Here is a 72089-nt window from a genome sequence, read left to right on the forward strand (position 1 = left end):
AAGACAGACAGCAGTAGGGACAGGACAGACAGGTATGTGCGAATCCGTAGGCCTCCGAAGCGCTTCTCAATGTACTCAGGCATAGTGACGATCTGGGGGAAGCATGGAGCAGAGTATAAGGGCTCCCCCAAACTGCACCTAGTGATTGGGGCTGGAGTTCTCAAGGACAAGGCCCATGCCCACCTAATCCTCACAGCCCCAGTACTGGGCCGTGGGTTCCAGGCTGAGTTCTGACCATACCTAAGGGTCTTAGGCAGGGTGGTAGAAGACTGGGGTTGGCTCTTCTTGGTTGATATGAAGAATGGGTTGGAGGGACCACAGCTGGGGACAGAGGGACAAATTTGGAGACTGTAATGACAAGCTGGATGAGCTATGATGATGTTGAATGAGAGGTAGAGCAGGGGACAAACTGAGGGAGATCCAGCAAATGGATCTACTGGACTAGTGACTGTCCAGATGGAGCCAAAGGAGAATGCCACCCAGATGTACCTGCCAGGTATGCCACCCACAGGTGCATCCTGTGTGCTTGAGTAAACGGAGCAGCATCCCCAAGATACAGCACACGGGGACAGGGGAAACCACTATACAAGGCACCACACTAAAGCCAAGGGGACCTACCTTTGCAGGCTGATAGGAATGTTAGGAACTAATGACAAACCCAGACTGAGGCTTCACCAACTTGTGAGAAGCCAGGGGACCCTGACCATCCATCACCACCACTGACTCAGACCGAGGCCCAGACCCAATTAAGGGCCGTCCTGAGGCCGCAGGATCAGACTCACCTCTGAAGAGATGTAGATGGGTACAAACACCCATGCCAGCGCCAGAAGCACATACGTGGCCTGAAGGGGAAAGAGCCAGGATGAGGACAATAGTCAGAACTCCCACAAGCCCTGCAGCTGGAGGTAAACTGGACCAGGTCTGGAGGCCTGATTCTCTAGGGCAGCCCCATCCCCTCCCTGGGCCTCCAACATTCCCTTGGTGCTGGCCTAGTCAGCATTTTGGACTTCTGAAGGCCAGGCTTCCCCAGGAACTCCGCCCCAGACACCGGCATAGACATTGACTAGTCTGAGTTGCTGGGAGCTCCCCCTCTGGCGATGAAAGGCGGATTCAGATAGAGCCCCTATTCCGGGCCTCTCAAGCCACTTGCACCTTCCCAAAGCCCAGCCCAGCCCTGGAAGCTCACATTCCACTCAAAGCCAGCCACTGCCAGGCCTCCTGCTGCACCCGAGCCCGCCAGTCCAATGAAAAGGCCTGAGCCCTCACTGCTGGCAAAGAGAGAGGCTCCAATCTGAAAGAGAAAGATGAAAAAGAATCAGCTGCACATCCAGTGCGTGTCGTCCCCACCCCCTAGCCCAGCAACATCTCTCTTCTACACAGACCTGAGTGTGTAGGTCTGGATGAGGAACCCAGACTCAGGGACAATAGTTGATTAGCCCATTGCCAGCCACACAACTAGTCAGGAGCAGACATTTCAGACTCCAAACCCCAGCACCCTATCTCGACACAGCCAACTTGGGGTTCCCCGGCCAGCCTCAGCCTGCCCCATCACCACCTGCTTGGGATAGCCTAGCAGTGACCTGGGTGAAGAGGAGACAGAAGTGACCTCGGGGATGAAGATGCTGGCTGACCTGAGGTCAGGTGAGGCCCCACAGGAAGAAGGGGTGAGGGGAGTGAGGGTGCACTCACCGGCCACCACGCCATATCCCGGCCTGCCAGGAAGTAGCCGCTCACCGTGTTCCTGCTGGCCCGACATGAGGACTGTAAGAACACAGGCAGAGATTGGAAGCCTTGAGCACCGCTGGGAGGAACTCACAGTGGCGCTCCTGCCGTGGAAAGCAGCCTGATACTTCCTCAAAGAGACATGAGATACCGGGCCTCCCCGGTGGCGCAGCGGTTGAGCGCTGGGTTGCGAAGCTGCCCGCGGCCTCTGCGGCGCCGGTTCGATCCCCCCGGCTGCTCCCCGGCCCACAGGAGGAGGGTCCCACATGGCGCGCAGACCTCTCCTGCCGCCCGCTGCTCCCCTCAGCAGTGTACTTCGGTCCTTCTGCCTGCTCTGCTCCCTGCTCTGGCTCTGGTGAATTCTCTCACCCTCCCGCGCTTCTGACTGTACCCAGTGCTTGTATAAACAAAACAAACAAACAAATAAAATAAATAAATAAAACATGCCTCTATTAAAAAAAATAATAATAAAAAAATTAAAAAAAAAAAAAAAAGAGACATGAGATACCTCTGACCTAGCAATTGCACTCCTAGGTATGTGCCCAAAGGGACTGAAAAAGTGTGTGTGCCCACGTGTTCAATGCAGCACTAAGCACAATGGTCCAAAGGTGGAAACACTCCAAATATCCATCAACTGATGAACAGAAAAACAAAATGTGGTGTATTCAAACAACAGGACCATGAAAACGGATGAAGTTCTGATTCATGCTGCCACATGGATGATCCTTGAAAACATTGACGGGTAAAAGAAGCAGACACAGCAGGCCACATATTATAGGATTCCATTTATAGGAAATGTCCTGAACAGGTAAAACCACAGGGCCAGAAAACAGATTAGTGATTGCCAGGTACTGGGGAGGGAGCGAAAGGGGAGTGACTGCTAATAGGTACAGGGTTTCCTTTTAGGGCAATGAAAATGCTTTAGAATTAGATAGAGGTTGTAGTTGCATGGCATTGTGAATGTACTCAATGTCACTGACTTGTTTACATCAAAATAGTTAATTTCATGTTACCTGAATTTGATCTGAATTAAAAACAAAACCAAAATCCAACAGAGTCAGCCAGTTCCTCATCCACTGGCAGCCACCCTAGCCCCAGGGATCAACTCCTCCCCGCTTGATTCATTTCTGGCTTTTGTATGGACTGCCACCCAAGGTCCCAGTGTGGCTGCCCCCTGGGGGAGCTCTGGTCCAGGGGAGAGATGAACAAACACAGGCCCCAGTGGGAGCCAGTGACCATAAACAGTCAACTGCCATCCATGCTTTTCATCCCTGACCCACCAGACAGCCTCAGGACGGTGCCTGTGGTTCTGAAGGTCAAGTCTAAGTTGGACCTCCATGAGCTCACTCAGGGAGAGGTTGCACCTGATTTCCATTTTTGCTTCTTTGGTGAGGACCTTGAGCCAAGGAATCTGAGAGCCCTTTGGCCTTATTTCTTACTTCTACTATTTGTTAGGTACATTTCAAAAAATTACCACTTGACCTCAAAGATGAACACCTGGAACTTATATAATGATTATAATGCAATGTTATGTCAATAAAATAAATAAATTAAGAAAAAAATATTGGGCCTCCCCGGTGGCGCAGCGGTTGAGCGCCACACTGCGAAGCTGCCTGCAGCATCTGTAGTGCTGGTTCCATTCCCTGCCAGCCAGGGAGAAACCCACATGGCGAGGCAGACCTCTCCTGCCTCGCCCGCTGCTCCCCTCAGCAGTGTCTTTGGTCTGTCTGCCTGTTCTGCTCCCTACTCTGTCTCTGGTGAATTCTCTCACCCTCCCGTACTTCTGAACTATACCCCAGTTCTTGTATAAATGAATAAATAAATCTTTAAAAAAATACAAAAATATATTACTTGAGCATTCCTGCATGCCTTTTGTTTGGTGGGTGGTGTCGAATTTTGTGTTCCACATGCATGGAATAAAAAAACTAGAATTAGAATGCTGGAGAGCAAAATCTTGCTCTTCCTCTTCTTGGCTGTATGAACTTGGGCAAGTTACTCAGTCAGTGTGTGTCAGTTTCCTCATCTGCAATACGGGTCTAACACGAACTCTTCCCTTCTAGGGATTTCATGAGGTTTAATGAGTTAATACTGGTCACGCACTGACAATGGTGCCTGGTACTTGGTACATGTTCAATAAGAGTCAGCAATTACATTTTTTCCCAAGCCCTCACGTAGTGCTATCTGGACAGGAGAAACTGAAAACAAGAGAAATTTGAAAAGAGGGACGCAAGTAATGTAATTAGACATATATTTTGCATTTCAAAATCAATTCAAAACAAAACTCAAAGTTTTGCTGCCTACAGAAAACTCATCCTAGTTCTAAACAAAGTAAAAGATTGGAAGACAATCCTAAAAACAAATGGTAACCCAAAAAGTCAGGTACAGCCATACTTACATCAGATAAAACAGCTTTTAACAAAGGTAATAAGAGACAGGGTTGCTCATTATATAATGATTAAGGACTCACTATAACAAAGTGCTATAAATGCATATCAATGATGAAGCATCAAAATACATAAATCAATTATTAATAGAACTAAAGAGAGGCATTGATACCAACACATAATAGTAGAGGATTTTAACATTCCACTCATAACCATGGACATATCGGGGCCTCCCTGGTGGCACAGGGGTTAAAGACAGCTCTATCAAGCTACTGCCAGCCACTGCAGCACAAGTTCGATCCCTGGCCTGGGAGCTAACCCACATGGCACGGCAGACTTCTCTTGTCTTGCCCACTGCTCCCCTCAGCAGTGTATTTCAGTAGATCTGCTCCCTACTTTCTCTGGTGACTCCCCTCACTGCCCCCCACCCACGACCTCTGGCTTACACCCCAGTTCTTGTATGCATAAATAAATAAATCTTTCCCAAAAAAGACCATGGACAGATCAACTGACAGATAATAAATAAGGAAACAATAGCTTTAATGGACAAACTAGACCAGACGGGTTTAATAGACATTTACAGAACGTTCCACTCCCAAACAGCAAAATTTATAGCAAGGGCACATGTATCATTCTCAAGGATAGACCACATGTTAGGACACAAAACTACTGTCAATAAAGTTATAAGGAATGATATCATAACAAGTATCTTCTTCAATCACAACACTATGAAACTAGAAATCAACAACAAAAAGAAAACTGGAAAAGCCTCAAACATGTAGAAATTAAACAACATGCTTCTCAATATCCATTGGTCAATGAGGAAATTAAAACAGTAGTAAGAAATATTTGGAGACTAGCAAAAATGAAGATAGGAATTAGCAGAACCCATAGGATGCTGGAAAGCAGTACTAAGAGAGAAGCTAATAGAAATACAGGCCTACATCAAGGATCAAAATTCCAAATAAATAATTGAACCTTATATCTAAAGCAACTTGAAAGAAGAACAAACAAAGCCAAAATTCAGTAGAAGGTAGGAAGTAATAAAAATCAGACCAAAAATAAATGAAATAGAAACCAGAAAGACAATACAAAAGATCAATGTAACCAACAGTCAGTTTGAAAAGGTAAACAAAAGCCACAAACCTTTAGCTAGGCACACAAAGAGAGAAAACCCAAATAAATAGAATAAAAAATGAAAGAGGAAAAATTACAACAGATGCCATAAAATACAAAGAGACTACTGTGAGCAACTTTATGATATTAAAGCATATATAGCTATATGCTAACCAGGATGAGAGGGAAAACTTGAACAAATTAATCACAAGTGTAAAAAACTGAAAAGTAATAAAAAATCTTGTATGCATATGCTCCCCTCAGCAGTGTATTTCATCACGCCTGTTCTGTCCCCCTCTCTGGCTCTGGTGAATTCTCTCACACTCCCGCGCTTCTGACTGTACCCAGTGCTTGCATAAATAAATAAATCTTAAAAAAAAATCTTATATGCATAAATAAATCTTTAAAAAAAGAACCTACTTCAATATAATAAAGGCCATATGTTACAAACAGCTAATATACTCAGCAGTGAAAAACTGAAATGTTTTCTTTTAAGATCAGGAAGAAAACACTGTACTACTTCTCTTTAACTTACTATTAGTAGTCTTAGTCAGAACAATTAGACAACAACAAGAAATAAAAAGTATCCAGATTGGAAAAGAAGTGAAACTATCATTATTTGCAGATGGTATAATTAATAGATATGCACATACATACATACATACATACATATATATATATAGAGAGAGAGAGATGTATATCTATATATGGAGATACATATCCTGAAAACACCACTAAAAAACTATTAGAAACAATGAATGAAGACCAAAAAAAAGCAAGTTACAAAATCAATATTCAAAAATCTGTTGCATTCTTACATGCAAATAATGAATGAGAAGAAAAAGAAATTAAGAAAACAGTCCTGTTTGCATCAAAATTGAATCAAAAAACTAGGAATAAATTTAACAATGGAAGTGAAAGACCTATACAGTGAAAACTGCAAGACATCTTTAAAAGATATAAAGAAAGACACAAAGAGATAGAAAGATATTCCATTATGAATGGGGAGAATCAATATAATCAAATGACCATCATACCAAAAGCAATATACAGATTAAATAAGATCACTATTAAAATTTCAATGATTTTTAAGGACATAAAACCCAAAATAGTAAAATTTATGTAGAAACCACAAAGACCCTGAATAGCTAAAGCAATCGAGAAAAATGCAATCATCATGTCACCCAACTTTCACTCTATTACAAAGTGACAGTAATTAAAACAATATGTTACTAGAATAATAGATACATGGATCAATGGAATAGAATGAAGAACCCAGAAGTAAACCCACATATATATCAACACTTTAATCTATGGCAAAGAAGCCACAGGTCATACAAAGGAGAAAGGAAAATCTCTCTAACAAAATGCTGGGAAAACTTGACAGCCACAAGCAGAAGAATGAAATTGGATCACTCTTTAACTCCACACACAAAAATTAATTCAAAATGAATTAAAGGCCTGCCTGTAACACTCAAAACCATAAAATACATAGAAGAAAACAGGTGATATGCTTGATGATATCAGTCTTCAAGAGGTCTTTGTGGACTCAACCACACTGTAAGGGAAATGAAAGCTTCAAATTCAAAAGCTTCTGCACAGCAAGAGAAAATATCAGCCAAAAAAAAAAAAAATCTGCTGAAACAGCATGGTATTGGAACAAGAACAGACACACGGAACAATGGAACCGAATAGAAAATCCAGAAATAAACCCACAGATTTATGGTCAACTAATCTTTGACAAAGGAGCAAAGAATATGCATTGGAGCAAAGAAAGTTTGTTCAATAAATGGTGCTGGGAAAACTGGGTCGCTACATGCAAAAGAATGAAGCTTGACTACTACCTCACACCATGCACAAAAACCAACTCAAAATGGATTAAAAAACTAGACATAAGACCGGAAACCATAAAATATATAGAAGGAAATATAGGCAAAACACTACATGACATGCACCTCAAAGACATCTTTATAGCCACATCACCCAAAGCAGTGATAGTGAAGGCAAAGATAAACAGCTGGGACTACATCAAATTAAAGAGCTTCTGCACAGCAAAAGAGACAATAACCAAAACAAAGAGAAACCCCACCGACTGGGAGAACATTTTTGCACACAACACTAATGATAAAGGACTGATCACAAAAATCTACAAAGAGCTGATGAGACTCAACAACAACAAAGAAAATAATCCAGTCAAAAAATGGGCAGAAGAGCTAAAAAGAAACTTCTCCAAAGAAGAAATGCAAATGGCCAACATGCATATAAAAAAATGTTCAACATCACTTGTCATCAGGGAAATGCAAATCAAAACTACCATGAGATACCATCTTACACCAGTGAGAATGGCACATATTAAAAAAACTAGCAACAACAAATGTTGGCGAGGGTGTGGAGAAAAAGGAACTCTCCTGCATTGCTGGTGGGAGTGCAAACTGGTCTAACCACTATGGAGAGCTGTGTGGAGATTTCTGGACCTACTAAACATAGAGCTTCCATATGATCCAGCAACTCCACTCCTAGATATTTACCCAAAAGACATAGAAACATTAATTCCAAAGGGCACCTGCACCCCTATGTTTATAGCAGCACTATTTACAATTGCTAAGGTATGGAAACAACCCAGATGCCCAAAAATAGATGACTGGATCAAGAAGATGTGGTACATATACACCATGGAATATTACTCAGCAGTCAAAAAAGATAAACACATGCAGTTTGCAGTCAAAAAAGATAAACACATGGAGCTGGAAGGGATCATGCTCAGCGAAATAAGTCAAAAAGAAAAAGAAAAATACCAGATGGTCTGACTCATAGCAGGAATTTAGAAAACCTAAATAAGGGACCAATTAATACAAAGTAAAAATCAAAATCAACAAGCCACTATAAAGCAGAGACACACTATGGGGTGGGGGGGAGGAGAGGAAGGACTAGGATCAAAATAAGGGGGGGGTGCAATTGTATGGGGAATATAACCAAAATGAAAATGCATACATTGTGCAAAAATGAAAAATGATATAAGAATTATATAAAATAAAATATTTTTAAAAATCTGCTGAAAGGGAGCAGAAATTTGCAGACCATAGATCTGATAATGCATTGATATCCACAACATATGAAGGACTTGTGTAACGCAACAATGAAAATACAATGAACCTAATTGAAAAAAGGACAGAAGATCTAGATAGACATTTCTCTGAAGAGGACGTACAGATGCCAACAGGACATGAGAAAATGCTCATCACCACTTATATCAGGGAAATGCATCAAAGCCACGATGAGATAACATCTCACGCCTGTAAGAATAGCCTACATCAAAAGACTAGTACCAAATGTTGACAAGGCTGTGGAGAAAAAAGAACCCTCATAAACTGTTGGTTGAAATGTAAACAGAGGCAACGATTTCAGAAAGCAGAATGAATCTTCCACAAAAAGCTAAAAAGAGACATACCATATGATCCAGCAATCCCACTTCTGGGGATCTATTCAAAGAATATGAAACCAGGGCCTCCCTGGTGGCTCAAGGGGTTAAGTCTCAGCACAATGAAGCTATCACCAGCCACTGCAGCACTAGTTCAATGCCGGGCCAGGAGCTGACCCACATGGCGCAGCAGACCTCTCCTGTCTCACTCACTGCTCTCCTCAGCAGTGTATTTTCAGTCAATCTGCCTGTTCTGCAACCCTCTCTGTCTCTGGTGAATCTTCTCAACCCCCCACCCCCCACCTCTGGCCTATAACCCAGTTCTTGTATGCATAAATAAATAAATCTTTAAAAAAAAAAGAATATGAAAACATTAACTCTCAAAAAGAAGAAGCAGTTGTGGAGAGGGTGCAACAGATGGTGGTGGATGCTTTCTTAATACATATTACTCATAAATAAAACATAAATAAGAATTTGAACACAGTCTCAACCACTAGCCTAGGCATGTGTCCTCTGTGAAGGAAACTGGACTCAAAGTAAAGTCACACAGGGGCAGGGGCCAAGAGGAATGCACAGTGAAATACAGCCATAGCCTTGCTGATACTTGGAAACCCCTGGAATAGATACACTGCACCCAAAGCCTTCCCCAGGGCTGTACTTTTCAGTGTGGATGCCATTACATGTCCTGCCTTGTTTGGGCTCATTCAAAGCAGGTGTCTGTCACTGGTTAACCCATACTGTAAAGGACACAGCAGACTCAGTTCAAGGTCCTGTCTCCAGGATCAGCTCCTTGAAGGCCCCCTCCCCGGCTCTCTTAACCCCACCAGCAGAGCACTTCAGCAGGCCTGTGCCTGCCCAGCTTGCTCAGTCTGCCTCTGAGCCATCAGTGCCTATACAAGCTCCCTCAGGTTCCAGCACCCTCCCAGTGGCCCTGTACTCTTCTGCACATGCTCACAGCTCTCCGGCCAGTGGCACCCAGGGGGGCCTGCTTGGAGGGCCAGGTCAGAACTCACATGGCACCACTGCCAGTGGCACCAGCCTGTACATGGGAAGGCTGTGCTGGGAAGGGTGTGTCCTGGGCAGTGAGATGGCTGGACCTGAGTCACCCGGCAGAAAGGCTCTGGCTCAGATGCCCAAAACATCTGAGATGTGCCTGACCAACTAAACGCCCACCCAGGTCGATGAGAGCCTCTCTCTCCTCTTCTGTCTTCAAATCTTCCTGACCTCCAGCACCCTTCACTGCCTGTTCTGCACCATGCAGGAGCCCCCGCCCCCCTGAATTGCCTGCCAACTTTTGTGTTGAAGGAAACGGAGGCCCAGATATGTTAAGTAACTTGCTTGCACAGGAACAGAGCCAGGACTAGAACTCAGCTTTCCTGATGGCCAGCACCGGTTTCCTTGGGATGTACTACTATATCACCTAAGAATTCATTCAGGTTAAGGTTCTTGCTGCTACCACTACTCCCACTACCACTACTACAGCCTACAGTCACCACTACACTGCCCTTGCTGCCACTATCACCACTATTGCCACCGCTCCTGCCACTGCTTTGACTGCCGGGAGCACCAAGCACCACTCTGACTATGGAACCAGCCAGCCACAGGGTCCAGCACATGGGATGAGGAAAATGGTCTGTACATCTTACAGATCCAGACCCTGAGACCCAGAATGCTGAGTATTTCCTAGGATACCAGGGCTGGGGACATGAGCAGTCTCCTCTCCCAGCCCCCAGGCTTAGTGAAGGTAACAAGGGGCATTCATTCTCCAGGGGGGATGAAGACCACAGTGTGTCAGGACCAGGAGTGTTGTCCTGGGCAGCTGAGGGGGAGAGGGGAGGGAAGGTGGCCTGCAGAGCCAAAGTGCTGGCTTGTGGCGTCTACCTCCCCTCTAGGAAGGCCTCCAACATCAGCAGCATGAGCAGGCAGGAGGCGCCCTTTGTGCAGCACAGCCCCAGGTTTCACCTGCAAGAAGCTGGTATGTGCCTGGGCAGTGGGAGGACCGGTGATGTGCAAGGTGGGAGTAGCAGGGGTCTCATGGGCTGAGATCACTTTCTTATCGCAGGTGAGAGAAGCTGGCTTATGAACTAGGCTGGGTAGGTGGACACAGATCCCAGGGAGCTTGTTAAAAATAAAGATCCCTGAGGGGCCTCCCTGGTGGTGCAGTGGTTGAGCGCTGGGTTGCGAAGCTGCTCACAGCCTCGGCAGCGCCAGTTCGATCCCCGGCTGATCCCCGGCCGATCCCCAGCCAACGGGTGAGGGTCCCACATGGTGCGCAAACCTCTCCTGCCGCCCGCTGCTCCCCTCAGCAGTGTACTTTGGTCCTTCTGCCTGCTCTGCTCCCCGCTCTGGCTCTGGTGAATTCTCTCACCCTCCCGCGCTTCTGACTGTACCCAGTGCTTGTATAAATAAATATTTATAAATAAATAAATAAATAAAATAAAGATCCCTGAATCCCAGATGCCCTCCCTCCCTCTGCTTTCTGACCCAGCAGGTATTGGGTGCAGCAGGGAATCTCTGTGACCTTATCGTTTGGGTACATAGTCACACATGAGCCCATCTAATATGGAGGAAGACGAACTACACTGTCCAGTTTCGAGAGCCCAGGGACAGTCCGGCTAGGACTGCCCCACAGAGAGAATGTCCTCTCCTCTCAGGTTGAGAAGTCATTGCCCGAAGAGAAAAAGGCTCTGGGTCAAGGTCTCTGACAAGTCTAACCCAAGGTTGGAAGGGGGACCCCAGAGACACTGGACCTTCAAGGGAGCCAAAGCTGATGCCATGAGCATGTGTCTGCCCACAGCGCCCACATCCCAGCCGGTCACCCATGGAGTCCTCTTACCCAAATGCCCACAGCCACATTCAGAGCAAAATACAGAGTGATGACAATGATGTCGGCCACGTTCAGCTGCGGTCCAGGCTCATGGGGGTCGCTAGTGCTGTTGTCCATTGCCATCCTGCAGCAGGTGCCAGTGTTAAGGGACTATGGGCCAAGCCTGGTCAGGGATAGGGCTTCCTGGAAAGCATTAAATTGATCATTAAACCGAGGGGATGGTGGCATCTGCTGCTCACAGCATAGCTGTGTGCAGGAAAACTGCTTCAAAGTGCAGCTCCGTCCCCTCCACACTCAGTAGGCCATGGGGGAGCACAGGGAGGAGGGACGGGAGTCTTCTTCAACTCAGAAGAGGTGTGGGGAGAATAAAGGGAATTTAGTGGAAGGCAATCAGAACAGTCCAGAAAGAAAAGGCTAAGCTATCTAATGATCAGTTCAATGTATATTTAATTCGCGTGAGAAGCATGGACTGTTGCCTTACCCCTCAACATGCAGCCGCATCCCCCCGTGGCAATGGAACCCCGTGCAGACATAGAGGGACTTGGGATGGTGGCCCAAAAACTTCCCTGGGTTGGATAATAAGGCCCATCACCAACATTTCTGTTCTCTTTTTCTGGACCAATGACACAGGTGCAGGCCCCCTCAATGTGACCATTGGCTCAGGTCCTGGTCTGCCCAGTTCCATGGAGGAGCACTAGATCTCCAAGCACTGCCTGCCAGGAGCCAAGGATGGTGCTCAAGGTGTCTGCACATCATCCCGTTTCATCCTCAAAGCAACAACTCAGAAGTGATGTTAAATCACAGTCAAGGAACAGAGGCTGAGAGGCTGAGCCCTTTGTCCTTATGCAGCACTTAAGAGACAGAGCTGGAGTTCAGCTCCAGTTCTGATGCCAAGTCTTCCCCGTTGGTGGCGACGATGGCTCAGCTTCCATCACATTCCATCCACCCCTTCCTGGCGGGTGCTCACTCACTAATTAAAGCAGCGTGCACAGCCACAGGTGTCTCATTGACACAGCCTGTGGCTTTGCAAAGCACTTGGAGTTTAACCAGGACACACAGCCCTTTTCAAAAGTGTTAATGAGTGAGCTGTGCTGGGAACATGCTGGCCTGCAAACCTGTCCTTTTACTCGGTGACCTGAGGTAAAGGGCTTAAAGATTAATCCCTTCACACCCTGAGACAAGTCCTGTGACTAGACAGGAGAAAAAGCCAAGTACCACTTACAGGAAACCTGAGGCAGGGGCAGAAAGCCCTCCTCGCCACCTGCCTCCCCTCTGACCAACTAGCCTCACAGATGGTGTCGACTTCCCCAGATATTTCTAGAAATGTATCATAAGTCAAAACATCCTTTTGTACTGGTCAGAATGGATAGTGTCCAGATTTCTTAGATTTAGCTCCTGAAGATGAAGTAGCTGGAAAAATAGCATTGGCCCTCTCTCTTCAGCCTGGTTTCTGAAGGAAATAAACCACTAAGAGAGAACCCTCTTCTGATCAAAAGCTTGGGGGAAGAGAGGTGGGGGTGTTGCCCTGACAGACCAGGACCGGGGAAGGTGGGAGGTGGGAGCCGAAGACCAGAGGGAGAACCTCCACACTCAAGCTCCCTCCCTTTCCACTCCCACCCCATCCAACCCCACCGGCCATACCCACAGTTCAACTCTTCTGGTCCAACTTAGTTCAGGAGAAGAATGGCAGGCGCCAGCCCAGCTGAAAAGTCATAGATAACATCCTCTGGCATCACTGCAAGCAGCACATGTCCCGAGAGGAAGCCCCGCTGCCAAACAGTCAAACAGCAAATAGGTGGGTTTTCTCCCAAACTAACCAATTCTCCACTTCTCTAGATGCTGCCTGGATGGCCTGCAATTCTATTCCGTTCTGACACTAAAGACCAAGTCAGCACAGACCCCACAGGTTGAGGGTTCAGCCCATAAGACTGCCCCCATTTCAGATCCTGGGCTTCCCATACTTCTGACTGACCTATAAATTGGGGGTTACCATGTGCCCTCCTGAGGTTTAGTAATTTGCTAGAACTGTTCTCAGAACTCAGGGAAACACTTCACTTAATATTATCCACTTATTATGCAGGCTATGATAAAGGACACAGATAAACAGCCAGTGAAGAGGCACACAGGGCGAAGCTCAGAAGGTCCCAAGTGCAGGAGCTCTGTCCCTGCTGAAGTCCCAGCATGTGGGTGTGTTCACCAACCGGGAGTACCACTGTGCAGGGGGTTATGGCAGCTCATATCATGCATGTTCCATCAACTCACGCATAGGTCTTGGTGACTAACTCAACCTCCAGCCCTTCTGCTCTCCCTTGAGGTCCTGCTGATGTCAAAAATTCCAACCCTCTAATGCCTTGGTCTTTCTTGCACCAGTCCCCTTCCTGGAAACCCCTGCCACTGTCAGCTTATTAGCATACAAAAGGCACTCATCACTGCAGATTCCAAGGGTTTAGGAACTGCCAGGCACTGGGAATAGAGACCAAATGTTTGCTTTTTATATATGGCCATTCTCAGTTTCATGTAAAGCATCTCCTGGACAAGGAGTAGGGACCAGGTGGGAGGGGTCGGCCAGGCCTAAAGTAGGAGAACTGGAGCCATCTCTAACTTTTTTCAGGGAGGGAGAGAAGACATCCATGGGTTTATTTTAAGTGCCTCAGGTTTGTGCAAGACTTGCCTCAGTTAAACCATGTGAACGAGCAAGCAAGAACTATAACAGGCCATACGTACATGAGTAAAAGTTTGTTCACAGCTATTCTGCACCAACTTGTGGACTAAACCCCCCAAGTTTAGGTGGCTCAGGAGGGGCTGCCAGATCCAGTTCCAGCGACCTTATTGCTCCTGCAGTAAACACAGATTTCATCAGTTTATCCTTGTGAACTATCATCTGTCTGTCTTTCTCTATAGAAACACACAATGTCCACTCTTGCATGTGCAAGAAGGTCAGGGTAGCAGAAAACTGGAAATTGCCTGTATGCCTGTCCAGAAGGGAGGTCAAGGGAATTGCGGTATATCCACACCATGGAAAATGGTGACCATTAAAAAAGATGAGGAGGTGGCTTTATAGAATGGGAGGATGATACATAGTTGACTTGAAGAAGCAAGTTGTGAACAATAGGAACAATATGTATACTTACCTCCTCATTACATTGGAAGTATGTGTCTCAATGGCTGCCCTGTTTAAATGGCTGGAGCCGCCCACCCCTGCCTTCTTTATGAGATGCTGACACCCACTGAGAGGCTACCACGTGCCCAGGCGGCTTCCCAAAGTTCCCAGTATGAAGAAAGTGGAGGTGGGGAATTAATTGATTGCTGCTTTCAATTCTTTGGGGTATATACTTAGAAGTGGAATTGCTGGGTCAGAGGGTAAGTCTATGTTTGAATTTTGGAGGAAATGTCCAAACTATTTCCACATGCTTCACCAATTTACACCCTACCAGCTGTGTATGATGGTTCCAGTTTATCCACATTCTCGCCAAAGCTTATTTTCTAGTTTGTTGTGATGGCTTTGTAGTGTAACCAAGCGGGATGCAGGGGTAGCTCGTTGTGGCTTTTGATTTGCTTTGCCTGGTGACTCATGGCACTGAGCATTTTTTCATATGCTTTTGGCTATCTGTGTCTTTGGAGAATAGAGAGACTCTATTCAAGGCCTTTGCCCATTACTTAATTGGATTTTCTTTTCATTTTTCTTTTGCCTTTTTGTTGTGCTTCCAGTTGAGTTATAAGGTTATGTAACAGACTCTTATCAGACATATAATTTGCAAGTATTTCCTCCCAATTTTTAGGCTGTTTTTTCACTGACTTGATAATGTCCTTCAACATGACAAATCTGAAAAAGTCCAGTTTCATTTCATAAAATCCAATTTGTTATTTCTTTTGTTGTTTGTACTTTAGCTGTGTCATATCTAAGAAATCATTGCCAAACCCAAGCTCATGAACTCTTCCTTTTGTATTTTATTCTAGAAGTTTTATAATTTTAGCTCTTGGGCCTTCCTGGTGGCCACAGGGGTTAAAGTCTCAGTGCTATCAACCTATCACCAGCCACTGCAGCATGAGTTCAATCCCTGGCCAGGGAGCTGACCCATACAGCACAGCAGACCTCACCTGTCTTGCCCGCTGCTCCCCTCAGCAGTGTATTTCAGCAGATGTGCCTATTCTGCTCCTCCACTCTGTCTCTGGTGAATCCTATCATCCCCCACACCTCTGGCCTGTACCCCAGTTCTTGTATGCATAAATAAATCTTTAAAAAATAATAATTTTATCTCTTATATGTAGGTCTTTGATCCATCTTGGGTTAACTTTTGTATAATGGTGTGAGCTAAGGGTCCAATTCATTCTTTTGCATGTGTATATCCAGTAGTCCCAGAACCATTTTTTAAAAAAACTATTCCCACTCAAAGGTCTTGATACCCCTGTCAAAAATCAAGACCATAAATGCATAGGTTTATTTCTGAACTCTTAATTCTATTCCATTGGTCTGTAAGTCTCTCCAATGCCATTTACCACACTGCTTTTTGATAATGGTTGTTTTATAATACATTTTGAAATTGAGAATAGCCAGTTCAACTTTGTTCTTTTTCAAAAATTGTTTTGGCTATTGAAATGCCTAGAGGGCCACATAAATTTTAGGATGAGTTTTTCTATTTCTAGAAAAAAAAACAAGGTTGGGATTTTTCTGGGAATTCAACTGAATCTGTAGATCACTTTGGGTCATGTTGTCATCTTAACAATGTTAAATCCTCCAACCCATAAACATGAGATGTTTTTCCATTTATTTACGTCTCCTTTCATTTCTTTCAACATTATTTTGTAAAATATGTGAACATTAAATTTATCACTTCAGTCACTTTATTTATTTTTTTTAAATAATAAATTTTATTTTTATATTCCCCATACAATTGAAGCCCCCCATTCTGACCCCAATCCCTCCCCTCCCGCCCCCACCCCCTAAAAGTGTCTCTGGTTCATAGTTTTTTGTTGATTTTGATTTTCACTTTCTTATAGTTATTCATTTTCCTGGTCCCTTATTTAAGTTTTCTAGATTCCTGCTATGAGTGAGACCATCCGGTATTTTTCTTTTTCTTTTTGGCTTATTTCGCTACTTCAGTCACTTTAGAGTATACATTTCCGTGACTTCCAGTAAATTCACAGTATTTTGTAATAATTACCAGTATCTTGTTCTGGAAATTTTCCATCCCTTCAAGTAGAAACTACTAATAATTCAGTTCCTACTCCCTTGCCCCTCACCCCCTAGCAACTGCAAGTATACTTTCTGTCCTTAATGCTGTGCCAGTTCTAGAAATTTCACATAAATGGCATCATCATCCATGTTGTGGCATTTATTCCTATGGCTGAATAATATTCCATCATATGGATATATAACATTTCGTTTATCCAGTCATCCATTGATGGACATTATTCAGTTCTTATCATTTATTTCCCCCAGGACCCACTCTTAAGTAATTGAGCTAAGATTCAGATTAAAACTTCCTCCCTTCCACATCCAGACTGAATAAGAAAGGAATGGTGAGAACTGAATGAATAACCTTCTGGCACACAGTAGTGGCTGAACTGTCCAGGCATGCACTTACTCAGAGACATTGCTCTGTTCTTGGAGCCCGGAGAGTGCTGTTCTAACTCACATTTGTCTGTCAAGTGATGACATTAGAATCAATATTGGAAACTAGTAGCCTTTTACTGTTACAGTATTTCTAGGTTCAATTCCCCATGTTGCCTCCTGGTAAGTGGTGACAGTAGTTTGGAAGCTGAAAGGTCTTCTCTGGCTGAGCAGAAGTCTGTTACACACAACAGCTCGTGTCCGTGGTTTTCTCTTGGAAGGAAGCAGGATGGTAGGGGGCTTGGGTGGGAGACTTCCTTTTCTCTGCTCTGCAGCCCTCAGAACCCCAGAACCTTTATCCTGCAGCCCCCACCTGCATCCCTCCCTCACCAACTCCTCCTGCTCTAGCCACAGCAGACATCCCACACACCACCACTGTCCCGTCTCCCTGTTCACCTAATCCTGGCCCGTTGTATGTAATGCTCCTTCTCTGTGCCCCACCCCATTCTGTGAGGACCCGTGACTGTACATGCCTGGGTCCCGACCCCACCAGGTGGTGGGTTCCTCCAGGTTCTCACCTTCACGCCCCTTGGGTGCATACCCCCAAGTCCTTGTGGATTTGAAGGGTCCTAGTTTTACAAGTTCATTACACGAAGGAAAACAATTCATTTTTTTTTAATTTACATCTATAATTTGTTTCTCTTCATGAAAGATGACACAGCAAGAAAAGCCACGCGTATCAAACCTCATGGGCCACAGGCACCTAGAGGAGACTTCTTACTGAATGAGTCCAATGGTAAGATGGTATCTGAGGGGAAAGGATGGGAGACAAGACCACACAGCAAAGGGTGTGCAGAGGGGAGATTGCTGTGAAGCTGTTTCAGCCCCTTCCAGAGAATACATGTGAAGGTGCTGATGGACAGAGGGCTCCTCTCTTCAGGGCATTAAGACCCATCCCTGAAGCTCTCCTGGCCAATGCAGTGTCTGGTTAGTGGGTGACAATGTGCTACTGTCCAGAGCTGCACCAGCTGAAACAGCTGACTGTCAGTGTGGTATTTCCAAAGTCTGATTGTGAAGATCTTAAGTCCTACTTCTAGGAACATGTTCTCAAAATAGATAACTCTATTATTAGCCAGGGAAGACTACTTGGGAGGAGGGAGAGAGGGGATACCTTCCTCTGAAGCTGTTTCTTCACAAGTAAGATATGCTGGGGCTTGGGGGGGGAGCTGGGCACTGCAGGAGGGGAGCACATGGGAATGTGAGAACATCTAATCCCTGGGGGAAGTTTCTAGACACACAGAGTCCCTGGCCTGCTCTGGAGCAAGTCCCTAAGAGTCTGGGGAGCACTAAGAAACCCTGAGATGGCAAACAATAATCTTATTTTGCACTAAGTCAACTGCTGTTTTTTTCCAGATTCAAATATAGGCAGGCAGGAAGCAAGGGTTTTATGGGAAGAAAACATCACCTTTTTCTTTGTAAGTCTTAATTTTTTCCTCCATGAACTGGATGGAACTTCTATCATGGATGAACTGGATGAACTGGATGGAACTTCTATCATGTGACCTTAGTGAAAGAATGTGCTAGCATAACATTCAGGACCCCCATATTACCTAGTAAGTTTCTAGTGCTAATTTCTAAACTCCAAAATGGGTGATGCTGAGATGTGGACACTTGATGCCGACAAGGGTCACATTACTTGCCCTTTGGGACCCCCTCCAGCATCTCACCACCAGAGGATGCAGTGGTGTGTCTGGTTTTGAGAATGGCTATGCTGTTGAAGAAGGAGCAGAACCAAGTCATGCCAAAATGCAGAAGACAGCTCACACCAACTTGATGAGCTATCCGAGGCTTGAATTCCTCTGCTGGAGCAAATGGCATGCCAGGAATGAGAAGGGCGTAGACAAACATGGGACATTACATCCCTAAAGTTCCTGCATCCCCATAAAAAGCTGAAGAATAGAAAACTCAAGAAGCTGATGAACATTTCACCATCCACAGCATGTATAGTCAGCTTTCATTTATTTCTTTAGTTATAAAACAACTGCCAAAACACAAAGCTTAAAAAAAACACACACAAAATTAAGTTTTTATTCCCTCTTTTGTTGCAGAAAATAAATAATGATCACATATTCCATAAGCTTGCTTATAAAAGCATTTCCAAGAAGGGTGTTAACTGGATTCAACAGTATAATCTGTTTTTTCAATTATAGGTATCATACAGTATTTCATTTATTATTTTTTTAAGTACTGGGGCTCCAGCAATTTTGGAAAAATGCTGTGAGCTTAAAAACCTTATTCCAAGTTATTTTTTAAATAGTTAAACTATAAACAACCGGGTCTTACTTAATTATGCAGAGAATATAGTTCTTCTTTTATAAAAATTACCCAGAAAACTCATAAACACCCAAATCGACATAAAAAGTTGGTCTATCTTTATAGGAATTAACAAGAAGAAAAGAACAAAACACGCTCCTGTGAAATACATCGAATCAGGCACGAACCCTCACAGTTCTCATCCAGTTTGGCCCTCAGGAGTTTTAAGATAGCAAAGCTGTTCAGTCATCTAAACCTATGTTCCTGAAAAGGTAGGACATGGACTCCCCATTGTGAATCCGGCGGATGGCTTCTGAAAGGATCATGCTGATATCCACAGTTTTGATCTTGGGGCACTGGAGCTTCTGGATTTCATGTGGAATTGTATTGGTAACTACCACCTGCAATTTAAGAGAAAATAAAATGAGAGAATCATAAAACCAAGTAGCCTCTGGTTTGGTCTGCAAATCTGATACATTCTCAAATTTCTGAGGTTCCCCTTGACAGGAAACCGGTGGGCCAACCTTCAACAGTGTTTGTAGTTCATGTGAACACTACCCGCACTTTGCAGGTTAAGACTTGACAATCGTGCAAACTATGGCCACTAGGGTGGCCGTAGGTTAAAAATCAGTATGAAGAGCAATCCCAGAGGCAGGCTATACCTAGGCTCTGTAACCACTTAAAAATAACAGCTTTGTTGCGCTACGATTCACTATCATACAACTCACCATTTAAAGTGCACAATTCATTAGGTTTTTTTTTTAAAGATTTATTTTATTTTTATACAAGAACCGGGGTACAGGCCAGATGCGCAGGAGGGTGAGAGGATTCACCAGGGACAGAGTGGGGAACAGAACAGGCAGACCGACTGAAATACACTACTGAGGGGAGCAGCGGACGAGACAGGAGAGGTCTGCCGCACCATGTGGGTATCTCCACGGCCGCCCGGGATCGAACCCACACTGGAGAGGCTGTGGACAGCCTCACAGCACAGCGCTCAACCTCCTGCACCACAAGTTCATATCTTGATTTACTAGCCCAACTACTATTTATGGCATCCTACTCAGAAAGACAAGGGCAAAGCCTCCCCTCACTCCCCTCTTCCACCTCCTAATGTGTTGATTCTGCCATTAGTTTTATATTATTTGTAACTTCATTATCTGCTGTGCAACTACACTTGGTCTATACGTTAACATGAAAAACTGTTCTTTCTAGCCAGGGTGAACACAGGAACCCATCTGGCCATTAGTTCTGACCAACTTCCCCCAGGGAGTAGCAACAACAGGGCACCCTCTCGTGCAGGTAAAAACAGCCATAGGGTGGCCTCTTTCTGAAGAGCTCCTGCTACTTAGGTCTGCTGCTCCTGGTTTTCTGCCTCTTCTCCAAAGTTCACTCTGGTCTGAGAGGCCTGCGCCAGCAGTCCCCTCTACCTCTTCTTTCTAAAGTGCCCACACACAGCACCCAAGAAAACCCCACTTAGCACCACATGTGGACAGACCAGTGAGAACTTCGGTCCTCACTCTTTCCATTTTACGTAATATGTGAATTCTGTGTTGTTGATTTTGCTACCTGGAACACCTTTAACATCATTCTTCATTTTTAGTATGTTTTGTCCAGCCGCGTGAGGCAATACTGATCTGAGCCCTGTGAATCCAGCCTTCCATCTGTGCGAAGGCATCCTGAATCCAATAAACACAGAGCCAGGGTCAGGGAGATCCCACATGGAAGAGTAAAATGTGAGGCTCAGAAAAGCAAAAGGAGTGTAACTCATTGAAGATTCAATACCCAGGCATATAGAGGATAAAACTTCAATTTCTTAAGAGAGAAAAAGAACTGGGCTTATATAATCACCCCCAGTCACTGGCCAGCCTCGGGAGTGAGGTGGACAGACAAGCGGAGAGGGCAAGCCTTGATGACCTTGCCTCAGTGACACTGGAAGCTGCAGGCAGCTTAGGAAAATTGTGCGGTTTGCCTTACTCTCCCAATTTCATACCACAGGCATCTGTACTAGGGAAAGGGCTGGGCTTTGAACCAAGCAAACCTAGATTTGAACCCAAAAGCTGGGTGGTGCAGCTATCTGACCGTAAGAAGTCTCTTAACTCTCCTGATGCACAATTTCTTAGTTCTAAAAGGGGGGCCGACACGCACCCTGCAGGGCTTGGTGGGACTCAGAGAGGCAAAGCACTGGACAGCACTGCACGGACAAGGTGCTAGACTTAGGAGTCACTGAAACCAGTAACTAGAACAATGGCCAAAGTCAGAGGCTCACAGCAGTGAAAGGCAAGCACAACCCTCATTTTGAATCCATTCTTCACTGCCAAACAGTTCTGCTTCCACCTGCTCACTCAGGCCAGGAGGAGGACGCGCACCAGCACACAGCCCGGCCGTTACCTCATCGATGGCAGATTCTTCAATCAGTCGGGGAGCGTCTGAGGATAACAAGCCATGAGTCGCCATCACAAAGATCTTATATGCACCTCTTTCCTTCAGGGTCTCTGCTGCAGCAAGAAAGCTGTCAACATCATCGATAATGTCATCCTGTCAAATTACAGATTTAGCAAAAGGGACATGAACACTTTTGCAAAAGCAGGTTTAGACAACCTGGAAAAGAAAGGATCTGGCTAATATCACATGAAAAATTAGCTGTTTCTCCTACACAGTGCCTGTCACTGCAGGCTGTCTCTCCCCCCATCTCATTCCCACCATGTACAACTGAGCCCTCTCGGTACTGGTGTTCCAGAAATGTCCCTTGAGCAGGCTTCTTAAAGCGTAGAATACTGTTTGAAGATGCTTTTTGTGGGGCTTCCCCACCCTTTTCTTGCTATTTTCCTTTTCCTTATTTATCCCAATTTATTCCACTGAGCAGAAGGGGAATGTGCTTTTTACGTATGTTTTTATAAACAGGAAAACGATTACAATGTTTAACAAAATACCCAGTTCAGTGGCCCTAATCTATGGATGACAGCTTCACAGGCTATCATTTATTTAAATTATTGGTATCACGCATTGTCTATAGTTGACTATATAAACATCACATATGTCTATTACTCTTTTCAAAAGTATATTGGCATTACTGTGACCAAAGGAACAATACACATCTGAAACTTGTAAAAAGTGTTCCTTGTACAATGGAGACTGCAAAGGTAAATACTGGTTATGAATGATGCTCATAGTCAGAGACAACTTGTGAAGGGACAGGAAGAGCAAGCCCAGAGGCAGCTTCAAGGGCAGCGGCCCACATTCTATTTCTCGAGTTGAGTGGAAGTCCCAAGGTATTCAAAATACTAGCATTGGGAAAACTGGGTCGCTACATGCAAAAGAATGAAGCTTGACTACTACCTAACACCATGCACAAAAACTAACTCAAAATGGATTAAAGAACTAGACATAAGACCTGAAACCATAAAATACATAGAAGGAAATATAGGCTAAACACTCCATGATATGCACATCAAGGACATCTTTACAGATACATCACCCAAAGCAGTGATAGTGAAGGCAAAAATCAACAGCTGGGACTACATCAAATTAAAGAGCTCCTGCACAGCAAAAGAGACAATAACCCAAACAAAGAGAAACCCCACCGACGGGGAGAACATTTTTGCACACAACACTAATGATAAAAGACTGATCACAAAAATCTACAAAGAGCTGATGAGACTCAACAAAAATAAAGAAAATAATCCAGTCAAAAAATGGGCAGAAGAGCTAAAAAGAAACTTCTCCAAAGAGGAAATGCAAATGGCCAACAGGGAAATGCAAATCAAAACCACACTGAGATACCATCTCACACCAGTGAGAATGGCACATATTAAAAAAACTAGCAACAACAAATGTTGGCGAGAGTGTGGAGAAAAAGGAATCTCCTGCACTGTTGGTGGGAGTGCAAACTGGCCCAACCACTATGGAGAGCTGTGTGGAGATTTCTTGACCTACTAAACATAGAGCTTCCATATGATCCAGCAATTCCACTCCTAGGTATTTACCCAAAGGACACAGAAACATCAATTCCAAAGAGCACCTGCACCCCTATGTTTACAGCAGCACTATTTACAATAGCTAAGCTTTGGAAACAACCCAAATGCCCAAAAATAGATGACTGGATCAAGAAGATGTGGTACATATACACCATGGAATATTCCTCAGCATTCAAAAAAGATAAACACATGCAATTTGCAGCAACATGGATGGCGCTGGAAGGGATCATGCTCAGCGAAATAAGCCAGAAAGAAAAAGAAAAATACCGGATGGTCTCACTCATAGCAGGAATCTAGAAAACTTAAATAAAGGACCAGGAAAAAGAATAACTATAAGAAAGAAAATATCAAACCCAACAAACAACTATGAACCAGAGACACTCTATGGGTGTGGGGGGCGGGGAAAGGAGGGTTTGGGGTCAAAATAAGGGGGTTGTAATTGAATGGGGAATATAAAAATAAAATTAAAAAAAAAACAAAAAACAAAATACATAGCATTAAATGTACTCCTTTTGTGCACTGGCTTTGGAAGTATTTTAAACAATAGATTTTGTAGCTATTTTTATCAGAAAATAATTTCCCAACTCTTATGGCAAAGAGTTGTACAATATTTAGTTAACAAAGTAGTTAGCAATTGCATATAAACTAACGATAACATTTTTCAATTTTTGAACCAAAGTAAACATTTAATATAAGGTACCAACTTCAATGAGACTTAGCTGGTCACAGCACTAGCCCCCCAAAACTAATGAGTAAGTTAATAGAGTAACAATGGCAAATACCACATTAATAATAAAAGAGTTTACTTACTACGATGATGGCGATCCTTCCTCCCACATCACCAACAACTGTGATTGGGGGCTTCTCTTTGGGAATCAGCACTGGTCAGAATAAAACACACACAAAAAGATTTCTGCATTAGAAAGCAAACCGAAGACTTTAAAAAGTTAATGTCTCATGATTTAAAAAGATGCAAGAAACTAGGAATAGATGGTAACTTCCTCAACCTGATAAAGGGCAATTATAAAAACCACACAGCCAATATCATATTTAATGAAAGACTAAAAACTTTCTCCTAAGAGCAAGAATAAGACAAAGATGCCCACTTTCATCACTGCTATCCAACATTGTACTGAAGGCACTAGCCAGGGCAGTTAGACAAGAAAAAGAAATAAAAGACATCCAGACTGGATAAGGAAGAAGTAAAACTATCTCTATTAGTAGATGATATTATCCTACATAAAAAATACCAAAGAATCCACACACAAAAAACTACCAAAGCTAATATGGTCACTTAACAACGGGGATCAGTTCTGAGAAATGTGTTGTACAGCCCACCTCACACCTGTATTGCAGACCACTATTAAATATGTGACCACTAGTAAACATGTGACTGTACATGAATTCACCAAAGTTGCAACACCGTAAAATCAGTTGTGTTTTTATACACCAGCGATGAACACGCTGAAGAAGGTATTAAGAAAACAAGCCCTTTTACGAAAGCATCAACATGAATAATATACCTAGGAAAAAATTTATCAAGGAGGTAAAAGACCTATACACTGAAATCTACAAAACAGCTGAAAGAAATTAAAGAAAACTTAAATGGAAAGACATTTCATTTTTGTGGATGAGAAGGCTTAATATTATTAAGATGGCAATACTCCCCAAAGTGATCTACAAATTCGATGTAATCCCTTTCAGAAAGCAGAAATGAAATGATCCTAAAATTCATACAGAAACTCAAGGGGCACTGAATAGACAAAACAATCTTGAAAAAGACAAAATTGGAGGACTCACACTTCCCCCTTTCTAAAGCTATTACAAAACTATATTAATCAAAACAGTGTGGCACTGACATAAAGATACAGAATTCAGAGTCCAATCCACAGGGCCAGCAGAAGTGCACTTGTGTCAAACAGACTAAGAAATGTGTTTCAGTTTTTGCCAACTTAAAAAATAAAAATAGAAGAGGTACTTAATTTGCCTTTGGAAAAAAATTAAGTTAGCTTTAAAATCAAAGAGGAATGCAACAAAGAAGGGCCAGGACACTTACTGGGGATCTCCAGGCTAGGGTGGATGGCAGCTACACTCCTGACCATAGGCGGGGAATGCCGTCCATCCACCAAGTCAGACTCTGCATCCTGTGCTTCTCCGTGAATCACTGCAATGCCCAGTCGCAGGCGCTCAGCAAAAGACTGTGCCCTGAGGGAGAATATTAGATACAGTTCAAATATCAGGCGGCATCTGTTTTCTGTTAAAGTCTATGAGAGAAACATTAAGAGAACATAAATAAAATACAATTTCTCAAAGGATTAATGAAAAAAGAGAATAATCTTAAGAGTTTTAGAGTCCAGGATGAAGTATGTGGACCCATGTGGTGGGCAATGGGGGTACCAATGTTCCTAGTTTGCACCTCACAGCTGAGTAAGCATGAGACTTAAACTACCCCCAAGTCTCCATTTTTTCACCAGTAATTGCTAATTTACCTATCTGTGTTCATAATAGTGAGCACCAACTATATGGGACAAATTGCAATGAATACCTACCCACCAAAGTATTACTCATCAAGTTTTTAATAGCTTTATTAGGGTATGATTGAGATACCACAAACTACATATTTAAGTTGAACAATGTCATACATGTATATAAAACACCTATCTATAGATGTTTCCTGGATCCCTTATAATTTCTCCTGCCACCACCAGGCAACAACTGATCTGCCTTCTGTCTCCATAGTTTACCTTTTATAGAATCTCATAAGTGGAATAAAAGTATACAGTACTTTTTTGTCTGACTTCAACACAATGTTTTGGAGATTCATCCACATTATACTGAATATCAACAGGTCATCCCTTAACACTAAGTAATATTCCACTGTACAGATTTACCTCAGTTTGCCCAGTTACTTGCTGATAGCCCTTTGGGTTGTTTCCAGTTAATTATTGCAAAACTGCCATGAACATTCACATACAAATCTTTGTATGAATACATGCTTTGTTTTCTATTAGGTGAATATCTCAGCATTAAATGGTTGGATCATACAGTAGGAATACAGCTGAATCTTTTTTTGAAAGATCAAACTGTTTTCCAAAGTATTTATACCATGAGCAGTGCATGAGAGTTCTAGTTTCTCCACATCCTCAAAAACATTTGGTATGGTCAGTCATTTCAATATGATCTATTCCAAAGGTATGTACTGGCATTTCATTGTGGTTTTACGATAAATGGTGTTGAACATCTTTCCAATTGCTTATTTGTCACTAGTATCTATTCTTTGGTAAAGAGTCTGTTTATCATTTGCCAATTATTATAATTGGGTTATTAGTTTCCTTAATAAGTTTTGAGAATGGGGCCTCTCTAGTGGCGCAAGGGGTTAAGATGCAGCACCACGAAGCTATCCGCAGCCACTGCAGCACGAGTTCAATCCCCGGCCAGAGAGGTGACCCACATGGCGCAGCAGACCTCTCCTGTCTCACCTGCTGTTCCCTTCAACAGTGTATTTCAGTAGATCTGCCTGTTCTATTCCCCACCCCGGTAAATCCTCTCACTGCCCACACCTCTGGTCCAGTTCTTGTATGCATAAATAAATAAATCTTTTTTTTAAAAAGAGGTAAAATATTTTAATAAAAACTGCTAAATATCCTAAAATCTAAGACATAGTATTTGCACATTTTAAATTCAGCCTTTAAGAAGATTTTGAAAATTCTGAGACAAAAAAGAGTTTAGACAAATACAATGGAAGAATCTTCACTACCTTCTGTCTCATCCTAACCTCATAGAGAATAGTACCATAGAGCTGAATTTCTCAAGACAGGCTTTGCAAAGACAGTTGTCACAAAAACTGATCTCTCAGTTGTCCTCTAAGGAAGCCTCCATCTGAAGAAGTCTGCCTGGAATAATGCTGTTTCAATAACTGTTAACCTATAAAATATAATACTTTCAAGATAAGTAAAATCATTACCTGCATACTGATGTTACTTTCTGGATGTTTTATATAACTGAATCATGTAACTTGAATTCTCACCTGATTCCAAAAAGAATCAGGATGGCTCCTGCAGGTTATATTGTTTTATACACTAACAGTCACAGAGGATAAATCCCAAAGCTGCTCAATCTTGCTCCTGGTTGTACAATAATGAAGGTTAATTTGAATCATTGGTCAAAATAAGACACAGGTTGCAGATTTTTTTTCTATCCACGCAGTTATTCTGAAAAAGCAATTCCAGGCAACTTAATAAATCAAGTTATGCTTCTTATTAAAATAACATTATAGGGGACCTCCCTGGTGGCTCAAGGGGTTAAGATGCCACCTATGAAGCTGTCTGCAGCCACTGCAGCACAAGTTCGATCCCTGGCCCAGGTCAGCCAGGGAGCAACCCACATAGTGCAGCAGACCTCTTCTGACTCGCCCGCTGCTCCCCTCAGCAGTGTACTTCGGTCGATCTGCCTGTTCTGTTCCCCACTCTGTCTCTGGTGAATCCTCTCAGCTCCCACATCTCTGGCCTGTACCCCAGCTCTTGTATGCATAAATAGATCTTTTAGAAAAAATAACATTATATTCTCAGATGTCCCCTTTTATTAAAATATTGTTCATTGTCTAAGAACTCTAAACAGTAGCTCCACTTCTAGACTTACTTCATCAATGATTTCTGAATTCTAAGAAGACTAACAAGCACCTTACAACATACTGGTATTTAAATGATAAAATCCTTCCCTATAGTCCTTCTGGCTTATTACAATTAAGATAAGTAGTAAGAGCATTATCCTCACTGATGAGAAAGCTGAGGCTTAGAGAGACTATCATGACTATGGTTCTCACCAAGGATGGCTAAGTCCTAATTAGAAATCCATGGACATCTCAATCCTAGTTTAATTATCTTTCTGCTGCCCCAGTTTATCTTTTAAATTAATCACAAGTGGAAAAAAAAAATTAGTCACAATTTTCTATGGTTAGGTTCCCAATGAAACACTTGGAGGAGGAAGGTAGAAACAATCAGGTCAAAAATGGCAAGTCACTAAGCCAAAGTGCCATCTCAAGCTCTAACCTGGATAAATCTGCAAATCAGGATATCAGAACAGAAGAAAACCACCACTACAGAGGTCTGGGAGACAGAGACAGACACAAAGTCGACTCTACAGTCAAATGCACCTGACCAGAGTTGTCTCACCATACCTTCAATGCAGAGATCAAACACCAAGCCACAACTATATTATTACCTCATCCTGACAAAACAGCCTTTTGTAGCAACGATCTCCATTCTAAACTATTTATTTAATGCAGTGTAACCTATATGACCGTCAATTGTTGGAATCTGGGAAAAAGAGGCTGCACCCTTCATTCCAATATGCCTAATAATCCACCAGGCAAACAGCACACAGGGCAGAGCCTGCAAGCTCCTGAGGAAAGGAGCAATGTCAGTAGTGAGGATCAGCTCTGCACAGGTGTAGCACATGGTGGGCACAGCACCGGGCACAAAACTGGACTCACACATGTATCAAGTGAAAACCAAGTGGATGGGCATGTCAATTTCAATCATAGTTGGCCAACACCCAAATCCCATAATCACAGGTGTGGAAAACACTCTAAGAAGTAATTAGTTGGGCCACTACCTTCCAATAAACAACATACAGCTGAATCATCTTGGATAAGCTTCTTTAACTCTTTCGGTCTATTTCCTCATCTGTGAGAGATAATAAATGCTAACTTCCTAGGCTGAGAAGATCACAGGAGATAATGTAGATGTCTTAGTCAGTTCCGGCTGCCATAACAGAACCACAGACTGAGTGGCTTAAACAACAGAAACTTATTTCTCAACAGTTTGGGTGGCTGGAAGTGAGATCCAGTAACTGGTGAGGATGTGCCTCCTGGTTTGCAGGTGGCCACCTTGTATGCTCACATGGCAGAGAGCAGAGTCAGCAAGCGCTTGTACCTTCTCATAAGGGCACTAAATTCCATCACAAGGGATCTACCTTCATGACCTAATTACCTCCTGAAGCCCCCACTTCCTAATGCCATCACATTGGGGATTAGAATTTCAACAATGAATTTGGTAAGAACACAAGCATTCAGTCCACACTGGTAGATAAAATACCTGACACGAACCATAAGCTCCCTGAGGCCTCTTCCCAGGCTTCATCAGACCCAGTACAATAGGTTCCCCGTTCATCATGGTAGCAACAACAAATATCAAAGACTCTGAGCAAAAGGGTACCACAATGATAAAAACTTTATCACCCATCCATGTATTTTACCAACACATGATGCTAGATGTACAAACTGAAGATTACAGAAGTTACTATAATAAAAGCCCATCCAGATGGGAAAGTAAAAGGAAAACTCATCATATTCTTCTGGTATTTAGTGGTGAAAATGATCAGAATACATTGCTCTCACTTCTACTTCTGCTTAGAGTATTCCTCCTACAAGTGCAACTATTAATAAAACTCTCACTATTTTATATGAAACTAACACAAGAAGACTCTAGAGATGAAGAGAAAGCAGACTAGCCAGGGACCTTGGGACTAGAAGAATAAGACTGCAGACACTTCTCTGGGCTTTCTTTGGTTGCATGACCCCAGACTTGCAGCCAGAGATGCTAGCAACCCCAGAATGGCAACAGGCACAGATTTTAAAAAGCCTGCTCCTCTCTTGGGCCAAAAGAGCAAGAGAGGGACAGACTCACAAGTCTTTAGATTTGAAAACAGTAACTCCCCTCATCCAGACAAATACTACAGAAAAACTTCTGCGCACCTCTCTTGCACATGAGATAAGGGTGGAGAGCAAGTCCCTGCTTCCTTGCCAGTCTACCAGGAGATGCCCCCTAACCCCTGGGGATGGTTTAAGAGAAAGACAAGTAGAGAGTCGGGCCTTCCATATCTACTCCCTAGTTATGAGCCTCAGCTCACACAGTGGCAGCGAGAGTGACACCTGGTCTTCCACAACTCAGCAATGAAGAGGCGTACTTCCCACCCTCACTGAGGCCTTGCAGACACAGAACTTTGACCAACACCCAACAGTAACAAGTAATATGAGTTAGTATCACCATTTCAACTGAGGAATGTTTTGATCTGACTGTAACTACAGAGCTACAGTAGTCAAAATAATATGGTACTAGTACACACATAATGGAATAGAACTGAGAGCTGAAATACACCCAAACATCAAGGCCAACTGATTTTGACAAGTGTGCCAAAGCTAGTCAATGATGAAAAAATAGTCTCTTCAACAAATTGTGCTGGACAACTGGATAACCACCAGGAAAAGAAAGAAGCTGGACCCCCTTTATCCCACATAAAAAAATTACCTCAAAATGGATCAATAACCCAAATATCAGAGCTAAAACTATTAAGAAAAAACAGAGGTAAAACTTACTGACCTCTGATTCAACAACAGATTCATACACGACACCAGGCCATTAAGCGCCAGCAACAACAAAGATAAATTGCTAAGAATGTGGAGAAATCAGAACCCTTAAAATGCTGCAACTTCTCTGGAAAACAGTTTGGTGGATCCTCAAAAATGTAAACACAGAATTACTGCATGACCGAGCAATGTCAATCCTAGGTATACATACACAAGAAATGAGACTCATTTAGGAATCAGACTCACTTAGAGAGGGGTAGTGGCTGTACAACACTGTGAATGCATTAAATGCCACTGAATTGTATGTTTAAAATAGTTAAATGTATGATATGAGATTTTCACCGTAATTTTAAAAAGCTTGTATATCAGAGAAAAAAAATGAAATTAAAATGTCAACACAGAAACTTGTCTGCAAGGGTTCACAGCAATACTATTCATAACAGCTAAAAGGCGGAAATAACCTAAATGTCTATCAATGCATAAATGGATAATCTGTAGTATATCCAGACAATGGAATTTTTTTTTAAAGATTTGTTTATTTATTTATACAAGCACTGGGTACAGTCAGAAGCACGGGAGGGTAAGAGAATTCAGAGCCAGAGTGGGGAGCAGAACAGTCAGACTGACAAAATACACTGCTGAGGGGAGCAGCGGGTGCGGCAGGAGAGGTCTGCGCGCCATGTGGGACCCCCACCAGCGGCTGGGGATCAAACCGGCGATGCAGAGGCTGTGGGCAGCTTCGCAATCCAGCACTCAACCGCTGCGCCACCAGGGAGGCCCAATGGAATATTATTGAGCACTAAAAAGGAATGAATTACTGACAAAGGCTACATTATGGATAAAACTTGGAAACATAAAAGGCCATGTATTATATGATTCCATTTACATGAACAATCCAGGAGAGGCAAACCCAAAGACAGAAAGTAGATTAGTGGTTGCCAGGGGCTGGGGAAAGAAGGGAGAATGGAAAATGATTACTTTTGAGTATAAGGAATTCCAGGATGATGAAAATGTTTTGAAAGTAGAGAGGAGTGGTGGCTGCACAATACTGTGAATGCATTAAATACCACTGAATTGTATATTTAAAATAGTTAAATGTATATTATGTGATTTTTCACCTTAATTTTAAAAAGCATGTATATCAGAGGAAAAAATTATGAAATTAAAATTAATTCAGCCCTTGTACCAATGTTAGAAAAAGCATTTGGAAAATGTTTGAATTCCACAATGAATCTCAGTTTACTTATCAAATGGGCTATGTGGGACTACCATTACGGTTTCTTGAATAGTATTGCTGTGAGGAAGCATGGTTGGCCACCATGCAGGATGCACTAGTTGGTGGTTCAAGAGCATGGTGATTCCATGTTTTACCACAAATGCCAACTCAAATTATTTAATATACTAAATATCATTCTTAATTTATAAGGGAAAACTACTTATCTGTAACACCTTTGAAATCAGTGACCTACTATATGTCAGCTCTCCTTCAGTCTCCAATATTAGCAGGCTGCAGGCCCATGCTGGAGGTGCCTTAGGCTTTCTTTCATTACACAGGATTCAACATTGACCAGTAAGCAAAGGTATTCAGTTGTGGGAAATAATTTTAAAAGTTTTTTTATGGTAAAGCTTTATTCCTACATTTGATTTTGTTTCTTCCCTCACCAATGGGGTGGCTTCTCCAGAAATCATTGGTATATGAAATCTTCACAACCCAAATACAACTTTAAGTAATGTATTAATTAAAATACTCATTTACTCCAGGTTACATGTAACTCACCCCATTTATATGCTTCGGAGTGTTTTAGTTTTGTAAAATGTTACCGTTTAACACACACCAATAAATGACCTCTCGGCTAGACTCAATTCTGTTAATAAATTACTGAATTACTTGTGTGACAGGCAGTAAACAACTACAAAGCATATTCCCTGGTGTTCTAAATTCCAGACTGGAAGATCAACAAGTAAGGGAAGCACTAGGGTGGGATTCCCCAGACCTGGATGGCTTTGGTCAAGAAATATGACTGGCAGCCGCAAATTGGGCTGTGGGAGGTAGGGGAAAGAAAAAAACAAATGATTAGTTTATAAATGGAGTTGGAAGAACAATCTTTCAAACGATCAGTCCACTGAATAAAAATAAGGGATATCTCAGCATCCAACCATTTACAGACTGTATCCCTCAGTGGCAACAACTGAAGTAGAATCCAAAAACACCCAAGAGCCAACCGGGGATAGGATGCTTGGATGAAGAAGCAAAGAGTGGTTGTGAGCTCCCACCTACCTCTTGGCTGAGGCTGGAGATTTGGCCACAATTACTGCATTCCTGTAATCTGGGATCTGTGACAGACAAGAAGTCAGGGGTCACTGCCATGTTGCCATGAGATTATTCACACCAACACCCGACAACATTCCAACAGACTCAGATATGTCATCTAGTCACCTCAAATTTATCCAAAAAGAGAAAAAGTCCAAAGTAAAGTTTTCCTTTGGAAAATGAAGAAATATTTACCTAGGCAAAATTATTAAGGTATGAGTCTCACAGATTTCTTTAAAGAAAAAAGTAGGTTTAGTTAGTTAGTAACTCATATCTAAGTGCCAGCAAAACCTGATAACATTCTGTAAAGATGTTTACATAAAATCAACAGGAAGTCCTCTCACGAAACCCAATTACATGTAATTTCATAGTGCAAGGACGATATCCATCCAACCTGAATCACAAGTAATTGTCAGATTCCAAATAAGTGCAGTCCAAACAAGTGACTAATGGGATCTCGTTCACGGCATATGGAAGAAACCAACTTGTTAAAGAACAATCAGCCCAGTGTTCTTTTACAAACATGTTAAGAGCCTTTCAGAAAATAATTAAAATATCAGTCTCCTCTGGAATCTTTGGCTGTTGAACATTTGCAATGACTCAGCATTAAAATGAGATGCTCTCATGCATGCAGAAAGACAGGAAGAGGGCAGCAGGGTGTAACTTTCATATGTGTAAATGAAAAGCTCACCATTGGAGGAATGTTATTTTCTTACAAGGCAACAATCAAATGCTTTATGGGACCTAAGAAAGGAAGATTACCCCAACAACCCAGTAAACAGAAGTTGTAAGAGAAGTGAACTGAGGAGGACTGCCTAACACATGCACAGCAGCACAACCAAAACAGGAGAAACAGCAAAGCTCTAGAACAATAATCCCCCTTTATCCACGGTTCTAGTTACCCCCAGTCAACTGTAGTCCAAAAGTATTACAGGTAATATCAAGTTCTATCAAGTTCTCCTTTCTCTCCTAGTTTTTCTCTCCTTTCTCTATCTAGTTCTCCTATCAAGTTCTCCTTTCTCTCCCTCAACCAAGGATCACATTCAGATAAATAATAGTGTATATTTATTAGAGTTTGTAAGTCTCTTGTGGAAAACTTTAAAGAAAATAACCAGAATACTTTATATTGTTCTCTTCCAAAAATACCTACATCCATTTTCACAATGTTCATTGCTGGAGGATGGGGAAGGCCAATACTCTTGACAGAAAAAAAGTTCCTCAGAAACCTATAGACTGTAAAAAGAGTTGCCTGGACGTTTTGAAAAACCTAAAGCTAACATAAAATTCAGTGAAAGACTGAAAGCTTTCACCCTACAGTCAGGAAGACACAGATGCCCACTTTCTCTGCTGTTGTTCAACATGGTACTGGAAGTTCTAGCCAGAACTATTAAGAAAGGGAAAGAAATAAAAGGTACTCTAACTGGAAAGAAAGAAGTCAAATTGCCTCCATTCACAGATGAGATGATCTAATATGTAGAAAACCCTACACATACAACACAAAAGAGCTATTTGAGGTAGTAAATGAATTTAGCAAAGTTGTAGGTACAAGATCAACACACTAAAAACAGGTTGTTTCTATTCATCAACAATGAACAATCTAAAAGGAAATTAAGATAAAATTTTGGGCCTCCCCTGGTGGCACAACGGTTGAGCGCTGGGCTGCAAAGCTGCCCACAGCCTCTGCAGCGCCGGTTCGATCCCCAGCCACCGGTGAGGGTCCCACATGGCGTGCAGACCTCTCCTGCCGTGCCCACTGCTCCCCTCAGCAGTGTACTTTGTCAGTCTGCTGTTCTGCTCCCCTCTCTGGCTCTGGTGAATTCTCTCACCCTCCCACGCTTCTGACTGTGCCCAGTGCTTGTATAAATAAATAAATAAATCTTCAAAAAAAAAAAAAAGATAAAATTTGCATATATGATAGCATTCTGGAAATAAATTTAACCAAGGGAATGAAAGACTTGTACACTGAAAACGGTAAAGCAATGCTTAAGAAAATCAGAGAAATGTGAACATGTGGAAAGAGATATCATATTCATGGTTAGAAGACTTAATGTTGAGATGGTAATACTGCCCGATGCAATTTATGATTCAATACAATCCTTATAAAAATTCCAACAACTTTTGAGCAGAAACAGAAAAGCCAAACCTTACATTTATATGGAACTGCAAAACCTGAATAACCAAAATAATCTTGAAAAAGAAGAGCAAATCTGGAGGACTCAAGCTCCCCAATTTTAAAACTTACTCTAAGGCTACATGCAGTAATCAAAACTGGGTATGGTACAGGCATGAGCTAAACATACAGAACAAAACTGAGAGGCCAGAAATAAGCCCAAAGAGCTATAGCCCATTTTTTTTGACAAGAGGTTTCTGACATTCAGTGGGGAAAAGAATACTTTTTCAACAACAACTAGACAACCTACGCACAAAAGAATGAAGTTGGACTCCTACCTCGCATCCTATATAAAAATTAATTCAAAATGGGTCAACCTAAATATAAGAGCTAAAACGAAAACCCACAGAACAGGGATTGTAAATGTTTATGTTTTGTTGCTTTTTTAGATATGATAGCAAAAGCATGAGTTAACAGAAGAAAACATATATAAATTAGACTTCATCAAAGTCAAAATCTTAGCAAAAGAAAAAATAAGTTGCAGTTTTAAAGAATCTAATGGTTACCAGAGGGAACAGAGGTGGATAGAGGGTGCAGGGGAGAGGGGCAGAAGTGGGTAGTGGCACAGGTGGTTTGGTGGAGGGTGAGTGGAACACATGCACATATGGAAGAGCAAAAATGCAACCCCAAAATTAAAATAAATTTTTTTTAAATTTTTTAAAGACTTAAGAATAAAAAAAAATTTGCAGATTAATCATTTTTAAACACAATGAATTTTTTTATATTATATATATATATATATACCCCACAACTTCTTTTTTTTTTTAAATAATAAATTTTATTTTTATATTCCCCATACAATTGCAACCGCCCCATTCTGACCCCAATCCCTCCCCTCCCGCCCCCCACCCCCCAAAAAGTGTCTCTGGTTCATAGTTTTTTGTTGATTTTGATTTTCACTTTCTTATAGTTATTCATTTTCCTGGTCCCTTATTTAAGTTTTCTAGATTCCTACTATGAGTGAGACCATCCGGTATTTTTCTTTTTCTTTATGGCTTATTTCGCTGAGCATGATCCCTTCCAGCACCATCCATGTTGCTACAAATTGCATGTGTTTATCTTTTTTGAATGCTGAGTAATATTCCATGGTATATATGTACCACATCTTCTTGATCCAGTCATCTATTTTTGGGCATTTGGGCTGCTTCCAAAGCTTAGCTATTGTAAATAGAGCTGCTATAAACATAGGGGTGCAGGTGCCCTTTGGAATTGATGTTTCTGTGTCCTTTGGGTAAATACCTAGGAGTGGAATTGCTGGATTATATGGAAGCTCTATGTTTAGTAGGTCCAGAAATCTCCTCACAGCTCTCCATAGTGGTTGGACCAGTTTGTACTCCCACCAACAGTGCAGAAGAGTTCCTTTTTCTCCACACCCTCGCCAACATTTGTTGTTGCTAGTTTTTTTAATATGTGCCATTCTCACTGGTGTGAGATGGTTTCTCATGGTAGTTTTGATTTGCATTTCCCTGATTGCAAGTGATGTTGAACATTTTTTCATATGCCTGTTGGCCATTCGCATTTAAACACAATGAATTTTATATGTATAGAGTAAATAGCACCTTAAGCAGAACACATCAAGTTTAATCTTTTATGGACAGCCTAAGAAAATGGAAACATATCTTTTAACATTAAGCAGAATGTTAAAATTAAAAGGTTTGCAATAGCTTACCTCTTCTTGAATATACTGTAATAAGAAGGGAGATGCTCTTAAATTATCAACAGGAATGTTGAAGAAGCCCTGAATTTCCTTCTGGTGTAAATCCATAGTAATAAGATGTGTTAGACCTTTGGAAAGAAAGCAGACACAAAAATATAAATAAGTTGAAAGACATATGAAGTAACTACTATATAAATAAGGTACTACAGATAAAAAATTACTTTTAGATGAATAAATTACTTTTTTTTAACTTTTTTTTTTTAAAAGATTTATTTATTTAATTATTTATGCAAGCACTGGGTATAGTCAGAAGCGTGGGAGGGTGACTGAATTCACCAGAGCCAGAGCAGGGAACAGAACAGGTAGACCGATGAAATACACTGCTGAGGGGAGCAGAAGGTGGCAGGAGAGGTCTGCATGGCATGTGGGACCCTTGCCGGCAGCCGGGGATCGAACCGGCGCTGCAGAGGCTGCGGACAGCTTTGCAGCCCAGCACTCAACTGCTGTGCTACCGGGGAGGCCCTAGATGAATAAATTATTAAAAACTGCTCTCATCAAAAATAGTTAGCACCTTTTTTTCATTATAATGAAAATGTGAGACAAAGGTAGATACACAGGTTTCCACCCCTCATTCTGGCCCACTGGTCCTAAAGCCCTTGTAATTTCCTGAGTGAGCACTTTTATATCCTGAGCATTTTTGGTTCTAATATTTGATTTTTTACCTTATCCCTGACACAGAGTTCTTAAACCCCTTGGAATTTGGGTGATAGAGGTGAGGCTGGGTACTGGAAAGACCAAACCGTGATTAGCAGCTGGGGACTTTCAGCCCCAGCCCCCACTGTCCAAAGAGAGGAGAGGGGCTGAAATAGAGTTAATGCCTGATCATGAGGAAGCCTCCATGAATTCCTAAAATGCAAGATTCAGCGATCTTCTAAGCTGATGAACATGGAGGTGCTGGGAGAACAGTACTCAGAGAAGGCACAGAATCCCTTCCCGCACAGCTGGCCCTATGCGTCTCTTCCGTCTGAATATTCATCTGTGCCCTTGATCACATCCTTTTACAATAAACTGGCAAGCAGTAAGCAAACAGTTTTCCCAAGTTCTCTGGGTCACTCTATCAAATAAGAGGGAGTCATGGGAACCTCAGATTTATAGTCAACTGGTCAGAAGCAGACGTAACAGCTCAGAGTTGTGATTGGCATCTGAGGGGGAAGTCTCCTAGGGCTGAATCCTTAACCTGTGGGTCTGACACTATGTCAGAACTGAGATGCAGGACACCACGTGGTACAGGGACAACCATGCACACAGGTGGTGACCAGAGGTATAAGAAATGATGTGTTCTATAAAAGCAGGAAAGGAGACATGAAAAAGGTGGAGAACTGGGTTTTCCCTACCCAGGGAAAGACTGAGTAGTTTGTTACACAAAGAACTGATTTTTCACATCAATTTAAAATCTTGAAATAACAAAGACAAATAACAGCAATGAAAAAATGTCTCTATAATTCTATCAGAGGTAATGACATACATCACCTTGAAGTTTCCCTAACAACATGGCAAAGTCAAATTAGTCAAATATTATCTTAAGATATTAACTTTCACCCCTCACTGGCTCCTTCAAGGATATCTGACATGGTCACCAGAGAAGTACAGGAAGATTTAGTTTAAAAAATTTTAAAGGGAAACTCGCCCAAAGGAGCAGCAAAAGGGGTCTGGAGGCCCACCCAGGGGCTACGCCAGAAGAGAAGGGCAGCATTTTTCCAGACTTGGTGAGCCCACCTCTGCCTTCAGCACCCTGCCTGTCACAGGGCTGTGGTGGGTTTCAGGTGTTATCAAATGTTCCTTTGTTTTCTGTCTTTAGAGTGCTACAACAGCAAGTGTTAAAATGTAGTGACGTGGAGACTTTGTACTATTGCACTATTTGTCAGTGTCAATGCTCTGTGATAGGTACTTTCTAAAATTATACACACACACACACACACACACACATACACAACAACTCTGATGATTATAGAGAAACAAGGGGAAGCATTTAGGATGTTACGTAAAAATGCACAACACAAAATAATACATGGTTTGCAAAATATACCAATCTGTCCTGGGGAAGGAAAGACGCTAACATAAAAACAGTTGCTGTGTAAAGATAGTCCCAAATGTCTTTTTTCCCCTTTAAAGATAAACTGAATATGATTGTGACTTGTCATCTCAGTGTCATTTTCCCCTCACCTCTCAAAAGCAATTTTTTAAACAAAGAATTTTAAGGAAAAAAAGTCATTCTCATCATTTTTGTGCTTTAGGGAGTTGGGAACAGGGGGGAATTCTCTATACTGTTTTCTCATTATAAACTAATTGTTTTTAAAACTGTATCACTAATTTTACTCTCCAGCAATGTTCTAGACAATGTTCTAGGATTTCTAAGGTAAAATAAAACTCCCAGGCCCCCAATTATAAAATATCTGCCATCCTTACCAGCTTTGCACATCATTGAAGCTAGCAATTTAGAAACAATGGAGCCTCTTTTTCTCATCTTGCACTGCTTGCTGTATGGAAAGTAGGGAATCACCCCGATGATGCTCTTGGCACAGGAGGTCTTACATGCATATACCATAATCAGGAGCTCCATGATGGTGGTGTTGACATCCCTGTAACCCCAAAGAAAAGCCCAGAAAGAAATGTAAGACACAAGACAGCCTCTCCCTGTTCCAACAAAGAACCAGCAATGCACTGCTCTCTCCAAGACTGAAGGCTCAAGACACACACACAAAAAACTCCAATAAATTCCTGCCTTCTCACAATGGGGGTCTCCATCAGCTCCCTCCACATTCCCTCTCAGTCTACGACCATATTTCCTTTTTCACTGGGAAAAGTACACCAAAGAGACCTTCCAGACCCCGACCCCACAAGCATCTGCAACCCTTCCAGTCAGCCTGGGCACCCCCCCATTAGAGCAGAACTTGCCACACCAAAGTTGCCACATATTAACTCCTCCATATTATGCTCTCATCCCTAGGCCCTCTTGCCTTCTGGAAGACATGGCTCCAGCAATCTACCCTCTCTAATTCTGTCATCCATTTGTTAAGCAAACCCGGCTCATATCTATCAATCTACATCATTTCTTCCATTGAAAAAAAACTCGAGCACATTTCCCACTGCCTCATTTCTCTGCTCCCCTGTGTAGGACACCTCAAAAGAGTTGTCCACACTCTGAAAGAGAACAAGTAGAGGAACCAACAGTGAGTGAAAGAAACCAAAGTTCCCAACTATGCCCCCAGGAACAGCATTTTTCTGTGAGTTGAAACAAGGCTTTCCATCACTAAACTCAAACAATAAAAATCTTAGACCGGCAGGAAAAATTAACTGAATGGACATAATTTTTTAAAAATTTTAATAAATTGCCATTGTTTTACATCCCTGTTAATTTTTTGACAGTATAAGGATTTCTCCCCTGAGGTGTGGTCACCGTAGCTCTCCCACCACCAAAGCACCCATAGTCCTCCACTACTGTCCACTGTGCTCCCCTCAACTCCCCCAGACCCTGTCCTCACTTCTACTCAACCCCCCCGCTGCTTCCTGGATGTCTCAGATCTATGGTCAGTTTTTAAGGGTTAGTTTTAAAGTTTGTCTTTGTCTGATCTTCTGTTTGGTTTCTCTAATTCCAAGTCAGTGACACCATCAGGTATTTATCTTTCCCCTTCTCACTTATTTCCCTTAGCATAATCCCTTCCAGCTCCATCCACGCTGCCACCAATGGCATAAATTTATCTTTTTTGATCACTGAGTATATATCACATATTCTTTTTTTTTTTTTTAAAGATTTATTTATTTATTTATACAAGCACTGGGTACAGTCAGAAGCGCGGGAGGGTGAAAGAATTCACAGAGCCAGAGCAGGGAACAGAACAGACAGACTGACGAAGAAATACACTGCTGAGGGGAGCAGCGGGCTGCAGGAGAGGTCTGCGCACCATGTGGCAACCTCGCCAGGGGCCGGGGAATGAAGCGGCGCTGCAGAGGCTGCGGGCAGCTTTGCAGCCCAGCGTTCAACCACTGAGCCACCAGGGGAGGCCCCTATATCACATATTCTTGATCTACTCATCTGTTTTGGGGCACTTAGGTTGTTTCCATATCTTGGCTATTGTAAATAGTGCTGCAATAAACATAGGAGTGCAGGTTTCTTTCTCAATTAGTGTTTTTGTTTTCTTTGTATAGGAGTGGAATTGCTGGGTCATATGGCAGATTCAATTTTAGTCTTTTGAGGAACTTCCACGCTGCTTTCCATAGGGGCTGGTACACAGAATTTTCTTACTTAAATTTTTTTCTTATTGATCTAGGGCCTACCACTAGACTATACTAAAATGAAGTATAAGATGCATCTGACAAAACCAAATTTTAATGTTGTCTATTTCACCGTATTTCGCAAAGAAAACCATGACATCCTGGATTTCTACAGTCTAGCTACAACTAAGAAGCCCTGTTCTAACATAAGCCTTCAACACAGTACTGAACAATGCAAAATGAGACAGAGAGAAAATCAGGGGGGTGGTTTTGGCTAAAACACTAAGAAACTAAGGAAACAAACTAAATGCCACAACATGGGTACATAGGTAACGAAGATGTGGCATAACATAAAATGGGATATTATTTGCTGTGAGAAAAGAGGATAGCCACATCCCACCATTTGCAACAACATGGATGAAACCTTGGTTCTTCATGCTAAGTGAGAAAAGTTAGAGAAAGACAAGTATACAGTATCAGTTACACATAAAACCTAAAAAATCAAACAGGTAACAGTAAAATGGGGATGGGAAGATAAGACTAATGTTACAAACTTGCAACAAGTAGTAAAATAAGCCATATAAAACTAATATAATGAATAGAGGCAATATTATATAATTATGTAAATAAATATCACTATGATAATCATATTACAATATATAAATGTACCAAAGCAACACAGTTGTACACCTTAAATCTACAATGTCCTATGTCAAATTTATTCAATGAAAAAGTAAGCAAAAAGAGGGCCTCCCCTGGTGGCTCAGTGGTTGAGCACTGGGCTGCAAAGCTGCCTGCAGCCTCTGCAGCGCCGGTTCGATCCCCGGCCACTGGCGAGGGCCCCCACATGGCGCGCAGACCTCTCCTGCCACCCGCTGCTCCCCTCAGCAGTATACTTCGGTCCTTCTGCCTGTTCTGCTCCCGGTTCTGGCTCTGGTGAATTCTCTCACCCTCCCACGCTTCTGACTGTACCCAATGCTTGTATAAATAAATAAATAAATCTTTAAAAAAAAAAAAAAGTAAGCAAAAAGAGTCTCTACTCTTAATACATGGTTATTTCCACCCTTCCTAATACTCAAAGCACACAGAGGCAGCAGTTATGTCAGAAAAATTAAGGGAGTAAGATATGCTCATTGTAAAACTATCTTAATCCTCTGATCTAACAAACTCATTATTCTAAATCAAAAACCCAGAAAGCTACAACACTTCTGTGGGATAAATACTCACTTTGAAATAGTCTGGATGATGAAAACATCTTTTCCCCTCACGGACTCTTGGATTTGTACTCTTGTTTCTGGCAGAAAAGAAAAAAAGAGAAGGGATAAAGAAGGCATATAATTTACATTTTCAAAAATATACCAAAAACCTGCATCATACTCCAATGTCACAATAAATATGGAAATGTAATTGTTATAAAATGCATTAGGATTACAGTGTTACAAACAATAATAAACATACTGCCCATTAAACTTTCTAAACATGCTTAGTCACATGACCTGCAGAAGAGGGAATTAGATTCCTGACTTGAAACAAGTAAATCTGTCCTTCTCAATTTTTATATATGAGAGCTGAACCTATCCTTCTAAGAAATGATATACTCATTTGTTTAACCAGTAATAATTAAGAATTATTAGGCACACAATGTTAGAGTGCTGTGAGAGTCAAGACAAGGTCCAATATCCCTACTCTCAAAAAATATGTGACCAGTCTCAAAGAAACAATCAGACAAATCCAGAATGGACATATTATAAGACACTTCCTCAAAAAGTCAACATCATGGGAAGAAAAGAAAGAAAAGGTAAGGGGACTCTTCTAAAACAGAGAAACTAAAGTCAAAACAAAAAATAAACAGATATATAAGGTTCTTTAGGACAACTATGGTGATCTGAATATAGAATAGCTCTTAAATGACTGAAAAACTAGTAGTTTCATTGAATGTGTCAACAGTATTTACTTTGTAAGAGAAAGTCCTTACTTTTAGGTGATGGATGGTCAAGTACTCAGGGCTTAAGTGCCGATTTCTGCTACTTACTTCAAATGATTCCACATATACATAATCACAGCAAAATGTTACATAATCACACAGCAAAATATTAACTAATGGGCCTTCCCGGTGGCGCAGCGGTTGAGCGATGGGTTGCAAAGCTGCCCGCAGCTTCTGCAGTGCCGGTTTGATCCCCGGCTGCTCCCCGGCCACCGGAGGAGGGTCCCGCATGGCGCGCAGACCTCTCCTGCTGCCCGCTGCTCCCCTCAGCAGTGTACTTTGGTCCTTCTGCCTGCTCTGCTCCCCACTCTGGCTCTGGTGAATTCTCTCACCCTCCCGCACTTCTGACTGTACCCAGTGCTTGTATAGATAAATAGATAAATCTTAAAAAAAAAAAAAAGAATATTTTAAAAAATAAATTAAAAAAAAATATTAACTAATGACTCCAGGTGGTACATATATATATGGCTCTCTATTATACTATTCTCCCCTCTTTTTTAATCTTTGAACATTTTCACTAAAAATGTTCAGGAAAAAAACAGAATGCAGGTTAACAAGGAATGTAGTAGCATGGAAAGAGAGTGCATTTCAGAGTCAGAGAGATCTGGATTAGAATTCTGACTCTGCTGCCTCTGGGACCCTGTACTGAACACCATCCCCAAACTCAATTTTCACTGTCTGATAACAGTCAGGAATCTACAAATGTTAGTGCCCTCCTTCCTCCCCAAGAGACACCAAGTATGTTCTCCCCCTCATTCACCAGCCTGGAGGGTGGACCAAGCTCCTCTGAACTTCTACCACCACTCTCTCATCTTGCCATAACCCTCCCTTCCAGACTAGACACAGGACATCATCCAGCTCTCTTCATCAGCAGAATCTTCTCTAAACTCTCCCTGCATATTGTCTTCGATTACATTGTTTTCTTACTAAAGCCACATGGGGATCTTGGCAGACAGGAAAGGAGGCAGTAATGGAGAAATAAATAGGGGAAGGAAAAAGTTGTCCTTTTCTGCAAAGACTCTTGAAGATTCTATAATATTTAAGTACTTGACAAAATTCTATAGTGGAAAAGGGGAGGTAACTAACAGTTAATGAGCAACTGCTCAGTTACTGTGTTACACACACAAACCATCCCACTTAGTTCCCAATTTACTGACTAGAAAAATTAAATAATTTGCCAAGGATAAGCTGTGGGACTCTCAAGTCCATGCAAGCTGTCCTCTTGCACTCCTGCTAGAATGGTCAAACACCCACCATTTCTAAAGCAATTACAAGGATTAAGTAATGCACGCTTGTTACAATTTTAGATGTTTATTATATATAGATCAATTAACAAAAAGCAATTCCTAATAAGATTTCCTAAAGTTTAACCCATAGCAGTTTACATGGAGGTAAATAACAACTAACTAAAACTGGGCTGCACAGTATTTACTTATCCTGCCTAAGGTGACATAAATTCAACCAATGACTGAGCTAATGTTTTCATGCAGCAGATGACCAGCTAGTATGTGTGTGTGGTTTTAACTGAACAAGGTCTAAGAACTAAAGTTCAACCCCCGGATGTTCTATATAGAACCCCCAGGATTCTATATCTAGCTCCTATTAGTGAGAGCTAAAATACCACTCTCAGCCATTTTGCCAGCCTCACTTCCTGTGAACAGAACTAACCACACACCGAGTCCATCTGTCCCAATGGTGGAGGATGAAGTGCTGAGACAGCATGCCATATTCTACAAAAAGATCAATATTATGCATATCCAAGAGAGCTCACCTCTGTTAGGTTCCTGGTAAACCTGCACTTTGCCCATCTCCACCCCCAGCCGCCTAGAGAAGAGAAAGGAAGAAAAAGTTGAAAAGGTAAGAGAACAGACTCAATACCTTTACTGCTTGAAGATGATTCATACATTGATAAAAACAAAACAAAGCAAAATAAAATTCAAAGTGGATATTAAATTGTTGGAACTTTATTACCTAACACCTCACCCAACCCCATGTCTACCTAAGAAGGCCAACATCATCCCCTCAGCCTCACTGACCATTTCCTCATGCTCTCTTTACTCCCTGCACACCACAGGGCCTTTAAACCTGCTGCTGCTGCTTCTGCTGATGGCTTTGCCCCCAGACTCTCACTCAGTGGTTCATTCAATTTCTCAACTCACATACCATCCCTTTAATTTAAAAGGCATTCGAGTACCCAAGCTAAAGCAGAGCCACCTGCCCCCATCCCTCCTCTCACACTGTTTCCTCACAGCATTAAACCATCTGATGTCATCGTTTGTTTTGACTCTTCTCTTGTGGTTCCCCACTAAACGTACAAAGGAAGGATCCTGTCTTGGTTTTGCTTGTTCACTGTTAATGTCTAACATCTAGATAAGGCCTAGTATACAGTTTGGGTTTGATATTTACTTAATAACTAAAATTATGTCAAATTATGAACTATTTTCTTTATTGTTCTTTATACTCAAAATAATGCGACACATATGCAGCACCTGACAATCTGGCACTCATGAGGCATTCAATAAATATCTTTTGAATGAAGGCCTCCCTGGTGGCACAGGGGTTAAAGTCTCAGTGTTATCAAGCTATTCCCAGCCACTGTGGCAAAAGTTCATTTTCGGCCAGGGAGCCTAAGCCACATGGCACAGCAGACCTCTCCTGCCTTGCCCGCTGCTTCCTTCAGCAGTGTATTTCAGTAGATCTGCCTGTTCTGCTCCCCACTCTGTCTCTGGTGAATCCTCTCATACCCTCCTCCCCTACATCTCTGGCCTACACCCCAGTTCTTCAACACAAAATAAATAAATCTTTTAAAAATAAATAAATATCTGTTGAATGAATGTGTAGGGAATTACAAGAGTTTACAAAAGATTATCCCTTCATATATATATAGATGACACAAAGATTAACTACAGAATATCTGCTGTAACAATCAGTGTTAATCCAGTTATCAAATTTAAAACATCACACAATGAGAACAGATTTTAATGGTCCAGTTATAAACTCACTCAGCAATTTTCTTTGAAAGCTCCATACATGATAAATTAGAATTTGCTGAAAACAACACCAGACCTCCCTTGGTGACGTTCATCTTGTTTTGTAATTCAGGTGGCGCCACACAAAACATCAAAACCTTCTTAGTTTTCCAATTCTCAGAGCCTAGAAGAATACAAAAACATCAAGAACTGCCACATGGATTACATATACCTGGGTGGATTTTTTTTAATAGCAAATGAGTTTACCTAAAGGAAATTAGTTTTCACCATAATAGTCTTTGATATTTAAGTAATATATGAACAAATACAAAGTTTATTTAGATCTAGGGCTCCAAATTTATGGAAATAATGTTATCAGATGATTTAACTAGTTTTCATGACCACTGGGAATAAATGATAAACTTACAAGAAAGGTGGAGCTGAAGAGCTCAGTGTTTTACTGTTTGCTGCTTAAAGTCAATTATGGACAACCTCCTTTTATTCTCTGACAACAAAATTCCTCCTGGATTAACACACAAAAAATGGCAGAGCCATTAGGAAGGGTATGGACTGATTGATCATTAAATGATGAATAAATGACCCATCTACGCCCACCTTTTCCTATAATACCTGTTTACCATAAACTCCCTCCATTCCCCCTCTCCCTGGCCTTACAGCTGCCTCTCCAATACCCTGAGTCATCTCTAACACTGAGCTTGTCATCTGCATTTTTCTCCACCGGAACACAAGGTAAACTCAATTACATCTTTGAAAGAAAGTGAAGTGACACCCACATGGCAGGCAGCAGGGCACAAACAGAAAGGGCCATGGCCTAGAAGTTAGCAGCTGAAGTACTAACCCTCCCCACCCCCCACTACTAACATGCCCTTCCACCTTCAACTCTCTGGACTGAGTGCCCTCGTCATGCAGGGAGGATGCAGACTGGATGAAAACAGCAAGGAGTAGGCAGTGGGGGTCGGGGTTGTCTTCCCAGATAGCCCACTACAATGCCTTGGTTGTTTGTTTACTGGCAAGGGAGAGCTGGAGATTATAAAAGGGCTTAAAGCCATGTAGATCATTTTTGTTATTTTAAAATTTTAATTATACAAGTCATACAAAAATACATTCTCCTTATAAAAAACTGAAAGAAGATAGTTAAGGCTAAAGCCACCAGCCCCAACCCCAGCCTCCTCTCCACCCACCTCCCCAGTTCTTGGTAGTTTAGTATGGACACATTCACACAAGTGACACCACCCCCATAAACAATAATGTATGAAAAATATATTTGTAGCATTAAAAAGTATCACTGTACAAATCTATCTATTACCTGCATTTCTGTTAAAACAATATACTTTGACAATCTGGGCTGTGAACCACAGACCCATCTTTGTCCTCTGTAACTGCTGCCTGGTATTCTGTGGCAGGGACACCCCACATTTAGGAGGTCACCATCCTAAAAGGTGTCATTGTGCACAGGGCATGTCTCTCTGCAGTCACTGCAAGAAGGGAACCACTGGGTCACAGTGGGGTGCAAGTTATGGTCCCACCAGAAGGCTAGAGGAGCGCAATTCCCACACAGCACCTCTTAAGGGGCATTCCACAAAGGGAAATATAGGGCACTAAAATGGACGGTACCCAAAACCTAGGAATTACAATGGAAACATTTACAACACTGACCCAAGACCTGAGATCAAGGAGGACCACTGCAGCCTCCATGGAAAGTGGCTTCAGACCAGCAAGGAGCAAACTGTATCCCATGGGCCCAACCTGGTCCCTCCAAAGCTTTTTCTATAAATAAAATTGTATTGAAACACAGTCACCCTCATTGTTTATAAACTGTCTATGGATTCAATGGCAAAGCTGAATGTGGCTCACAAAGCCTAAGTATTTATTATCTGGCCCCCTACTGAGCAAGTTGTTGAGCCTTGTTTTACAGCATAGTGTCAGGCAGTGGCTGGTATAACTGAAAGAAAGAACACATTTAATCATCAATACTAAGAGTTGGAAGTGATCTTAGGTGTCTTCTAACACCATCTCTCAAGCAATCTTGGTGTTTTGGAGCAGTGGGTACCGGTCTAGGAAAGGCTTTGAAGTCACTCATGTTTGCATCTTGGCTCCTACACCCCCTTGACTCACTGCAAAGCCTGTAAGTTAAGTAGCTTCTACTAGCCTTGTCCTCACAACTGTGAATATTGATTTCTCAAGCGTATACAAAATTAATCTCTGTAGAGCACTTAACACAGTGCCCCATGTAACAGATATGCTTGGCAAATGGAAGCTACATATGAATCAACTTCATATTATGGTATCAAACAAGTACAGTAATATGCATGGGACAGTCATCTTTTCACATTGCCAACCTTCAAATAAGAAGCTACTTAAAGTGCATCAGCATTTGTGGAAGAACTCAGAACACTTAGAATGAAATATCTTGGGGTTAAAAAGAGATCTGAAAGGAAGTTCGATCCATCTAGGAAATTCCTGCCAAGGAACCACTCCAGATGTGTAAAAAGCCTGAGACCGGTGCCCGCTTCCTGTGGGCCCATTCATTCCAAATTCTTCCTCAGTATGCACTAAGATTGCTCTCCCTGAAAAGCTGTGTGGAGGTTCCTCAAAACACTGAAAATGGATCTATAATATGATCTAAAATCCACTCCTAGGAATTAACCCAAAGAACACAAAACACTAATTCAAAAGGAAGCCTGCATTCCTTTGTTTATTGTAAATAGCCAAGATATGAAAACAACCTAAATGTCCCAAAACAGATTAATGGATCAAGAAGTGATATATACATAATGGAATATTACTCAGCAATCAAAAACGATAAACTCATGCCATTTGCAGCAACATGGATGGAACTGGAAAGGGACTACGCTAAGCAAAATAAGTCAGAAGGAAAAAAGATAAATATGGGATAGCTTCACTTATATGTGGAATAGAGAGAAACCAAACAAAGGGTCAGAAAAAAGCTGACGATAGATCTGAGGTATACAGCAGGGGACACAAAGGAAACAGGGTGAAAACAGGGACTATAGTGATGGATCATGGGTGCTATGGAGGTGGGAAAACTACTGGGACTACACCTGAGGGGAGAATCAAATACTGTACAAAAATTAACAAAGATGTGAGAAAATAAATTTAATTAAAAAAAAAAAGACTGCTCCCTCAGAAGCCTCCACCCATTAGTCTTTTCCTTTCCTCAAAGATTTATGGGAAATATCAAATTCCTTTTCTGTAAGACTGACTTCAACCTATCTCAGGATGGTTCTCTTGCTTCCATGCAGTCTCTTCTCCACATTGCCATGGTGTAAGTTGATTGATCATGGTGTAAGTTCCTTTCATCACTCTGACTGAGGTCTTTTTGAAGTTCATCTTTAGATACCTGGTTTCTATAATCAAAACATAAGATACCCTCAAAATAGCACAGGTGGGAGGGTCCATTTGGAAATGGTTATCAGTACAGTCATTGCTCTATGACTATTCATTTCACAAGCTGCTCAAACATAAGGGCTGTTGCTAGTTTTAGATCTTTTCCCTATTGGAAATTTACCAAGCCTCAAGAAAAGTGAGGTTTAAAGATTATCCTCAGAAGCATAATCATCGCCAGAATGGGGCTGGCAGCAGGCTCATTAGCACAAGGCTGTAGTGTGAAATGGAGAGTAAAGAGAACGCTCCAATTTTCCTCCCATAAACAACAGTCGCTTTTGCATTTATCCTAAATTTACTCTAAAAAGTGTGAGATTTATAAACAATACAAAAACACACCTTTTTTTTTTTTTTTTTACAGAATCTCAGCACCTTTCAAAGAGCAAATCACAATCCTTTTTGAATGAGATGTGGCAAAACCTGTTTAGTCTCATGAATGAAAGCATGCTGAAAGACCACTTGCTTTGGATGTGCTAGCAGTCATTTCAAAACCACGCATCCATAATCCACATGAGGAGAAGAGCAAGGCCAGCATTAAAGTGTGCTGCTTGCTCTCCAAAGTGTCCACTGTGTAAACACCTTCTATCTAGAAATAGCGGTAGGAATGTAAAGACTTGCATTTGCCTTCCACACTTACTAACTCCCGGGATGTGGGCAGGTCACTTGCCCTCAACAGGCCTCAACCTTTCCCTTCCTCACAGCTGAGATAGTTGCCTAGTAAAAATTACTTCCCCATTGAAAGGTAAGGCCACAACAGCAGATTTTTTTTTTAACTATTATATTCTCTGTTATATATCCAATACCTGAAACAGCACTGGCATGCTGGAGAAGCTCAGCAAATGTGTTAAATACCCCAACCTCCATGAGTTACAATGATTTACAAATGCAACCGGAAGCAGTTTGGAAACTAAAAGTCAACATAAAACAAATTATTATTTTTACTAGTGAAACCTCTAAGAATATATTAAATATATATATATATCAGTATTGGAGAGAATTAGAAGGGCAAAACCGAAACTGAATTAATCTTCCACACCTCTGTGATCCCAGGCTCTTTGCTAATCCATCAAAACTATTTCTTCGGGCTGACATTTGCTGAGTGCTCTGAATTCTTATAACTCAATAAAACGAGTACTACACCCATTTCTGACATGGGAAAGAGAGTCTTGGAGATGAAGAAACTTACTCAAGGCTGCATGGCTCTGAGCTCCAAACATGACCTCAGCTTCAGTCTGATCTGTAGTACAGTTGTACACAATAGCAGGCTGCAATGACGGTCTCCCAACACCACAAAAAATGACTTTGACACCCCAACGAATTCCACATGACTGCGAGAGGAATGGGTCAAGTATCCAGATGCCTATTGTAAACATACCTTGCCAATAGGAAATGCCTATTGTAAACATACCTTGTTTGAGTAACAATTAATATGAAGTGCCAAAGGAATACCTAACTTTGATTCAGTATTTCACCTTCCGGGAATTGACTCCAAGGAAAGAAAAAGCTATAAACTCAATGATGGGCACGTGAAGACTTTTTTAAGAGGGGTTACACAGGACACATGGAAAGGTTCCATAATGAGGTAATTAAGTAAAACTCTGAATATATACATTCAATATCGTAAAAACTGTAAATATCCAGCAGCAAAAGCGCCTATGTTGAGTGAATAAGAGAATTGTGTCTCCTCTAATCAAAACTGGGTAATAATGGTATAGACCAGGAGATCGGGGCTCAATCACGTGGGTGAATTATTTTTATTTGTGCATGTAAATTTCTTAAACATTAGAAATCACACTTCCTCAAGCCCTAAGTCCCCTTTCCGCATTTCCTTATTCCTCACAAAAACTGAACACCCAAACTGCGCCAATACTAAAATGGGGGGAGAAGGGGAAATCCTTATCATCAATGTAATGTACTGATTGGGGCAAAACATTTGAAAGCAGAGTATCTAAAAATTACCTTGCGGTCCTCCCTCAATCTCTGCTGGGTGAGTTCTGAGTGCTACCCTTTTGGGGCTACCACAAATGTCGGCGACCAGCAAGGCCAGTCAAGTTAAAAGCAGGGGTTCTGTCCGATTAAACATCGGAGATGGCTGTTCTGGGCTTGTTTTCTGAACTGCCCAGCCGCAGGTCCCACAACCAGGACTTCACTCGCACCGGTGCCCGTAAGGTGGGCTGAGGAGAGGGGCGCGGCGCCCGCGCGCCAGGCGATCTCCGACAGGAGAAGGAAGGGAGGTGGCGGCTTCCGGCGCGAGGCCGGGGTCTCCCCTCCGTACCCCCGGCCGCCGCCCGAGATCGCGCCCCGTCCGCCAGCCGGCGCCGCGGGGCTCCCCGCCCCTTGCACCTGCGCCCCGCATCGCCGCAGCCCGCCGGTCCGCGCCGCCGCTTGCCGCCGTCTCCCGCCCGCCTACCTGGCCCCGACCCCAGCCCCGGCCCCGCCGCAGCCTCCGCTGCCGCAAGAAGAAAGCGCCGGGTCTCCGGGCAGCGTCTCTAGGAGCAAAATGGCGACTCCATGCGCAAGAACGGCGTCCGCGACGACTGCGAGGCCCGGGGGCGGGGGCGGGGCCGGGGGCGGGGCCAGGAGCTGGGACCGCGGGGTCACCTGGCTCGGGGTCGTGGGCGTGGCCCAAGGGAGGGGGCGGGGCGGGGCCCTGCGGCCAGGCAGGGGGTGGGGCCAGGCCAGCACGGGGGCGGGGCGGGCGGGCCTCGAGGCCCCTGGGGTGCCGCTCCCGCGGGTGCGGATGTGAAAGGGAGAAACCGCTGAGAGGAGTGTGAGCTGAGTATGAGATCTGGAATTACAGATGTCTGGCTCAAGTCTTTACTGGCTGTAACCTTGCGCGAGCCACGTCACCTTCTGAGCCTGAGCTGCACTATTCACCTCTTCGCCATTCCTACTTAAACATCTCGGTTCAGTTGCCATTTTCAAGTCTTCCCTAACCCACCCACCCCCAAAAGAAGCCCTATTACTTGTCATTTCCTTTTATTAAGCTTTTCGTGGTTGCTGAATAAAGTCAGCGTGAGGATTGAGATAACAACTGCAGGGTTTTTAGTACAGTTCCTGGCATGTAGTAAGTGCTTTATTATTATTATTTCCACGTACTTGGTTGGACTTTCTTTTTTTATTATAAAGAAATGGATTCTTTTGGTAGCCATTGCTTGAATTCTTTCTAATTTAAGAATTAGAACACTTTAGCCTTTTATATAATATTGTAAACACAGATCAGCAAATGTTATGTGTCTGGCCAGGTCTTCTTAAAAACTCACCCTATACAAGCCGTAATTTATTCTAACAAGTTAATATTATCTTCATTTCAATAGTTGTGGGTACTGAGACACCAACATTAAATAACCTAAGCAATGACAAAAATTAAAAAATAAAGTGGACAAGGTTATAACCTAGATGGTCTGACAACAATGTCTGCAATAAACTAACCCCTGTACCATACCACCTCTCCAGTTGTGCTTTGGATTTTTCACAAGGAGGCTGAAATCACCCATTGGAGGTTGCCCAACTCACTGGAAGCAGTCTTCATAGCCCAACCTCTTATTCTACAGTTGGCATATACAAGGATATCAGCTTATAAATTACAAATCAGGTGGTTCTTCATGAAATGGAGTCCTTGGAGATATTTCCTTTGCCTGACAACTATACAGGGACACCTCTTGGCAAAAAGCAAGGCCCACAGCACACTGACAGAGGAGCGTGATACGAGTTTCTTCCAGTGGATCTCTGTTGGATTTGTGGCCCTTCTTCTGCACTATTCTAACCTGGAACATACCCCACTCCTTGCTTGGGTTGCATTGGCTCTACCCTTTATAGCTCAGGTTGGCAAATGATTAAATATGGCCCATCACAGTCACATTCCTCCCAGTTTGCTGATTCACTTCAAGAATAGGCCTCTGAATCAATCTGAGCCCACGAGACCCAATCCCCAACGCTGCATGGGACAGTGGCTACATGCTCTGTGTTGTTGCTGCTGGCAGAGTACCTGGAGGGGTAACCACCAAAGAGATGGTGAGAGAGGGAAGGACAAAGGCAGCTCACTTGAGTTTAACAAGAAGTTAAAGTCAATAGGTCCCTGCACTTCTCAATTACAGGGCCCAATAAATTCCGCCTCTCCACCCTCTGAAGCCAGTGCAGATGGGATGCCCACTGCATGCCAGGGTCGGGGTGTTCTCCGCCCCACCTCACCCACCCCACTTCTCATTTTTCTTCCTCTCCTGCCTGATCCTCCACTCTTGAAATATGTCTTTGCCTGTGCTCTTCTGACCTCTGGGAATGCACTTCCTCCTGCAGTCCTCTTTACCATTAACTCCTATTTAAACATCTCAGTTCAACTGTTCAAGTCTTCTCTAACCCACCCACCCAAAAAAAGCCCTATTTCTTGTAATTTTCCTTTATTAAGCTTTTCATGCTTGCTGATTACTGCTAATTATATATTTATTTGAATTACCTTCCAAATATCCCCACTCCAACCCCAGTGTGGGGAGACCCTTGTCTCTTTTGCTCATCACTGATTCCCAGTATCCAGCACTGTGCCTGGCACAAATATGATACTCAAGAAATGTCTGTGTCTAAGCCTGGAAGACCCAAGGAAAAGAATCCTTGCTCTAGTTTCATAATAGTTTCTCAGCAGAGTTTTAAGAGGCAGCACAGACTTCTCTTTCAAATGATGATGGAAATGGAAACAGAGGCACTTGGCCCAGGGTCTGTATCTTGCCTCCTCTCAGCTTCAATTTCCTCACCTGAAAAATAAGCACTAAGGGGAACTCCCTGGTGGCACAAGGGGTTAAGACGCAGCACTATGGGCTATCCGCAACCACTGCAGCATGAGTTCAATCCCTAGCCAGGGAGGTAACCCACATGGCACAGCAGACTTTTCCTGGCTCGCCTATAGCTCCCCTCAGCAGTGTATTTCAGTTAATCTGCCTGTTCTGTTCCTCATTCTGTCTCTGGTGACTCCTTTAACCCCACACACACACACCTCTGACCTATACCCCAGTTCCTGTATGCATAAAAAATCTTAAAAAAAAAAATAAGTGCTAAGATTGGCATCCATCTGGGGACTTAGAGTGACTTTCCAATGGAATCCAAGAGTAAGAGGCCATCAGAGGAAGCTGTTTTGCAACTGCCTCTCCACCCTCCCCTCACATCTCGGGCCAGCAGGAATGAATAAACAAGTCATTGGTTTTCCCTAAGTGGAGGAAGACCGCAGCCTGTCTGGCCTTGAGAGGCTGCAGATGCAGGTGCCTGGTCACTAGTCAGGGGGACCTTCGAAGTTTCTGCCCTTGCGTCCTTTCCCTCATCTTCTACTCCCCCCTCCAAAAAAAAAAAAAATGGAAAGTGCTTCATTGTCTTTCAAGACTATTAATATTGCTCATTATAAACAGAATTCGGACCAAGAGAAAAAGCAAAAGATAATTGCCATTACCTCACCGTGGAGAGATAACCACGCTTAACATTTTTTAACCTCTCTTTTCACTTGACAATTTAATGAAGACATTATTCATGTTAAAGACTTTAGCTCAATGTTATTGTCAGGTGTGCAATAACCATGGGCAAAAGAGCATAAACTTGAAAACCAGATCACCTGTATCCAAATTCCTTGTCCTCCACTCACTAGTTGTGAGACCTGAGTTTTGTGATCTGTACCTTTCTGTACCTACTTCCTCACCTGTAAGAAGGGAGGATGATAACAGCGCCTACTTTGCAAGGTGGTCCTGATGACCAGAAGAGTCACCTGGCACACACTGGGAACCACTTTCTATTAGCCACATTTATTAACAGTGTGTTTCATTATTATTGTTGGCCACACTATTGTGGTATGGATGAACCATGACGCTTTGTGTGTGTGTGTGTGTGTGTGTGTGTGCAGAAGAACTGGGGTATAGGCCAGAGATGGGGAGGGTGTAGGGGGAGAGGATTCACCAGAGACAGAGTGGGGAGCAAAACAGGCGGATCTACTGAAATACACTGTTGAAGGGAGCAGTGGGTGAGACAGAGGGGTCTACTGTGCCATATGTGGGTCCCTGCCCAGGGGTTGAACACAGGCCTAACAATGATAGTACTGACACTTAACCCCTAGCCGCCAGAGAGGCCTGAACCATGATGCTTTTAACCAATCTCTAATGCTGAGCATTTTCTACTATGATATATAACCTGTCTTTGCACCTTTGCTCCAGTACTTCCTCACATTAAACTTGTAAAAATAAATATGTTGGGTTAAAGGGTATGCCCTTTTAAAATTTTGTCCCCCAGAAATTGTATACCAATTTAGTCTTACCAGAAAAGTGAAGTATGCTATTCCCCCCACACACACACAACACCAGACACTCTCCATTTTTCAACTTTGCCGAGTGGAAGCTCATTGTTTCCTGGGCTTTTAAAATGACTTATCAAGCTGTGTGGAGATTTCTGGACCTACTAAACATAGAGCTTCCACAGGATCCAGCAATTCCACTCCTAGGTATTTACCCAAAGGACACAGAAACATCAATTCCAAAGAACACCTGCACCCCTATGTTTATAGCAGCACTATTTACAATAGCTAAGCTTTGGAAACAGCCCAAATGCCCAAAAATAGATGACTGGATCAAGAAGATGTGGTACATATACACCATGGAATATTACTCAGCATTCAAAAAAGATAAACACATGCAATTTGCAGCAACATGGATGGCGCTGGAAGGGATCATGCTCAGCGAAATAAGCCAAAAAGAAAAATAAAAATACCGGATGGTCTCACTCATAGCAGGAATCTAGAAAACTTAAATAAGGGACCAGGAAAATGAATAACTATAAGAAAGTGAAAATCAAAATCAACAAAAACTATGAACCAGAGACACTTTTTGGGGGGTGGGGGGAGGGAGGGGAGGGATTGGGGTCAGAATGGGGGGATTGCAATTGTATGGGGAATATAAAAATAAAATTTATTAATAAAAAAAACAGATTAAAAAAATAAAATAAAATGACTTATCAACATCAAGCTATCTGCTGCCACCCTGGGCACCTTGCTCGCTGCTCTTCATTCACTCGCTCAACAAATATGGAGTGCTTGCTGTGTTACAGGCTAGCACGGAGAGCTGTTTCTTATAAAGTTAAATATGCAACTACTTTAAGATTCAGCAAACTCACTTGTAGGCATTTGCCTGAGAGAAATTAAAACAAATGTCCATCAAAAAGTCTTGTACATGAATGTTCATTACAGCTTTACACATAGTCTCCAAAAATTGAGAACAAACCATTCACCCCCTCAACTGAGGAAGGGATAAAATTAAATCCTGTTCATGGATGAATCTCCAAAGCATTAGGCGAGTGCAATAAGATAGATGAGAAAGATTACTTAACTGTATGATTCCCTTTACAGGATATTCTAGGGAAGGAAAAACTAATCCATAGTGACAGAAAACAGAAAAGGCGTTTACAAACTTTTCTCAATGACAGAAAAGTTCTGTCATGTCATGTATCAATAATATAATATTGGTCCCTTATTTTATGTAACTGCATCTATATAAAACCTAGTTTTTCAAAACCTGCCTTGACCTGAGGGGCAGACCCTCTGCCCTACACACTAATCTCTGTGCACTAGTCTGTACTCATTTCCCACTGCCTCATTCTGTCCTCCCACCCTATAGAAGCGTTACCTCCAGGGCTCTGCCCATGCTGTTCTTGCTGCCTTGCGAGATTTCCCCTACCTTCTGTGCTTGCTGAAATCCTGCAATCTGCCCCCCACCCCAACCCACCCCAGGCCTGGCTCTGAGAAGCTTCCCCATCCCATCCACTTCCCTGCATGTGACTTTCAGTTCTCTTTGGTACAAAGAGGCATCATCTGCTGGTCAGGCACCAATGGTGAGATGATGAATGGGGGCAAGAGAAAGAGGGTTGGGGAAACCAGGTCAAACTGGTCAGCCTCACCAAAGAGGCTGGAATGTGATGGACCCAGAGCTAAGGACAGAAGGACAGTGTAGTAACTGCCTCTTCAGTCCAGAGTCCAGGACCTGAGGAGAATGTTGAAGCTGGTATGGACCCAGGATGAAGGTAAGAAAGCAGACATGGGCCCATGTCTGTCTCAGAAAAGTCAGAATAGGGACTCTTGTTGATTCACTCTCTGAGCCTGAGGAAGCAAGTGAGATGGTTCATTAGTCAGGTTACAGCTACATCTAAGAGAAAAATATATAACAGTGTCTCTGTAAGGTAGTTTATTCATCTCTCATATATTGCAGTTTCACAAAGTCTCAGGAACTCAAACTCATATTAGCTCACCACTCTACCACATTCTGTTAAGATTAAGTCTCATCCTCATCATTCAAAGTAGCTGCTGGAGGGCCTACCCAGTGGCGCAGCGGTTGAGCGCTGGGTTGTGAAGCTGCCCCGCAGCCTGTGTAGCTAATCGGTTCGAAACCCGGCTGCTCCCTGGCCACCGGAGGAGGGTCCCAGAGGAGGGTCCCTCATGGCGCGCAGACCTCTCCTGCCGCCCGCTGCTCCCCTCAGCAGTGTACTTCAGTCCTTCTGCCTGCTCTGCTCCCCGCTCTGGCTCTGGTGAATTCTCTTACCCTCCTGCGCTTCTGACTGTACCCAGTGCTTGTATAAATAAATAAATAAATCTTTGGGGAAAAAAAATGAAAGATTATACCTTTAAAAAAAAAACAAAGCAGCTGCTGGAGCTGCCATTATAACTACCTTTCAGGCCAGCAGCTGGAAGACCAGTCCTAAGAAGGGCCTTTTCCTTTTAAGGAGATAGCCTGGAAGTCCCAACATTTCTACTTACAGCTTGTAAAAATTTAGTCCCAAGGTTATACACTGTAGAAGAGGAGACTGGAAAATGAAGTCCTTTGCTGGATTTATCACTTCCCCCAGAGAGGACTGGCAGTCGTTCTTAAACCTGAGCAGATATCATAATGAACTGGAAGGAACTGTAAAACACAGAGTGCTGAGGCAATGTCAGAGTTTCAGATTCATTAAGACTATGGTGGAATCTGAGAATCTGTATTTCTAACAAGTCTCCCTGGTATGCAAATACCACAGCACAGCAGTCTTTCTTTCAGGCCCACTACCTAGGAGCTGTGTTTCTTTTATGCATACAAGAACTGGGTGTAGGCCAGAGGTGTGTGTGTGGGTGGGGGAGGATTCACCAGAGACAGAGTGGGGAGCAGAACAGGAGGATCTACCAAAACACTGCTGAGGAGAGCAGCAGGCGAGACAGGAGAGGTGTGCTGAGCCATGTGGGTAGCTCCCTGGCAGGGGATCAAACTCAAGCTGCAGCAGCTGGTGATAGCTTCATAGTGCTGAGACTTTAACCCCTGCGCCACCAGAGAGGCCCAGGAGCTGTGTTTCTAGGAATGAAAGAGAGTGGATACTGAGGAACCACTAGCCATCTCTGTCACAGAATGGGATACAAACAGTGTCCCACAAAGGATGGCTACCAACATTTCAGGCTCACTTCACATCCTCCATCAAATACATTCACACAGCACATAACTTTTTTTTCTTATTTTTTAAATTTTACATATCTTTTACATCATTTTTTATTTTTGCACAATGTATGCATTTTCATCTTGGTTATAGTCCCCATGCACTTCCCACCCCCCCTTGTTTTGATCCTACTCCCTCCTCTCCTCCTGTAGTGTGTCTCTGGTTTATAGTTGCTTGTTGATTTTGATTTTTACTTTATTATAATTAGTCTTTTTCCTGGTCCCTTATTTAGGTTTTCTAAATTCCTGCTATGAGTGAGACCACTGGTATTTAAACAAAGTAAATAATCCAGTCAAAAAAATGGGCAGAAGAACTAAAAAGAAACTTCTCCAAAGAGGAAGTACAAATGGCCAACAGGCATATGAAAAAATGTTCAACATCACTTGTAATCAGGGAAATGCAAATCAAAACTACCATGAGATACCATCTTACACCAGTGAGAATGGCACATACTAAAAATACTAACAACAACAAATGTTGGCCAGGATGTGAAGAAAAACGAACTCTCCTGCATATAACTTTTTGTCAACAACGGGCCCCACGTATGGCAGTGGTCCTTAGATGTAGCTTAGGAAAGTGGCAGGTCATACCATCTATATTTTTGTAAGTACACTATGATATTTGCACAATGGAACCACCTAAATATGCATTTGTCAGAACATATCCCTGTGGTGAAGTGACACATGACTTATTGTGTCACTTAATGTACCTTCATATTGCAGAAAATATAACTCTTTGCTATAAAAGAAAATTTGGAAGGATTTTTAGGATTTTGTTTCTGAAGTCATTTGACCACTGTGATTCATTCAACTTATGATTGACTGGTTTCCAAGCGACCATCTTTCATCATAGTTTATAGGGGATTGTTGCAAAGTGAGACAATCTAAGCCACATGTTTTCCATTGTCCTAAAAATTTATGAACAACAGATTTAACAATGCAGAAATTTCTTATAATGTCACACTTTATGAGCATTTAATTAAATATTTATTAATATTGGTTTTGCAAGGTTTTTTTAAATTGGATATAGAAAAAAAATTTAGGTCTCAAATATAAAGAAATCACTTAAAGCAGTTATAGGCCCTGGGCTTGGTGCCAAAATAACTTGCCAAATAAAGCAGAAACTCTTCCTGGAAACCATCAGCATGGACACTGCAGAGGTTTCTTCATCTATAAATCATTGTGGGAGGAAGCAGCTGGATCCTGTTCAATGCTGAGGCTGAAGTTGCGGCCAAGACAGAGGCTGCAGGGAAACAGCTTCCACTGAGCCCAGGAAGCTGGTTAGAGAGCTGCTCCCTAGAGCTGAGCTATCTAGGGGGGCACCATTGTGCATGGCAATAAAGATTTCTCTATAGGTCAGGATAAGCTGGGTTCTACTGCACTAACAAGTGAATCCTGAATCATTATTGGCTTATACTAACAAAGAATTCTTTCCTTGGAGTAGTTCATTTGGGAGCTCCATGCCACATCACACTCTTCTTTTTTTTTTTAAAGGTTTATTTATTTATGCATGCAAGAGCTGGGGTACAGGCCAGAGGTGTGGGGGGGGCGAGAGGATTCACCAGAGACAGAGTGGGGAACAGAACAGGCAGACTGAGTGAAATACACTGCTGAGGGGAGCAGCAGGAGAGTTGGGAGAGGTCTGCTGCGCCATGTGGGTTGCTTCCTGGCCAGCTGGGGATTGAACTCGTGCTGCAGAGGCTTCAGATTGCTTCATAGTGCGGTGCTTAACCCCTTGCGCCACCAGGGAGGCCCCCACATCACACTCTTGATGCCCCAGACTGAAGGGACAGCCCCACATGGGATACTGCCTATCTCACAGCTGAGAGAAACAAATCATGCATCCACCTTAGAGCTTCTGCTGGGAAGTGACAAGTATCATTTTTGCTCCCATCTGACAAAGATTCTCTCAAACTCTACTCAGGCTTCTCTGAGTTCTTCAATTAGGCCTCAACTTTTGGACTTCTGTGTTCATCTTTGTTTGTCCATTTCCAACAACAGCCATGTTAAAAGAGACAGTAACAAAAATGAAGACTCATCCTACTGAATGGGAAAAAGTATTTGCACACCATATATCCAGTAAGGAACTGATATCAAAGATCTACAAAGAGCTTATACAACTCAACAAAAACAAAGCGAACAGCCCAGTCCAAAAATGGGCAGAAGAGCTAAAAAGACACTTCTTTAAAGAAGAAAAGAAAATGGCCAACAGGCATATGAAAAAATGTTCAACATCATTAATTATCAAGGAAATGCGCAACAAAACCACAATGAGATACAACCTTACACCAGTGAGAATGTCCCACATTAAAAAAATTGGAAACAACAAATGCTGGTGGGAATGTGGACTGGACCAGTCACTGCACCAGTCACTAGACCTCCACTGTGTGGAGGTTCAAGACAAAAGAAATGGCTCCACCATGAGATTTGGTGATTTCACTCTTAGAAACCTACCCAAGGAATATAAAAATACTAATTCGAGAGGAAACCTTCACTCCTATGTTTATTGCAGCACTAATTACAATAGCCAAGATGTGGAAACAACCTAAACTTCCCAAAACAGATTAATGGATTGAAAAGATATGATATAGTGGTCTCCCTGGTGGTGCAAGGGGTTAAGTCTCAGCACTATGAAGCTATTGGCAGCCACTGCAGCACAAGTTTGATCCCCGGCCAGGGAGATGACCCACGTGGCGCAGCAGACCTCTCCTGACTCGCCCGCTGCTCCCCTCAGCAGTGTATTTCAGTTGATCTGCCTGTTCTGTTCCCTACTCTATCTCTGGTGAATCCTTTCACCCCCCGCACCTCTGGCCTGTACCCCAGTTCTTATATGCATAAATAAATAAATATTTTTTAAAAAAAACTTGCAAGCGGATCTTAGGTCTGAGGCACATAACAGGGGAGAAAGAGGGATCAAAACAGGGGAAGGAAGAGCACAAGGGACTATGGTGATGGTGCACAGGTGATGTGGTGTTGGGAGAACTACCAAGACGACAACAGAGAGGAGAAACCAAATACTGTACAAAAAAGAACATCAATGTTAGAAAATAAATGAATAAATAATATTAAAAAAGTGTGATTTTTTTTCCCTCCAATTATGTTTATTGAAGTAAAGTTGGTTTACATCATTGTATTTGTTTTAGGTACAAATCTCTGCAAGTATGTATTTTCACACCATTATACCATATCTTCTGAACACAGGATATCTATACCAGAGTGTCATATCCCTTTGAAATGGTATTTTGTGTGTTCTTTGGGTGGACACCCAGGAGTGGAGCTTTTGGATCATTTGATAAATCTATTTTTAATGTTTTGACAATTCTCCATACCATTTTCCACAGGCATTAGACCACTCTACATTCCCACCAAAAAGGCCTAAGGGTTCCTTTTTCCCCATGACCTCACCCAGAAAATACGAAATCTTGCCGTTTGCAACATGGATGGACCTGGAAGAGATTACACTATGTGAAATAAGTCCAAAGGACAAATATTGGATGGTTTCACTCATTACGAAGTGAAAAAAAAAAACCCAAAACCCCAGTGAAGCAGATAAAACTAAACCAAAACCAAGCTGAGCTATCTGACTGCAGAATTGTGGCTACCAGAAGGGAAGTGTGGGGGCAGGGAACAGACTGTGGATGGGGCCTAACAGACTATGGTGGAGGATTATGAAGCCATTAGCTTCTCATTGCTTCCCTTTCTACCAGTGAAATAAAAATCAAGTTCATTAGAATGACATGGGAAGGGAGCAGTGGGAGTTTGAGGAAAGAGACAGAATTATGAAGTAGTTATATTGAAGAATGAAATATAATTTAGTTCAGGGAAACAAAGCCACAGGCTTGGTAGCACTAGAGCGTCACTTAAGATTTTTGAGTGTAGAGGCCTCCCTGGTGGCTCAAGGGATTAAGCACTGCACTATGAAGCAGTTTCTGCAGTCTCTGCAGCTGGCCAGGAAGCAACCCACATGGCCCAACAGACCTCTCCTGACTCATCCGCTGCTCCCCTCAGCAGCGTACTTCAGTCAATCTGCCTGTTCTGTTTCCCACTCTGTCTCTGGTGAATCCTCTTGCCCCCCCACACCTCTGGCCTGTACCCCAGCTCTTGTATGCATAAATAAATAAATCTTTAAAAAAAAAGATTTTTGAGTGTAAATTTAGTAAATTTAAATTGAGATCAGTGGGGGAAAAAAACTCATGCTAGATCAGTGTAATCAGAATTCTTCATCCTCCATCTTGATCAGCCTCATAACCCAGTTCCTCATCCTCTACATGCCCCAGGGGATGTGTGATCACCCTGGCCTGCCTTTGACAAGACTCCTATTAGATGGGTTTAACCAGGATATTTTTTTTTTTATTTTCCATCCACTGACCTCCACCTCACTCCTTGCTTATAAATTCCCACTTTTCCATGTTGTATTTGGAACTGAGCCCAATCTCTCCCCCGACTGCAAAGCCCCATTCCAGTGGTCCCTACACTGATATTGATGGCCTCTCTTGAATATATCAGACTCACCATATACAATAAACAATGGTTCATACTGTGTCTAATTAATTTATTGAGAACATATAGGGAACAGAAAGCATAGTAGCAGCTTCATATCCAACCTGGGCCTCACATATCACTGTCCATGTACTGAATCACCACCTACAGGGCCTCTTCTAGTTGCAGGTAACTTCAGCAAAGGGGAGCCACTGGCTCTAGGGTTCCCTGCTAGTCTGAGCACTGTAGAGATAAGCTGCTGCTATCCATTGTTCAGGAAAGTTACAGTCCATAAATTACAAGTTATCCCAAGAATAACCCTAGTAGTCAAGTCCAGCAGGCTGAATGACATTCTTGGGTCAACTTAATAGCACAGGAACTCCATTAAAATTCAGACCAAAAATCAAACCTGAGGCTAGGAGGAAATCACACTTTAGCTCTAACAGGCTATCTGCAACTTCTTTGAATTGGCTTAACAAAAAAAAGGTTAAAGTAAGTCAAGATGCTAACAACTGTTGAATCTAGGAAACAAGAGAGAGTGGATATCAAACTATTCTTTCAATGCTTCTGTGATTAAAAAACTTCATTACAGGAAATCAGAAAAAAATCTGCAATGGAGACATTCACCTCTTGCTTCATTTCCTGGGTGGTTTACTCATCAGTTAATTCTCCCTGCTCTCAAGTCCAAGCACAGATCTGCCCTGTTTTGTGCAGCCCAGCCTGTGAATAATATCTATTTCTTTCTCTACCCCACTTGCTAATTCTTCCAGAAGCACATGCCATCGAGTTCTTATTGGTTTTCTTCTATTGAAAGGAAAGGGGGGAAACACACAAACACAAATTGCCTTAAACAACAAAGCAATACAAACCAAACCAAAAAGGAACACTTCCAAATCATAAAATAGTTGCAGACTCCATTTCAGGCAAATTTTGATCCAGAGATCAATGGATGAGACCAGGCCCCCAGTTCTCTCTCTCTGTCTCTTGGTTATTCTTCCTCAGAGTTGCCAATAACTTTTAGAGTTTTCTCCTAGAGGGACATTCAGCAGTTTTTATTCTGTCATTCTTAGCAAAAGTCCCCAAACATGCCCACTCACTCAAACTAGACAATGTGAGCCCTGACTGGCCTGTCCTGGTTCTGGGGTCAACATGGGCAGAGATTCTGGACCAAGGCGTGAGGAGCTGGTTGTGACTGGGCTCTGGGTGGGCTTGGGGGCAGCTGTAAGAGAAGAGAACATTGCCTGCCCCTTGTGACTTGGTTGGTAATCCAGACCCAAATCACTTTGGAGGACATTCAGGTCTTAGCTGATTCTGAGAGATTTTCTGTCCTGTAAGTTCACAAGGTGATTGTTTGGACACTGAAGGAGCTTGGCTGGATTTTGTTTTCTCTTGAAAGCATTAATTAACTCACTTCCCTCACATTCAACTCAGAACTTGTTGGGAAGCCCACACAGCCAAGGGTTTTACTTGACAGATTGACCACGAGGTGGAGCTAGAGATTTGGGAAACCAGTTCCAATCTTTATTTTCAACTTTTTAGTGCACAAGTATGTTGAAGTGTATCTGAAGTTCAATGAATTTTCACAAACTAAATAGAAGGTTGTGACCAGATTCCATCTCAAAAACCAATATGATCAAGATCTCAGGAGTACCCCTTATGTTCTTTTCCAGCCACCCCCACTCCCCAAGACATCCAGTGTCCGAATTCATTGCGCCATAAATTGAGCTTTCTTATTTGGTCATTTGTCTACATGGAATCATACAGTATGTGCTGCTTTGGGTCTGTTTTTTTCCACTCCACATGCGTGTGTGAGCTTGATCAGTGCTGCTGGGTGTGGTTGTATTTCTGAATGAACATCATTCATTCTCCTGGATCTGTACTTCCCACCATCATCCTGCTGTTGATGGGCATGTGGATGGTTTCCAGTTTGGGGCCATTACAAATAGTGCTGTGATGAACATTTTCCATTACTTTCAGTGAACATACACACACACACACTCACACACACACACATACCCCTTTGTTGGGTGTGTACTTACAGCTGGGATAGCTGGGTTACAGATTGTGTATGTGTACTTAGCATTAGTAGATATTACCAAGCCATTTCCTACACAGTCGAGTCTACTTACACTTCCCAGTGGTGGCGAGCAGCATTCCAACTGCACTTGGCATTTTCTCTTTTCCATTTTAGCCAGTAGTCAGTAAAAATCTTAGTAGATATGTTTGAAAAAAAAAAAAAAAAGAAAGCATACATTGTACACAAATGAAGAATGATATAAAATATATATAAAATAAAAAAGTTTTATTGAGGTATAATTTACATATTATAAAATTCAATGACTTTTCCCTAAGTTTAAAGATTTGTGCAACTACTGCCATGTATCAATTTTAGAATATTTCCATCACTCCAAAGAGATGTCTCCTGTCCATTTTAGATTTATTTTAAAGATTTATTTTTATTTATTTATGCATACAAGAACTGGGATGTAGGCCAGAGGTATGGGTGTGTGAGAGAGAGGATTTACCAGGGACAGATTTGGGGGAGCAGAACAGGAGGATCTACTGAAACACTGCTGAGGGGAGCAGCGGGAGAGACAGGAGAGGTCTACTGTACCATGTGGGTCAGCTCTTTGGCAGGGGATCAAACTCATGCTAAAGTGGCTGAAGATAGCTTGATAGAGCTGAGACTTAAGCCCTTGCACCACTAGGGAGGCCCCCTGGTTGCGTTGTTTTTATGACAGACTTTAGAGATATTGAAATACAACACTACCACTGCCCCCATGGTCCAAAAGTCTTCCCTTTCCCTCTCGACTTTAATTTGGATCTGTTTTGCTTTGTTTTGTTTTTAATTCCTGAGATGACACAGGCTATTACCCAATGTGGGAGTTACCAGGTTCATAGAAACTGTAAGAATGTTCTAGCCAGTTGGCTCTCTTTTATGTTTGGCTGTGTGACCTCAAGCGAGCTGAATTTTTTGAGTTTCTTCATTTGTGAATCAAAATACTCACTTTGAGGAGATGCATTAAGAAATAGCAGGAAAAAAAGCATTTGGCACACATTACACGTACAAGAAAGAGTAGGTATGAAGTGGTGCTATTGAGAGAAAAACAAGATTGGAGGTGGTGTGGGTGGGGCAGTTAGCTAGGCAAATCTTTCTATAGCAACTGGTAATATTTAGCAAGAGTGGTTAAATTGCTCCTTTCTGTCAGTCTGGAATTTCTCCATCTGGGAATAAATTCCAAGGAAATCATTCCCAAGGGGGGAAAATATGCAATTTCTTTGCAGATGTTTTTAATCATGCTCTTCGTGATAGGAAGTAATTGGATACAAAACAACTGACTAGTAAAAAGGAAAGGCTTAGAAATGCAAAGAAAAAGAGCAAGAAAGTGACATAAATAGAGGCAAAGAAAGTTCAAAGACTAGTCCCTCTACTGACAAAACCCTTAAGCTGGCAAAAGCTGACAGAATCAACTCTTTTTTAAGAACTCTGGAATCTGGGCCTCCCTGGTGGCGCAAGTGGTTAAGAAGCAACCTATGAAGCTGTCTGCAGCCCCTGCAGCATGAGTTCGATCCCTGGCTACCCATATGGCGCAACAGACCTCTCCTGCCTCGCCTGCTGCTCCCCTCAGCAGTGTATTTCAGTAGATCCGCCTGTTCTGTTCCCCACTCTATCGCTGGTGAATCCTCTCACTCCCCCATACCTCTGGCCTGTACCTTAGTTCTTGTATGCATAAATAAATAAATCTTAAAAAAAAAAAACAAGATGCCATTGGCAATCTGGGGCAAGGGACAGTAGGCTGGAATTACGGCAAATGAACTGAAAGACCTGGGAAGAAGGCGGTCAAGAAGAAAGACATGGGCCTCCCTGGTGGTGCAAGGGGTTAGGACTCAGCCTATGAAGTTATCTACAGCCACTGTAGAATGAGTTCAATCCCCAGCCAGGGAGCTACACACATAGTGCAGTGGACTTCTCCTGGCTCGCCCACTGCTCCCTTCAGCAGTCTCACCTGTTCCGCTTCCCATTCTCTCTGGTGAATCCTCTCCCCATCCCCTGCAACTCTGGTCTACACCCCAGTTCTTGTGTGCATAAATAAATACATCTTTTAAAATAAAAAGAAAGAGGGCTCCCCGGTGGCGCAGCGGTTGAGCGCTGGGTTGAGAAGCTGCCGGCGGCCTCTGCAGCGCAGCTTCGATCCCCCGGCTGTTCCCTGGCCACCGGAGGAGGGTCCCACATGGCGCGCAGACCTCTCCTGCCGCCCGCTGCTCCCCTCAGTAGTGTACTTCGGTCCTTCTGCCTGCTCTGCTCCCCGCTCTGGCTCTGGTGAATTCTCTCACCCTCCCGCGCTTCTGACTGTACCCAGTGCTTGTATAAACAACAAACAAATAAAATAAATAAATAAATAAATAAAAACATGCCTGTATAAAATAAAAATAAATAAATAAAAATAAATAAATAAAAAGTTAAATAAGAGAATTTACAGCTCAGGTCACTGAAAATCCTATGTCATAGGATCAACAATGGCTGAATCAGGACTTCAACTTTATTTTACACCATTCTTTCAACTCTATACCCCTCCTTGGTTGTGTTCGTCCTCAGGCTGCTTCTATCCTGGTGAGAAAAGTAGGAGCAGAAACTTCAGGATTCGTGTCCATATGCTGTACAATGAAAAGGGAGAGTTTCTATCCTACCCAACACACTCTCAAAACTCATTGTGATTGTCTAACAGTGTAAGCCCTATAGAAAAGGTAGTTTGCAGGTTCCCTGCCCCACCTAAGGAAGGGTGGAGCTGAGTGGTGAGGCTAAAAAGGCCTTGGGAGAGGGAACACTTGAGGAAGCACTTGGGCCAGAGAGACATATAAAGAAGTAGCCAGTCTTGCTTTTTGGCCTTGGACTTGCACCAGGGATTCAGGGCGAGATGGAAGGAAGACACTTGAAAGAGACACAGTAAGAGACACTTCCAGACTTGTCTGGCCCCTTTTGCACCTTTCCTGTGGTTCCCCACCAGAAGGCACCTTAGACTTGTGGCAAGATTTCATGCCTCAGTGGCCCCACTTTGAGCCAATCTTGTTTGGCTCAGCATTTAGCCACAAGGGGATGGGTAACTTTGGGTGTTTAACTGGAAAACTATTTCTCTCTCTCTCTCTCTCTCTCTCTCTCTCTCTCTTTCCATGAATCCTATTGATTGTAAGTTTCTTTCACAGTGAGTATGCTTTGTCTTTGTGTGTATAGCTGGCCAGACCCCTTTAGAGTAGGCAAATTTGGGGGTCCTTGGGGTCCCTTGGTCTGCCCACTAACATTTTAAGTCTTGAAGTCAGGTACTATAAGTTTTCCAACTTGTGTTTTCTCAAAATTGATTTGGCTTCTACATCTGTATTAATTTCAGTATCAGCTTGTAACTTCTACAAAACCAAGAAAGGACTGTTGGGATTTTTATTTAATGTAGAAATCTGTTCTCAGACAGCACCAAACCCAAGGTGGTTAGGAATATTCCACCAAGAAAAGCTAAGGTTAAGACTTTTTATATAGGGTACGGAAGCAAAACAAGGAAATCATTTGATTAGCTATGGCTTAAGCAATGTCGTTTCTGTGAAAAGCCTGGCTGGCTATTTGTGAGTGATTGTCCTTGGGTTTTGATTTCTTACCCTTGAGGAATTTATGGCTTAGGTTTTGGTTTGTGTATGTTGGCTGCTAAGGCATTAGAACCACTCAGTCTAATGGCCTCATTTTGTTAATTTAACACTTCCCTTTCCAGTAATGAGAAATCTGGTTCTCATTACCTATAATAAATTTGCTACCTGTAGAGTAGTTTTGGAATTGTTGAAATATTCTTATAAGTCTGTGAGCAACAAATTTACCAATAGAATATAATGTTTTCCTGTCTTTAGTATCCAGTCAGAACATTGTTTTCAAACTTAATTAGGTCAGTTTTTCTGCAGCCATCCCTTTAGTATGTTTGCGATTCTTTTGTAACACAGTTACATTTGTTTGTTACAGTCTGCATTCTGTTTTGGGTTGCCTCCACCATCTGATTGACTTTTTTGTTTGCATTTATAACATTAAGTGTGTGGTGTAACATTACATATGTGGTGTACAGTACTATGGGTCTTGATAAACTATAGAGTTGTCCATTCCTCACTATAGTACCACACAAAACAGTTTCAATACCCTCTACATATCCTTATGCTATCCTCTCATAGTTAACTCTTATTCCTACACCCAACCCCTGGCAAACATTCATGTTTTTCATTCCTAGTTTTCCCTTTTTCAATGTCAGATAAATGGAATTTGAAACATGTAGCATTTTGTGTCTGATTTCTTTTACACAGTAAAATGCATTTAACCTTTATCTGCATTAAGTTCCAATCTGCATGACTATGTAAATAGCCCTGTGGATCTGCTCCCTGGAGAAAATGGTGACATTCTTTCAAAAAATGAAAGTGTGAAAATGACTCTAGGGGCACACAGCAAAAAATAAAAATTATGCAAGAAAACCTACTAACACTTGTAAGAAAAGTAAATCTGTGATGTTTGAGGCAAGATGTGTTCCGCGTCATCTCCTAGTTCAGAGACCGAAATCCCACTGCAGACTGGCAGAGTTAGTCACAGGGAACTTTCTCTCTCCCTAGCTACCAACCCCGGGTTATCTTTCCAGGGGTGGCAAGGGCATGACACCCACATTTCTCATCCTGCCCTTAACTACCAGTTGCTGAGGCTAAGATCTGGGTGAGTGGGGGCCTCCCCGGTGGCGCAGCGGTTGAGAGCTGGGTTGTGAAGCTGCCCGCAGCCTCTGCAGTGCCGGTTTGATTCCGGGCCACCAGGTGAGGGTCCCATATGGAGCGCAGACCTCTCCTGCCTCCCGCTGCTCCCCTCAGCAGTGTACTTTGCCAGTCTACCTGCTCTGCTCTCCCCTCTGGCTCTGGTGAATTCTCTCACCCTCCTGTGCTTCTGACTGTACCCAGTGCTTGTATAAATAAAATAAATAAATCTTAAAAAAAAAAAAAAAAAAGATCTGCACATACTGGGGCACAAGACAAACATCAACAGATACACCAAGATTGAAATCATACCAACCATCTTTTCTGACCATGAAGGTATCAAACTAGAAATAAATCATAAAAAGAAGGCAAGGAACTATCCTACCTCATGGAGATTAAAAGCCACACTACTGGAAGACCACTGGACTAACGAGGAGATCAAAGAAGAAATTAAAAAATTCTTTGAATTGAATGACAAGGAGGACACCAATGTCCTAAATGTATGGGATGCAGCAAAAGCAGTAATAAGAGGAAAATATATAGCAATAGAAACTCACATCAAGAAACAAGAAAGCACTCAAAGAAACAACCTAATCTTGAAGCTCAAAGATCTAGAAAAAGAACAACAGAAAAAACCCAAAACCAGTAGAAGAAAAGAAATAATAAAAACCAAAGCAGAAATAAATGAAACTGAAACTAAAAAAACAATCCAAAAGATCAATGAAACCAAGAGCTGGTTCTTTGAAAAAATCAATAAAATAGACAAACCCCTAGCCAGGCTCACAAAGGAAAAAAGGGAGAAAAAACAAATAAACAGGATTATAAATGAAAGAGGAGAAATCACAACAGACACAGCAGAAATCAAAAGAATAATCAGTAACTACTATGAACAGTTATATGGAAACAAGTTCAACAATCTAGAGGAGATGGACAAATTCCTACAACTCTACAATCACCCAAAGCTAGATAAAGAAGAAATAGAACACCTAAACAGACCAATTACAAGCAGCGAAATTGAAATGGTAATCAAAAACCTCCCCAAAAACAAAAGCCCAGGACCTGATGGATTTACAAATGAATTCTACCAAACATTCAGAGACGAATTAGTGCCTATCCTTCACAAACTCTTCCAAAAAATTGAGAAGGAAGGGACAATACCAAACACGTCCTATGATGCCAATATTACACTAATACCCAAACCGAACAAGGGCAACACAAAAAAGGAAAACTACAGGCCAATCTCCCTAATGAACACTGATGCAAAGATCCTCAATAAAATTTTAGCTATCAGAATCCAACAATGTATCCATAAGATAATTCACCATGACCAAGTAGGATTCATTCCAGGGACACAAGGATGGTTTAACATCTGAAAATCAATCAACGTTATCCAACACATCAACAAAAAGAAATATAAAAACCATATGATAATATCAATAGATGCTGAGAAAGCTTTTGACAAAGTGCAACACCCATTCATGATAAAAGCCCTTGAAATTCTTAGGATACAAGGAACATATCTCAACACCATAAAGGCCATACATGACAAGCCAACAGCCAGTATCATTCTCAATGGTGAAAAGCTGAAAGCAATTCCATTAAGATCTGGAACAAGACAAGGATGTCCACTCTCACCACTGCTTTTCAATATAATACTGGAAGTCCTAGCCAGAGCAATAAGACAAGAGAAAGACATACCAGGAATCCAACCAGGAAAAGAAGAAGTCAAACTATCACTATTTGCAGATGATATGATAATATACATAGAGAATCCCAAAAACTCCACAAAAAAACTAATTCAACTCATCAATAAGTTCAGTAAAGTGGCAGGATACAAAATCAACACGCAAAAGTCAGTAGCCTTCCTATATACAAACAATAACTGAAGAAGAAGAAATAAAAAAAGACCATCCCTTTTATT

General features: G+C 42.3%; 1 protein-coding gene across 6 annotated transcripts; it reads right to left on the reverse strand.

Annotated features, from left to right (window-relative positions):
* Positions 1-19083: 19083 nt before the first annotated feature.
* PRPSAP2 (phosphoribosyl pyrophosphate synthetase associated protein 2) lies at positions 19084-51991 on the reverse strand. 6 transcript variants are annotated; one of them, XM_037492078.2, is made up of 12 exons: positions 51874-51991; positions 46465-46560; positions 46071-46221; positions 44840-44892; positions 42312-42378; positions 39279-39451; positions 36825-36940; positions 32953-33008; positions 25365-25513; positions 24119-24189; positions 21723-21869; positions 19084-19732 (listed from the first exon to the last, which is right to left on the reverse strand). In XM_037492078.2, the coding sequence occupies exons 3-12, from the start codon at positions 46187-46189 to the stop codon at positions 19574-19576; spliced, it is 1110 nt and encodes a 369-aa protein (XP_037347975.1). In that variant the 5' UTR covers positions 46190-46221; positions 46465-46560; positions 51874-51991; the 3' UTR covers positions 19084-19573. The 6 variants fall into 6 exon arrangements, with proteins under 6 accessions (XP_037347975.1, XP_037347977.1, XP_037347974.1 ...); XM_037492080.2 differs by lacking the exon at positions 51874-51991 and adding an exon at positions 51423-51694; XM_037492077.2 differs by lacking the exon at positions 51874-51991 and adding an exon at positions 50650-51694.
* Positions 51992-72089: the final 20098 nt, after the last annotated feature.

This window comes from Talpa occidentalis, unplaced genomic scaffold, assembly GCF_014898055.3.
Source record: "Talpa occidentalis isolate TD23 unplaced genomic scaffold, MPIMG_talOcc4v2.1 talOcc4.7, whole genome shotgun sequence".
Classification (NCBI taxonomy): Eukaryota; Metazoa; Chordata; class Mammalia; order Eulipotyphla; family Talpidae; genus Talpa; species Talpa occidentalis.

Coding starts and splice junctions, on each gene's coding strand:
- PRPSAP2 (XM_037492078.2), bottom strand. CDS start 46,189: ATGTTTTGTGTGGCGCCACCTGAATTACAAAACAAGATGAACGTCACC. Junction 33,009..36,824: donor TACAGTATATTCAAGAAGAG/GTAAGCTATTGC, acceptor TGTCTGTCACAG/ATCCCAGATTACAGGAATGC. Junction 21,870..24,118: donor GAAGGATCGCCATCATCGTA/GTAAGTAAACTC, acceptor GTAATTTGACAG/GATGACATTATCGATGATGT.